The sequence below is a fragment of the Sus scrofa genome, chromosome 18, assembly GCF_054392235.1.
Source record: "Sus scrofa isolate SSC_HxYL_T2T_F1_AM1 chromosome 18, Sscrofa_HxYL_maternal_Yorkshire_Landrace_v2.0, whole genome shotgun sequence".
In the NCBI taxonomy this organism is placed as follows: domain Eukaryota; kingdom Metazoa; phylum Chordata; class Mammalia; order Artiodactyla; family Suidae; genus Sus; species Sus scrofa.
The window spans coordinates 4,105,778-4,177,866 of record NC_139400.1 but is presented as its reverse complement, the minus strand read 5'-3'; positions in this window follow the sequence as shown (position 1 = coordinate 4,177,866).

The window sequence follows — 72,089 nt, the reverse complement described above, 5'->3', positions numbered from 1 at the left end:
TATTGAATGCAGTGGATTCCATGCAGCGTGAAGAAATGGAACCCTATTGAATGCAGTGGATTTTATGCAGCATGGCCCAAAGCATCCTGATAGAATGCAGTGGATTCCATGCATTGTGATTGAATGAAGTGTAATCCATGCAGCGTGGTTAAATGCATCCCGATTGAATGCAGTTTATTCCATACAGCGTGATTGAATGCAGTGTATTCCATGTAGTGTTACGAAATGGAACCCAATTGAATGCAGTGGATTTTATGCAGCATGGCCCAATGCATCCCGATTGAATGCAGTGGATTCCATGCAGCGTGATTGAATGCAGTGGATTCCATGCAGCGTGAAGCAATGGAACCCTATTGAATGCAGTGGATTCCATGCAGCATGATTGCATGCAGTGGATTTTATGCACCATGGCCCAAAGCATCCCGATTGATTGCAGTGGATTCCATGCAGCGTCATTGAATTCAGAGGATTCCATGCATTGTGGCGCAATGGATCCCGATTTTATCAAGTGGAGTCAATGCAGCGTGATTGCATGCACTGTATTCCATTCAGCGTGAAGAAATGGAACCCTATTGAATGCAGTGGATTCCATGCAGCATGATTGAATGCAGTGGATTTCATGAAGCATGCCCCAAAGCATCCCGATTGAATGCAGTGGATTCCATGCAGCGTCATTGAATGCAGTGTAATCCATGCAGCGTGGTTAAATGCATCCCGATTGAATGCAGTTTATTCCATACAGCGTGATTGAATGCAGTGTATTTCATGCAGTGTGAAGAAAAGGTACACTATTGAATGCAGTGAATATTATGCAGCATGATTGAATGCAGTGGATTCCATGCAGCATGATTGATGCAGTGGATTTTATACAGCATGGCCCAAAGCATCCCGATTGAATGCAGTGGATTCCATGCAGCGTCATTGAATGCAGAGGATTCCATGCATTGTGGCACAATGGATCCCGATTGTATGCAGTGGAGTCCATGCAGTGAGGCCCAAGGCATCCCGATTGAATGCAGTGGATTATATGCAGCATGGCCCAAAACATCCCGATTGAATGCAGTGGATTCCATGCAGCGTCATTGAATGCAGAGGATTCCATGCATTGTTGCGCAATGGATCCAGATTTTATGCAGTGGAGTCCATGCAGCGAGGCCAAATGCATCCTGATTGAATGCAGTGGATTTTAAGCAGCATGGCTCAAAACATCCCGATTGAATACAGTGGATTCCCTGCAGCATGATTGAATGCAGTGTAATCCATGCAGCGTGGTAAAATGCATCCCGATTAAATGCAGTGGATTCCATGCAGCGTGATGGAATGAAGTGTATTCCATACAGTGTGAAGTTATGGAACCCTATTGTATGCAGTGGATTTTATGCAGCATGATTGAGTGCAGTGGATTCCATGAAGCATGATTGAATGTAGTGGATTTTATGCAGCATGGCCCAAAGCATCCCGATTGAATACATTGGATTACATGCAGCGTCAATGAATGCGAGGATTCCATGCATTGTGGCGCAATGGATCCTGATTGTATGCAGTGGAGTCCATGCAGCGAGGCCCAAGGCATCCCGATTGAATTCAGTGGATTTTATGAGGCATGGCCCAAAGCATCCCGATGGAATGCAGTGGATTCCATGCATTGTGATTGAATGCAGTGTACTCCATTCAGGGTTGTAAAATTCATCCCGATTGAATGCAGTGGATTCCATGAAGCGTGATTGAATGCAGTATTCCATGAAGTGTGAAGAAATGGAACCCTATTGAATGCAGTGGATTTTATGCAGCGTCATTCAATGCAGTGGATTTCATGCAGCATGATTGAATGCAGTAGATTTTATGCAGCATGGCCCAAAGCATCCCGATTGAATGCAGAGTATTCCATGCCTTGTGGCGCAATGGATCCCGATTGTATGCAGTGGAGTCCATGCAGCGTGATGAATGCATGGATTCCATGCAGCCTGGTTAAATGCATCCCGATTGAATGCAGTGGTTTACATGCAGCGTGATTGAATGCAGTGGATTCCATGCAGGGTGAAGAAATGGAACCCTATTTAATGCAGTGGATTCCATGCAGCATGATAGAATGCAGTGGTTTCCTGCAGCATTATTGAATGCAGTGGATTCCATGCACCCTGGAAAAATGCATCCTGATTGAATGCAGTGGATTCCATGCAGCGTGATTAAATGCAGTGGATTCCATGCAGCTTGGTAAAATGCCTCCTGATTGAATGCAGTGGATTCCATGCAGCGTGATTGATATCAGTGTATTCCATGCAGCATGAAGAAAGGGAACCCTATTGAATGCAGTGGAGTTTATGCAGAATGGCCCAAAGCATCCCGATTGAATGCAGTGGATTCAATGCAGCGTCATTGAATGCAGAGGATTCCATGCATTGTTGCGCAATGGATCCCGATTTTATGCGGTGGAGTCCATGCAGTGAGACCCAATGCATCCCAATTGAATGTAGTGGATTTTATGCAGCATGGCTGAAAGCATCCCGATTGAATGCAGTGGATTCCATGCATTGTGATTGAATGCATTGTAATATATGCAGCGTTGTAAAATGCATCCTGATTGAGCGCAGTGGATTCCATGTAGCGTCATTGAATGCAGAGGATTCCATGCAGCGAGATTTAATGCAGTGGAGTCCATGCAGCGAGGCCCATGCATCCCGAGTGAATGCAGTGCATTTTATTCAGCCTGGCCCAAAGCATCCCGATTGAATGCAGTGGATTCCATGCAGCTTCATTGAATGCAGTGGATTCCATGCATTGTGATTGAATGCAGTGTAATCCATGCAGCGTGGTAAAATGAATTCCGATTGAAAGCAGTGGATTCCATGCAGCGTGATTGAATGCAGTGCATTCCATGAAGCCTGGTAAAATGCATCCCGATTGGTAGCAGTGGATTACATGTAGCGTCATTGAATGCAGAGGATTCCATTCATTGTGGTGCAATGGATCCCGATTGAATGCAGTGGAGTCCATGCAGTGAGGCCCAATGCATCCTGATTGAATGCAGTGGATTCCATGCAGCCTGGTAAAATGCATCCCGATTGAATGCAGTGGATTCCATGCAGCGTCATTGAATGCAGAGGATTCCATGCAGCGAGATATAATGCAGTGGAGTCCATGCAGCCAGATGTAATGCTGTGGAGTCCATGCAGAGAGGCCCAATGCATCCCGATTGAATGCAGTGGATTTTATGCAGCATGGCCCAAACCATCCCTTTTGAATGCAGTGGATTCCATGCAGCGTCATTGAATGCAGAGGATTCCATGCATTGTGGCGCAATGGATCCCGATTTTATGCGGTGGAGTCCATGCATTGTGATTGAATGCAGTGTAATACATGCAGCGTGGTAAAATGCATCCCGATTGAATGCAGCGAATTAAATGCAGCATGATTGAATGCAGTGTATAACATGCATCGTGAAGAAATGGAACCTTATTGAATGCAGTGGTTTTTTTACAGCATGAATGAATGCAGGGGATACTATGGAGCGGATATTATGCAGCATGATTGAATGCAGTGTATTTTATGTAGCATGGCCGAAAGCATCCCGATTGAATGCAGTGGATTCCATGCAGCGTGATTGAAACAGTGTAATACATGCAGCGTTGTAAAATGGATTCTGATTGAATGCAGTGGATTCCATGCAGCGTGAAGAAATTGAACTATATTTAATGCATGGGATTTTATTCAGCATGGTCGAATGCAGTGGATTCCATGCAGCATGATTGAATGCAGTGGATTTTATGCAGCATGGCCCAAATTATCCCGATTGAATGCAGTGGATTCCATGCATTGTGATTGAATGCAGTGAACTCCATGCAGCCTTGTAAAATGAATCCCGATTGAATGCAGTTGATTCCATGCAGCGTGATTAAATACAGTCGATTCCATACAGCTTAGTAAAATGAATCCCGATTAAATTCCATGGATTACATGCAGCGTGATTAAATGCAGTGGATTTCATTCAGCGGTGTAAAATGCACCCCGATTGAATGCAGTGGATTCTATGCATTGCGATTGAATGCAGTGTAATCCATGCAGCGTGGTAAAATGCATCCCTATTGAATGAGGTGGATTCCATGCAGCGTGAAGGAATGGAACCCTATTGAATGCAGTGGATTCCATGCAGCGTGAAGAAATGGAACCCTATTGAATGCAGTGGATTTTATGCAGCATGGCCCAAAGAATCCTGATAGAATGCAGTGGATTCCATGCATTGTGATTGAATGAAGTGTAATCCATGCAGCGTGGTTAAATGCATCCCGATTGAATGCAGTTTATTCCATACAGCGTGATTGAATGCAGTGTATTCCATGTAGTGTTACGAAATGGAACCCAATTGAATGCAGTGGATTTTATGCAGCATGGCCCAATGCATCCCGATTGAATGCAGTGGATTCCATGCAGCGTCATTGAATTCAGAGGATTCCATGCATTGTGGCGCAATGGATCCCGATTTTATCAAGTGGAGTCAATGCAGCGTGATTGCATGCACTGTATTCCATTCAGCGTGAAGAAATGGAACCCTATTGAATGCAGTGGATTCCATGCAGCATGATTGAATGCAGTGGATTTCATGAAGCATGCCCCAAAGCATCCCGATTGAATGCAGTGGATTCCATGCAGCGTCATTGAATGCAGTGTAATCCATGCAGCGTGGTTAAATGCATCCCGATTGAATGCAGTTTATTCCATACAGCGTGATTGAATGCAGTGTATTTCATGCAGTGTGAAGAAAAGGTACACTATTGAATGCAGTGAATATTATGCAGCATGATTGAATGCAGTGGATTCCATGCAGCATGATTGATGCAGTGGATTTTATACAGCATGGCCCAAAGCATCCCGATTGAATGCAGTGGATTCCATGCAGCGTCATTGAATGCAGAGGATTCCATGCATTGTGGCACAATGGATCCCGATTGTATGCAGTGGAGTCCATGCAGTGAGGCCCAAGGCATCCCGATTGAATGCAGTGGATTATATGCAGCATGGCCCAAAACATCCCGATTGAATGCAGTGGATTCCATGCAGCGTCATTGAATGCAGAGGATTCCATGCATTGTTGCGCAATGGATCCAGATTTTATGCAGTGGAGTCCATGCAGCGAGGCCAAATGCATCCTGATTGAATGCAGTGGATTTTAAGCAGCATGGCTCAAAACATCCCGATTGAATACAGTGGATTCCCTGCAGCATGATTGAATGCAGTGTAATCCATGCAGCGTGGTAAAATGCATCCCGATTAAATGCAGTGGATTCCATGCAGCGTGATGGAATGAAGTGTATTCCATACAGTGTGAAGTTATGGAACCCTATTGTATGCAGTGGATTTTATGCAGCATGATTGAGTGCAGTGGATTCCATGAAGCATGATTGAATGTAGTGGATTTTATGCAGCATGGCCCAAAGCATCCCGATTGAATACATTGGATTACATGCAGCGTCAATGAATGCGAGGATTCCATGCATTGTGGCGCAATGGATCCTGATTGTATGCAGTGGAGTCCATGCAGCGAGGCCCAAGGCATCCCGATTGAATTCAGTGGATTTTATGAGGCATGGCCCAAAGCATCCCGATTGAATACATTGGATTACATGCAGCGTCAATGAATGCGAGGATTCCATGCATTGTGGCGCAATGGATCCTGATTGTATGCAGTGGAGTCCATGCAGCGAGGCCCAAATGCATCCCGATTAAATGCAGTGGATTCCATGCAGCATGATTGAATGCAGTGGATTCCATTCAGCATGAAAAAATGAAACCCTATTGAATGCAGTGAATTTTATGCAACATGATTGAGTGCAGTGGATTCCATGCAGCATGATTGAATGCAGTGGATTTTATGCAGCATGGCCCAAAGCATCCCGATTGAATGCAGTGGATTCCATGCAGCGTGATTGATATCAGTGTATTCCATGCAGCATGAAGAAAGGGAACCCTATTGATTGCAGTGCAGTTTATGCAGAATGGCCCAAAGCATCCCGATTGAATGCAGTGGATTCAATGCAGCGTCATTGAATGCAGAGGATTCCATGCATTGTTGCGCAATGGATCCCGATTTTATGCGGTGGAGTCCATGCAGTGAGACCCAATGCATCCCAATTGAATGTAGTGGATTTTATGCAGCATGGCTGAAAGCATCCCGATTGAATGCAGTGGATTCCATGCATTGTGATTGAATGCATTGTAATACATGCAGCGTTGTAAAATGCATCCTGATTGAGCGCAGTGGATTCCATGTAGCGTCATTGAATGCAGAGGATTCCATGCAGCGAGATTTAATGCAGTGGAGTCCATGCAGCGAGGCCCATGCATCCCGAGTGAATGCAGTGGATTTTATTCAGCCTGGCCCAAAGCATCCCGATTGAATGCAGTGGATTCCATGCAGCTTCATTGAATGCAGTGGATTCCATGCATTGTGATTGAATGCAGTGTAATCCATGCAGCGTGGTAAAATGAATCCCGATTGAAAGCAGTGGATTCCATGCAGCGTGATTGAATGCAGTGCATTCCATGAAGCCTGGTAAAATGCATCCCGATTGGTAGCAGTGGATTACATGTAGCGTCATTGAATGCAGAGGATTCCATTCATTGTGGTGCAATGGATCCCGATTGAATGCAGTGGAGTCCATGCAGTGAGGCCCAATGCATCCCGATTGAATGCAGTGGATTCCATGCAGCCTGGTAAAATGCATCCCGATTGAATGCAGTGGATTCCATGCAGCGTCATTGAATGCAGAGGATTCCATGCAGCGAGATATAATGCAGTGGAGTCCATGCAGCCAGATGTAATGCTGTGGAGTCCATGCAGAGAGGCCCAATGCATTCCGATTGAATGCAGTGGATTTTATGCAGCATGGCCCAAACCATCCCTTTTGAATGCAGTGGATTCCATGCAGCGTCATTGAATGCAGAGGATTCCATGCATTGTGGCGCAATGGATCCCGATTTTATGCGGTGGAGTCCATGCATTGTGATTGAATGCAGTGTAATCCATGCAGCGTGGTAAAATGCATCCCGATTGAATGCAGCGAATTAAATGCAGCATGATTGAATGCAGTGTATAACATGCATCGTGAAGAAATGGAACCTTATTGAATGCAGTGGTTTTTTTACAGCATGAATGAATGCAGGGGATACTATGGAGCGGATATTATGCAGCATGATTGAATGCAGTGTATTTTATGTAGCATGGCCGAAAGCATCCCGATTGAATGCAGTGGATTCCATGCAGCGTGATTGAAACAGTGTAATACATGCAGCGTTGTAAAATGGATTCTGATTGAATGCAGTGGATTCCATGCAGCGTGAAGAAATTGAACTATATTTAATGCATGGGATTTTATTCAGCAAGGTCGAATGCAGTGGATTCCATGCAGCATGATTGAATGCAGTGGATTTTATGCAGCATGGCCCAAATTATCCCGATTGAATGCAGTGGATTCCATGCATTGTGATTGAATGCAGTGAACTCCATGCAGCCTTGTAAAATGAATCCCGATTGAATGCAGTTGATTCCATGCAGCGTGATTAAATACAGTCGATTCCATACAGCTTAGTAAAATGAATCCCGATTAAATTCCATGGATTACATGCAGCGTGATTAAATGCAGTGGATTTCATTCAGCGGTGTAAAATGCACCCCGATTGAATGCAGTGGATTCTATGCATTGCGATTGAATGCAGTGTAATCCATGCAGCGTGGTAAAATGCATCCCTATTGAATGAGGTGGATTCCATGCAGCGTGAAGGAATGGAACCCTATTGAATGCAGTGGATTCCATGCAGCGTGAAGAAATGGAACCCTATTGAATGCAGTGGATTTTATGCAGCATGGCCCAAAGCATCCTGATAGAATGCAGTGGATTCCATGCATTGTGATTGAATGAAGTGTAATCCATGCAGCGTGGTTAAATGCATCCCGATTGAATGCAGTTTATTCCATACAGCGTGATTGAATGCAGTGTATTCCATGTAGTGTTACGAAATGGAACCCAATTGAATGCAGTGGATTTTATGCAGCATGGCCCAATGCATCCCGATTGAATGCAGTGGATTCCATGCAGCGTGATTGAATGCAGTGGATTCCATGCAGCGTGAAGCAATGGAACCCTATTGAATGCAGTGGATTCCATGCAGCATGATTGCATGCAGTGGATTTTATGCACCATGGCCCAAAGCATCCCGATTGATTGCAGTGGATTCCATGCAGCGTCATTGAATTCAGAGGATTCCATGCATTGTGGCGCAATGGATCCCGATTTTATCAAGTGGAGTCAATGCAGCGTGATTGCATGCACTGTATTCCATTCAGCGTGAAGAAATGGAACCCTATTGAATGCAGTGGATTCCATGCAGCATGATTGAATGCAGTGGATTTCATGAAGCATGCCCCAAAGCATCCCGATTGAATGCAGTGGATTCCATGCAGCGTCATTGAATGCAGTGTAATCCATGCAGCGTGGTTAAATGCATCCCGATTGAATGCAGTTTATTCCATACAGCGTGATTGAATGCAGTGTATTTCATGCAGTGTGAAGAAAAGGTACACTATTGAATGCAGTGAATATTATGCAGCATGATTGAATGCAGTGGATTCCATGCAGCATGATTGATGCAGTGGATTTTATACAGCATGGCCCAAAGCATCCCGATTGAATGCAGTGGATTCCATGCAGCGTCATTGAATGCAGAGGATTCCATGCATTGTGGCACAATGGATCCCGATTGTATGCAGTGGAGTCCATGCAGTGAGGCCCAAGGCATCCCGATTGAATGCAGTGGATTATATGCAGCATGGCCCAAAACATCCCGATTGAATGCAGTGGATTCCATGCAGCGTCATTGAATGCAGAGGATTCCATGCATTGTTGCGCAATGGATCCAGATTTTATGCAGTGGAGTCCATGCAGCGAGGCCAAATGCATCCTGATTGAATGCAGTGGATTTTAAGCAGCATGGCTCAAAACATCCCGATTGAATACAGTGGATTCCCTGCAGCATGATTGAATGCAGTGTAATCCATGCAGCGTGGTAAAATGCATCCCGATTAAATGCAGTGGATTCCATGCAGCGTGATGGAATGAAGTGTATTCCATACAGTGTGAAGTTATGGAACCCTATTGTATGCAGTGGATTTTATGCAGCATGATTGAGTGCAGTGGATTCCATGAAGCATGATTGAATGTAGTGGATTTTATGCAGCATGGCCCAAAGCATCCCGATTGAATACATTGGATTACATGCAGCGTCAATGAATGCGAGGATTCCATGCATTGTGGCGCAATGGATCCTGATTGTATGCAGTGGAGTCCATGCAGCGAGGCCCAAGGCATCCCGATTGAATTCAGTGGATTTTATGAGGCATGGCCCAAAGCATCCCGATGGAATGCAGTGGATTCCATGCATTGTGATTGAATGCAGTGTACTCCATTCAGGGTTGTAAAATTCATCCCGATTGAATGCAGTGGATTCCATGAAGCGTGATTGAATGCAGTATTCCATGAAGTGTGAAGAAATGGAACCCTATTGAATGCAGTGGATTTTATGCAGCGTCATTCAATGCAGTGGATTTCATGCAGCATGATTGAATGCAGTAGATTTTATGCAGCATGGCCCAAAGCATCCCGATTGAATGCAGAGTATTCCATGCCTTGTGGCGCAATGGATCCCGATTGTATGCAGTGGAGTCCATGCAGCGTGATGAATGCATGGATTCCATGCAGCCTGGTTAAATGCATCCCGATTGAATGCAGTGGTTTACATGCAGCGTGATTGAATGCAGTGGATTCCATGCAGGGTGAAGAAATGGAACCCTATTTAATGCAGTGGATTCCATGCAGCATGATAGAATGCAGTGGTTTCCTGCAGCATTATTGAATGCAGTGGATTCCATGCACCCTGGAAAAATGCATCCTGATTGAATGCAGTGGATTCCATGCAGCGTGATTAAATGCAGTGGATTCCATGCAGCTTGGTAAAATGCCTCCTGATTGAATGCAGTGGATTCCATGCAGCGTGATTGATATCAGTGTATTCCATGCAGCATGAAGAAAGGGAACCCTATTGAATGCAGTGGAGTTAATGCAGAATGGCCCAAAGCATCCCGATTGAATGCAGTGGATTCAATGCAGCGTCATTGAATGCAGAGGATTCCATGCATTGTTGCGCAATGGATCCCGATTTTATGCGGTGGAGTCCATGCAGTGAGACCCAATGCATCCCAATTGAATGTAGTGGATTTTATGCAGCATGGCTGAAAGCATCCCGATTGAATGCAGTGGATTCCATGCATTGTGATTGAATGCATTGTAATACATGCAGCGTTGTAAAATGCATCCTGATTGAGCGCAGTGGATTCCATGTAGCGTCATTGAATGCAGAGGATTCCATGCAGCGAGATTTAATGCAGTGGAGTCCATGCAGCGAGGCCCATGCATCCCGAGTGAATGCAGTGGATTTTATTCAGCCTGGCCCAAAGCATCCCGATTGAATGCAGTGGATTCCATGCAGCTTCATTGAATGCAGTGGATTCCATGCATTGTGATTGAATGCAGTGTAATCCATGCAGCGTGGTAAAATGAATTCCGATTGAAAGCAGTGGATTCCATGCAGCGTGATTGAATGCAGTGCATTCCATGAAGCCTGGTAAAATGCATCCCGATTGGTAGCAGTGGATTACATGTAGCGTCATTGAATGCAGAGGATTCCATTCATTGTGGTGCAATGGATCCCGATTGAATGCAGTGGAGTCCATGCAGTGAGGCCCAATGCATCCTGATTGAATGCAGTGGATTCCATGCAGCCTGGTAAAATGCATCCCGATTGAATGCAGTGGATTCCATGCAGCGTCATTGAATGCAGAGGATTCCATGCAGCGAGATATAATGCAGTGGAGTCCATGCAGCCAGATGTAATGCTGTGGAGTCCATGCAGAGAGGCCCAATGCATCCCGATGGAATGCAGTGGATTTTATGCAGCATGGCCCAAACCATCCCTTTTGAATGCAGTGGATTCCATGCAGCGTCATTGAATGCAGAGGATTCCATGCATTGTGGCGCAATGGATCCCGATTTTATGCGGTGGAGTCCATGCATTGTGATTGAATGCAGTGTAATCCATGCAGCGTGGTAAAATGCATCCCGATGGAATGCAGTGGATTCCATGCAGCGTCATTGAATGCAGAGGATTCCTTGCATTTTGGCGCAATGGATCCCGATTGTATGCAGTGGAGTCCATTCAGCGAGGCCCAATGCATCCCGTTGAATGCAGTGGATTTTATGCAGCATGGCCCAAAACATCCCGATTGAGTCAGTGGATTTCATGCAGTGTGGTGCAATTGATTCTCATTGAATGCACTAATTCCATGCATCAAGGCGCAATGGTTCCTGATTGAATGCACTGGATTCCATGCGGCCTTTTAAAATTCATCCCGATTGAATGCATTGGATTCCATGCAGCGTTATTCATTGCGGTGGATACCACGCAGCGTGTTAAAATACATCCCGATTGAATGCAGTGGATTCCATGCAGCATCATTGAATGCAGAGGATTCCATGCAGCCTAGTAAAATGCATCCCGATTGAATGCAGTGGATTCCGTGCATGTTGATTGAATGCAGTGAATTCCATGCAGCCTGGTAAAATGCATCCCGATGGAATGCATTGGATTCCATGCAGCATGATTGAATGCAGTGGATTCCATGCAGCATGAAAAAATGAAACCCTATTGAATGCAGTGAATTTTATGCAGCATGATTGAATGCAGTGGATTCCATGCAGCATGATTGAATGCAGTGGATTTTATGCAGCATGGCCCAAAGCATCCCGATTGAATGCAGTGGATTCCATGCAGCGTCATTGAATGCAGAAGATTCAATGCATTTTGGCGCAATGGATCCCGATTGTATGCAGTGGAGTCCATGCAGTGAGGCCCAATGCATCCCGAACTAATGCAGTGGATTTTATGCAGCATGGCCAAAATCACCCCGATTGAATGCAGTGGATTCCATGCATTGTGATTGAATGCGGTTTAATCCATGCAGCGTGGTAAAATGCATCCCGATTGAATGCAGTGAATTAAATGCAGCATGATTGAATGCAGTGTATAACATGCATCGTGAAGAAATGGAACCTTATTGAATGCAGTGGTTTTTTTACAGCATGAATGAATGCGGGGGATACTATGGAGCGGATATTATGCAGCATGATTGAATGCAGTGTATTTTATGTAGCATGGCCGAAAGCATCCCGATTGAATGCAGTGGATTCCATGCAGCGTGATTGAAACAGTGTAATACATGCAGCGTTGTAAAATGGATTCTGATTGAATGCAGTGGATTCCATGCAGCGTGAAGAAATTGAACTATATTTAATGCATGGGATTTTATTCAGCATGGTCGAATGCAGTGGATTCCATGCAGCATGATTGAATGCAGTGGATTCCATTCAGCATGAAAAAATGAAACCCTATTGAATGCAGTGAATTTTATGCAACATGATTGAGTGCAGTGGATTCCATGCAGCATGATTGAATGCAGTGGATTTTATGCAGCATGGCCCAAAGCATCCCGATTGAATGCAGTGGATTCCATGCAGCGTGATTGATATCAGTGTATTCCATGCAGCATGAAGAAAGGGAACCCTATTGATTGCAGTGCAGTTTATGCAGAATGGCCCAAAGCATCCCGATTGAATGCAGTGGATTCAATGCAGCGTCATTGAATGCAGAGGATTCCATGCATTGTTGCGCAATGGATCCCGATTTTATGCGGTGGAGTCCATGCAGTGAGACCCAATGCATCCCAATTGAATGTAGTGGATTTTATGCAGCATGGCTGAAAGCATCCCGATTGAATGCAGTGGATTCCATGCATTGTGATTGAATGCATTGTAATACATGCAGCGTTGTAAAATGCATCCTGATTGAGCGCAGTGGATTCCATGTAGCGTCATTGAATGCAGAGGATTCCATGCAGCGAGATTTAATGCAGTGGAGTCCATGCAGCGAGGCCCATGCATCCCGAGTGAATGCAGTGGATTTTATTCAGCCTGGCCCAAAGCATCCCGATTGAATGCAGTGGATTCCATGCAGCTTCATTGAATGCAGTGGATTCCATGCATTGTGATTGAATGCAGTGTAATCCATGCAGCGTGGTAAAATGAATCCCGATTGAAAGCAGTGGATTCCATGCAGCGTGATTGAATGCAGTGCATTCCATGAAGCCTGGTAAAATGCATCCCGATTGGTAGCAGTGGATTACATGTAGCGTCATTGAATGCAGAGGATTCCATTCATTGTGGTGCAATGGATCCCGATTGAATGCAGTGGAGTCCATGCAGTGAGGCCCAATGCATCCCGATTGAATGCAGTGGATTCCATGCAGCCTGGTAAAATGCATCCCGATTGAATGCAGTGGATTCCATGCAGCGTCATTGAATGCAGAGGATTCCATGCAGCGAGATATAATGCAGTGGAGTCCATGCAGCCAGATGTAATGCTGTGGAGTCCATGCAGAGAGGCCCAATGCATTCCGATTGAATGCAGTGGATTTTATGCAGCATGGCCCAAACCATCCCTTTTGAATGCAGTGGATTCCATGCAGCTTCATTGAATGCAGAGGATTCCATGCATTGTGGCGCAATGGATCCCGATTTTATGCGGTGGAGTCCATGCATTGTGATTGAATGCAGTGTAATACATGCAGCGTGGTAAAATGCATCCCGATTGAATGCAGCGAATTAAATGCAGCATGATTGAATGCAGTGTATAACATGCATCGTGAAGAAATGGAACCTTATTGAATGCAGTGGTTTTTTTACAGCATGAATGAATGCAGGGGATACTATGGAGCGGATATTATGCAGCATGATTGAATGCAGTGTATTTTATGTAGCATGGCCGAAAGCATCCCGATTGAATGCAGTGGATTCCATGCAGCGTGATTGAAACAGTGTAATACATGCAGCGTTGTAAAATGGATTCTGATTGAATGCAGTGGATTCCATGTAGCGTGAAGAAATTGAACTATATTTAATGCATGGGATTTTATTCAGCATGGTCGAATGCAGTGGATTCCATGCAGCATGATTGAATGCAGTGGATTTTATGCAGCATGGCCCAAATTATCCCGATTGAATGCAGTGGATTCCATGCATTGTGATTGAATGCAGTGAACTCCATGCAGCCTTGTAAAATGAATCCCGTTTGAATGCAGTTGATTCCATGCAGCGTGATTAAATACAGTCGATTCCATACAGCTTAGTAAAATGAATCCCGTTTAAATTCCATGGATTACATGCAGCGTGATTAAATGCAGTGGATTTCATTCAGCGGTGTAAAATGCACCCCGATTGAATGCAGTGGATTCTATGCATTGCGATTGAATGCAGTGTAATCCATGCAGCGTGGTAAAATGCATCCCGATTGAATGAGGTGGATTCCATGCAGCGTGAAGGAATGGAACCCTATTGAATGCAGTGGATTCCATGCAGCGTGAAGAAATGGAACCCTATTGAATGCAGTGGATTTTATGCAGCATGGCCCAAAGCATCCTGATAGAATGCAGTGGATTCCATGCATTGTGATTGAATGAAGTGTAATCCATGCAGCGTGGTTAAATGCATCCCGATTGAATGCAGTTTATTCCATACAGCGTGATTGAATGCAGTGTATTCCATGTAGTGTTACGAAATGGAACCCAATTGAATGCAGTGGATTTTATGCAGCACGATTAAATGCAGTGGATTTTATGCAGCATGGCCCAATGCATCCCGATTGAATGCAGTGGATTCCATGCAGCGTGATTGAATGCAGTGGATTCCATGCAGCGTGAAGCAATGGAACCCTATTGAATGCAGTGGATTCCATGCAGCATGATTGCATGCAGTGGATTTTATGCACCATGGCCCAAAGCATCCCGATTGATTGCAGTGGATTCCATGCAGCGTCATTGAATTCAGAGGATTCCATGCATTGTGGCGCAATGGATCCCGATTTTATCAAGTGGAGTCAATGCAGCGTGATTGCATGCACTGTATTCCATTCAGCGTGAAGAAATGGAACCCTATTGAATGCAGTGGATTCCATGCAGCATGATTGAATGCAGTGGATTTCATGAAGCATGCCCCAAAGCATCCCGATTGAATGCAGTGGATTCCATGCAGCGTCATTGAATGCAGTGTAATCCATGCAGCGTGGTTAAATGCATCCCGATTGAATGCAGTTTATTCCATACAGCGTGATTGAATGCAGTGTATTTCATGCAGTGTGAAGAAAAGGTACACTATTGAATGCAGTGAATATTATGCAGCATGATTGAATGCAGTGGATTCCATGCAGCATGATTGACGCAGTGGATTTTATACAGCATGGCCCAAAGCATCCCGATTGAATGCAGTGGATTCCATGCAGCGTCATTGAATGCAGAGGATTCCATGCATTGTGGCGCAATGGATCCCGATTGTATGCAGTGGAGTCCATGCAGTGAGGCCCAAGGCATCCCGATTGAATGCAGTGGATTATATGCAGCATGGCCCAAAACATCCCGATTGAATGCACTGGATTCCATGCAGCGTCATTGAATGCAGAGGATTCCATGCATTGTTGCGCAATGGATCCAGATTTTATGCAGTGGAGTCCATGCAGCGAGGCCAAATGCATCCTGATTGAATGCAGTGGATTTTAAGCAGCATGGCTCAAAACATCCCGATTGAATACAGTGGATTCCCTGCAGCATGATTGAATGCAGTGTAATCCAGGCAGCGTGGTAAAATGCATCCCGATTAAATGCAGTGGATTCCATGCAGCGTGATGGAATGAAGTGTATTCCATACAGTGTGAAGTTATGGAACCCTATTGTATGCAGTGGATTTTATGCAGCATGATTGAGTGCAGTGGATTCCATGAAGCATGATTGAATGTAGTGGATTTTATGCAGCATGGCCCAAAGCATCCCGATTGAATACATTGGATTACATGCAGCGTCAATGAATGCGAGGATTCCATGCATTGTGGCGCAATGGATCCTGATTGTATGCAGTGGAGTCCATGCAGCGAGGCCCAAGGCATCCCGATTGAATTCAGTGGATTTTATGAGGCATGGCCCAAAGCATCCCGATGGAATGCAGTGGATTCCATGCATTGTGATTGAATGCAGTGTACTCCATTCAGGGTTGTAAAATTCATCCCGATTGAATGCAGTGGATTCCATGAAGCGTGATTGAATGCAGTATTCCATGAAGTGTGAAGAAATGGAACCCTATTGAATGCAGTGGATTTTATGCAGCGTCATTCAATGCAGTGGATTTCATGCAGCATGATTGAATGCAGTAGATTTTATGCAGCATGGCCCAAAGCATCCCGATTGAATGCAGAGTATTCCATGCCTTGTGGCGCAATGGATCCCGATTGTATGCAGTGGAGTCCATGCAGCGTGATGAATGCATGGATTCCATGCAGCCTGGTTAAATGCATCCCGATTGAATGCAGTGGTTTACATGCAGCGTGATTGAATGCAGTGGATTCCATGCAGGGTGAAGAAATGGAACCCTATTTAATGCAGTGGATTCCATGCAGCATGATAGAATGCAGTGGTTTCCTGCAGCATTATTGAATGCAGTGGATTCCATGCACCCTGGAAAAATGCATCCTGATTGAATGCAGTGGATTCCATGCAGCGTGATTAAATGCAGTGGATTCCATGCAGCTTGGTAAAATGCCTCCTGATTGAATGCAGTGGATTCCATGCAGCGTGATTGATATCAGTGTATTCCATGCAGCATGAAGAAAGGGAACCCTATTGAATGCAGTGGAGTTAATGCAGAATGGCCCAAAGCATCCCGATTGAATGCAGTGGATTCAATGCAGCGTCATTGAATGCAGAGGATTCCATGCATTGTTGCGCAATGGATCCCGATTTTATGCGGTGGAGTCCATGCAGTGAGACCCAATGCATCCCAATTGAATGTAGTGGATTTTATGCAGCATGGCTGAAAGCATCCCGATTGAATGCAGTGGATTCCATGCATTGTGATTGAATGCATTGTAATATATGCAGCGTTGTAAAATGCATCCTGATTGAGCGCAGTGGATTCCATGTAGCGTCATTGAATGCAGAGGATTCCATGCAGCGAGATTTAATGCAGTGGAGTCCATGCAGCGAGGCCCATGCATCCCGAGTGAATGCAGTGGATTTTATTCAGCCTGGCCCAAAGCATCCCGATTGAATGCAGTGGATTCCATGCAGCTTCATTGAATGCAGTGGATTCCATGCATTGTGATTGAATGCAGTGTAATCCATGCAGCGTGGTAAAATGAATTCCGATTGAAAGCAGTGGATTCCATGCAGCGTGATTGAATGCAGTGCATTCCATGAAGCCTGGTAAAATGCATCCCGATTGGTAGCAGTGGATTACATGTAGCGTCATTGAATGCAGAGGATTCCATTCATTGTGGTGCAATGGATCCCGATTGAATGCAGTGGAGTCCATGCAGTGAGGCCCAATGCATCCTGATTGAATGCAGTGGATTCCATGCAGCCTGGTAAAATGCATCCCGATTGAATGCAGTGGATTCCATGCAGCGTCATTGAATGCAGAGGATTCCATGCAGCGAGATATAATGCAGTGGAGTCCATGCAGCCAGATGTAATGCTGTGGAGTCCATGCAGAGAGGCCCAATGCATCCCGATGGAATGCAGTGGATTTTATGCAGCATGGCCCAAACCATCCCTTTTGAATGCAGTGGATTCCATGCAGCGTCATTGAATGCAGAGGATTCCATGCATTGTGGCGCAATGGATCCCGATTTTATGCGGTGGAGTCCATGCATTGTGATTGAATGCAGTGTAATCCATGCAGCGTGGTAAAATGCATCCCGATGGAATGCAGTGGATTCCATGCAGCGTCATTGAATGCAGAGGATTCCTTGCATTTTGGCGCAATGGATCCCGATTGTATGCAGTGGAGTCCATTCAGCGAGGCCCAATGCATCCCGTTGAATGCAGTGGATTTTATGCAGCATGGCCCAAAACATCCCGATTGAGTCAGTGGATTTCATGCAGTGTGGTGCAATTGATTCTCATTGAATGCACTAATTCCATGCATCAAGGCGCAATGGTTCCTGATTGAATGCACTGGATTCCATGCGGCCTTTTAAAATTCATCCCGATTGAATGCATTGGATTCCATGCAGCGTTATTCATTGCGGTGGATACCACGCAGCGTGTTAAAATACATCCCGATTGAATGCAGTGGATTCCATGCAGCATCATTGAATGCAGAGGATTCCATGCAGCCTAGTAAAATGCATCCCGATTGAATGCAGTGGATTCCGTGCATGTTGATTGAATGCAGTGAATTCCATGCAGCCTGGTAAAATGCATCCCGATGGAATGCATTGGATTCCATGCAGCATGATTGAATGCAGTGGATTCCATGCAGCATGAAAAAATGAAACCCTATTGAATGCAGTGAATTTTATGCAGCATGATTGAATGCAGTGGATTCCATGCAGCATGATTGAATGCAGTGGATTTTATGCAGCATGGCCCAAAGCATCCCGATTGAATGCAGTGGATTCCATGCAGCGTCATTGAATGCAGAAGATTCAATGCATTTTGGCGCAATGGATCCCGATTGTATGCAGTGGAGTCCATGCAGTGAGGCCCAATGCATCCCGAACTAATGCAGTGGATTTTATGCAGCATGGCCAAAATCACCCCGATTGAATGCAGTGGATTCCATGCATTGTGATTGAATGCGGTTTAATCCATGCAGCGTGGTAAAATGCATCCCGATTGAATGCAGTGAATTAAATGCAGCATGATTGAATGCAGTGTATAACATGCATCGTGAAGAAATGGAACCTTATTGAATGCAGTGGTTTTTTTACAGCATGAATGAATGCAGGGGATACTATGGAGCGGATATTATGCAGCATGATTGAATGCAGTGTATTTTATGTAGCATGGCCGAAAGCATCCCGATTGAATGCAGTGGATTCCATGCAGCGTGATTGAAACAGTGTAATACATGCAGCGTTGTAAAATGGATTCTGATTGAATGCAGTGGATTCCATGCAGCGTGAAGAAATTGAACTATATTTAATGCATGGGATTTTATTCAGCATGGTCGAATGCAGTGGATTCCATGCAGCATGATTGAATGCAGTGGATTCCATTCAGCATGAAAAAATGAAACCCTATTGAATGCAGTGAATTTTATGCAACATGATTGAGTGCAGTGGATTCCATGCAGCATGATTGAATGCAGTGGATTTTATGCAGCATGGCCCAAAGCATCCCGATTGAATGCAGTGGATTCCATGCAGCGTGATTGATATCAGTGTATTCCATGCAGCATGAAGAAAGGGAACCCTATTGATTGCAGTGCAGTTTATGCAGAATGGCCCAAAGCATCCCGATTGAATGCAGTGGATTCAATGCAGCGTCATTGAATGCAGAGGATTCCATGCATTGTTGCGCAATGGATCCCGATTTTATGCGGTGGAGTCCATGCAGTGAGACCCAATGCATCCCAATTGAATGTAGTGGATTTTATGCAGCATGGCTGAAAGCATCCCGATTGAATGCAGTGGATTCCATGCATTGTGATTGAATGCATTGTAATACATGCAGCGTTGTAAAATGCATCCTGATTGAGCGCAGTGGATTCCATGTAGCGTCATTGAATGCAGAGGATTCCATGCAGCGAGATTTAATGCAGTGGAGTCCATGCAGCGAGGCCCATGCATCCCGAGTGAATGCAGTGGATTTTATTCAGCCTGGCCCAAAGCATCCCGATTGAATGCAGTGGATTCCATGCAGCTTCATTGAATGCAGTGGATTCCATGCATTGTGATTGAATGCAGTGTAATCCATGCAGCGTGGTAAAATGAATCCCGATTGAAAGCAGTGGATTCCATGCAGCGTGATTGAATGCAGTGCATTCCATGAAGCCTGGTAAAATGCATCCCGATTGGTAGCAGTGGATTACATGTAGCGTCATTGAATGCAGAGGATTCCATTCATTGTGGTGCAATGGATCCCGATTGAATGCAGTGGAGTCCATGCAGTGAGGCCCAATGCATCCCGATTGAATGCAGTGGATTCCATGCAGCCTGGTAAAATGCATCCCGATTGAATGCAGTGGATTCCATGCAGCGTCATTGAATGCAGAGGATTCCATGCAGCGAGATATAATGCAGTGGAGTCCATGCAGCCAGATGTAATGCTGTGGAGTCCATGCAGAGAGGCCCAATGCATTCCGATTGAATGCAGTGGATTTTATGCAGCATGGCCCAAACCATCCCTTTTGAATGCAGTGGATTCCATGCAGCGTCATTGAATGCAGAGGATTCCATGCATTGTGGCGCAATGGATCCCGATTTTATGCGGTGGAGTCCATGCATTGTGATTGAATGCAGTGTAATACATGCAGCGTGGTAAAATGCATCCCGATTGAATGCAGCGAATTAAATGCAGCATGATTGAATGCAGTGTATAACATGCATCGTGAAGAAATGGAACCTTATTGAATGCAGTGGTTTTTTTACAGCATGAATGAATGCAGGGGATACTATGGAGCGGATATTATGCAGCATGATTGAATGCAGTGTATTTTATGTAGCATGGCCGAAAGCATCCCGATTGAATGCAGTGGATTCCATGCAGCGTGATTGAAACAGTGTAATACATGCAGCGTTGTAAAATGGATTCTGATTGAATGCAGTGGATTCCATGTAGCGTGAAGAAATTGAACTATATTTAATGCATGGGATTTTATTCAGCATGGTCGAATGCAGTGGATTCCATGCAGCATGATTGAATGCAGTGGATTTTATGCAGCATGGCCCAAATTATCCCGATTGAATGCAGTGGATTCCATGCATTGTGATTGAATGCAGTGAACTCCATGCAGCCTTGTAAAATGAATCCCGTTTGAATGCAGTTGATTCCATGCAGCGTGATTAAATACAGTCGATTCCATACAGCTTAGTAAAATGAATCCCGTTTAAATTCCATGGATTACATGCAGCGTGATTAAATGCAGTGGATTTCATTCAGCGGTGTAAAATGCACCCCGATTGAATGCAGTGGATTCTATGCATTGCGATTGAATGCAGTGTAATCCATGCAGCGTGGTAAAATGCATCCCGATTGAATGAGGTGGATTCCATGCAGCGTGAAGGAATGGAACCCTATTGAATGCAGTGGATTCCATGCAGCGTGAAGAAATGGAACCCTATTGAATGCAGTGGATTTTATGCAGCATGGCCCAAAGCATCCTGATAGAATGCAGTGGATTCCATGCATTGTGATTGAATGAAGTGTAATCCATGCAGCGTGGTTAAATGCATCCCGATTGAATGCAGTTTATTCCATACAGCGTGATTGAATGCAGTGTATTCCATGTAGTGTTACGAAATGGAACCCAATTGAATGCAGTGGATTTTATGCAGCACGATTAAATGCAGTGGATTTTATGCAGCATGGCCCAATGCATCCCGATTGAATGCAGTGGATTCCATGCAGCGTGATTGAATGCAGTGGATTCCATGCAGCGTGAAGCAATGGAACCCTATTGAATGCAGTGGATTCCATGCAGCATGATTGCATGCAGTGGATTTTATGCACCATGGCCCAAAGCATCCCGATTGATTGCAGTGGATTCCATGCAGCGTCATTGAATTCAGAGGATTCCATGCATTGTGGCGCAATGGATCCCGATTTTATCAAGTGGAGTCAATGCAGCGTGATTGCATGCACTGTATTCCATTCAGCGTGAAGAAATGGAACCCTATTGAATGCAGTGGATTCCATGCAGCATGATTGAATGCAGTGGATTTCATGAAGCATGCCCCAAAGCATCCCGATTGAATGCAGTGGATTCCATGCAGCGTCATTGAATGCAGTGTAATCCATGCAGCGTGGTTAAATGCATCCCGATTGAATGCAGTTTATTCCATACAGCGTGATTGAATGCAGTGTATTTCATGCAGTGTGAAGAAAAGGTACACTATTGAATGCAGTGAATATTATGCAGCATGATTGAATGCAGTGGATTCCATGCAGCATGATTGACGCAGTGGATTTTATACAGCATGGCCCAAAGCATCCCGATTGAATGCAGTGGATTCCATGCAGCGTCATTGAATGCAGAGGATTCCATGCATTGTGGCGCAATGGATCCCGATTGTATGCAGTGGAGTCCATGCAGTGAGGCCCAAGGCATCCCGATTGAATGCAGTGGATTATATGCAGCATGGCCCAAAACATCCCGATTGAATGCACTGGATTCCATGCAGCGTCATTGAATGCAGAGGATTCCATGCATTGTTGCGCAATGGATCCAGATTTTATGCAGTGGAGTCCATGCAGCGAGGCCAAATGCATCCTGATTGAATGCAGTGGATTTTAAGCAGCATGGCTCAAAACATCCCGATTGAATACAGTGGATTCCCTGCAGCATGATTGAATGCAGTGTAATCCATGCAGCGTGGTAAAATGCATCCCGATTAAATGCAGTGGATTCCATGCAGCGTGATGGAATGAAGTGTATTCCATACAGTGTGAAGTTATGGAACCCTATTGTATGCAGTGGATTTTATGCAGCATGATTGAGTGCAGTGGATTCCATGAAGCATGATTGAATGTAGTGGATTTTATGCAGCATGGCCCAAAGCATCCCGATTGAATACATTGGATTACATGCAGCGTCAATGAATGCGAGGATTCCATGCATTGTGGCGCAATGGATCCTGATTGTATGCAGTGGAGTCCATGCAGCGAGGCCCAAGGCATCCCGATTGAATTCAGTGGATTTTATGAGGCATGGCCCAAAGCATCCCGATGGAATGCAGTGGATTCCATGCATTGTGATTGAATGCAGTGTACTCCATTCAGGGTTGTAAAATTCATCCCGATTGAATGCAGTGGATTCCATGAAGCGTGATTGAATGCAGTATTCCATGAAGTGTGAAGAAATGGAACCCTATTGAATGCAGTGGATTTTATGCAGCGTCATTCAATGCAGTGGATTTCATGCAGCATGATTGAATGCAGTAGATTTTATGCAGCATGGCCCAAAGCATCCCGATTGAATGCAGAGTATTCCATGCCTTGTGGCGCAATGGATCCCGATTGTATGCAGTGGAGTCCATGCAGCGTGATGAATGCATGGATTCCATGCAGCCTGGTTAAATGCATCCCGATTGAATGCAGTGGTTTACATGCAGCGTGATTGAATGCAGTGGATTCCATGCAGGGTGAAGAAATGGAACCCTATTTAATGCAGTGGATTCCATGCAGCATGATAGAATGCAGTGGTTTCCTGCAGCATTATTGAATGCAGTGGATTCCATGCACCCTGGAAAAATGCATCCTGATTGAATGCAGTGGATTCCATGCAGCGTGATTAAATGCAGTGGATTCCATGCAGCTTGGTAAAATGCCTCCTGATTGAATGCAGTGGATTCCATGCAGCGTGATTGATATCAGTGTATTCCATGCAGCATGAAGAAAGGGAACCCTATTGATTGCAGTGCAGTTTATGCAGAATGGCCCAAAGCATCCCGATTGAATGCAGTGGATTCAATGCAGCGTCATTGAATGCAGAGGATTCCATGCATTGTTGCGCAATGGATCCCGATTTTATGCGGTGGAGTCCATGCAGTGAGACCCAATGCATCCCAATTGAATGTAGTGGATTTTATGCAGCATGGCTGAAAGCATCCCGATTGAATGCAGTGGATTCCATGCATTGTGATTGAATGCATTGTAATACATGCAGCGTTGTAAAATGCATCCTGATTGAGCGCAGTGGATTCCATGTAGCGTCATTGAATGCAGAGGATTCCATGCAGCGAGATTTAATGCAGTGGAGTCCATGCAGCGAGGCCCATGCATCCCGAGTGAATGCAGTGGATTTTATTCAGCCTGGCCCAAAGCATCCCGATTGAATGCAGTGGATTCCATGCAGCTTCATTGAATGCAGTGGATTCCATGCATTGTGATTGAATGCAGTGTAATCCATGCAGCGTGGTAAAATGAATCCCGATTGAAAGCAGTGGATTCCATGCAGCGTGATTGAATGCAGTGCATTCCATGAAGCCTGGTAAAATGCATCCCGATTGGTAGCAGTGGATTACATGTAGCGTCATTGAATGCAGAGGATTCCATTCATTGTGGTGCAATGGATCCCGATTGAATGCAGTGGAGTCCATGCAGTGAGGCCCAATGCATCCCGATTGAATGCAGTGGATTCCATGCAGCCTGGTAAAATGCATCCCGATTGAATGCAGTGGATTCCATGCAGCGTCATTGAATGCAGAGGATTCCATGCAGCGAGATATAATGCAGTGGAGTCCATGCAGCCAGATGTAATGCTGTGGAGTCCATGCAGAGAGGCCCAATGCATTCCGATTGAATGCAGTGGATTTTATGCAGCATGGCCCAAACCATCCCTTTTGAATGCAGTGGATTCCATGCAGCGTCATTGAATGCAGAGGATTCCATGCATTGTGGCGCAATGGATCCCGATTTTATGCGGTGGAGTCCATGCATTGTGATTGAATGCAGTGTAATACATGCAGCGTGGTAAAATGCATCCCGATTGAATGCAGCGAATTAAATGCAGCATGATTGAATGCAGTGTATAACATGCATCGTGAAGAAATGGAACCTTATTGAATGCAGTGGTTTTTTTACAGCATGAATGAATGCAGGGGATACTATGGAGCGGATATTATGCAGCATGATTGAATGCAGTGTATTTTATGTAGCATGGCCGAAAGCATCCCGATTGAATGCAGTGGATTCCATGCAGCGTGATTGAAACAGTGTAATACATGCAGCGTTGTAAAATGGATTCTGATTGAATGCAGTGGATTCCATGCAGCGTGAAGAAATTGAACTATATTTAATGCATGGGATTTTATTCAGCATGGTCGAATGCAGTGGATTCCATGCAGCATGATTGAATGCAGTGGATTTTATGCAGCATGGCCCAAATTATCCCGATTGAATGCAGTGGATTCCATGCATTGTGATTGAATGCAGTGAACTCCATGCAGCCTTGTAAAATGAATCCCGATTGAATGCAGTTGATTCCATGCAGCGTGATTAAATACAGTCGATTCCATACAGCTTAGTAAAATGAATCCCGTTTAAATTCCATGGATTACATGCAGCGTGATTAAATGCAGTGGATTTCATTCAGCGGTGTAAAATGCACCCCGATTGAATGCAGTGGATTCTATGCATTGCGATTGAATGCAGTGTAATCCATGCAGCGTGGTAAAATGCATCCCGATTGAATGAGGTGGATTCCATGCAGCGTGAAGGAATGGAACCCTATTGAATGCAGTGGATTCCATGCAGCGTGAAGAAATGGAACCCTATTGAATGCAGTGGATTTTATGCAGCATGGCCCAAAGCATCCTGATAGAATGCAGTGGATTCCATGCATTGTGATTGAATGAAGTGTAATCCATGCAGCGTGGTTAAATGCATCCCGATTGAATGCAGTTTATTCCATACAGCGTGATTGAATGCAGTGTATTCCATGTAGTGTTACGAAATGGAACCCAATTGAATGCAGTGGATTTTATGCAGCACGATTGAATGCAGTGGATTTTATGCAGCATGGCCCAATGCATCCAGATTGAATGCAGTGGATTACATGCATTGTGATTGAATGCAGTGTACTCCATGCAGCGTGAAGCAATGGAACCCTATTGAATGCAGTGGATTCCATGCAGCATGATTGCATGCAGTGGATTTTATGCACCATGGCCCAAAGCATCCCGATTGATTGCAGTGGATTCCATGCAGCGTCATTGAATTCAGAGGATTCCATGCATTGTGGCGCAATGGATCCCGATTTTATCAAGTGGAGTCAATGCAGCGTGATTGCATGCACTGTATTCCATTCAGCGTGAAGAAATGGAACCCTATTGAATGCAGTGGATTCCATGCAGCATGATTGAATGCAGTGGATTTCATGAAGCATGCCCCAAAGCATCCCGATTGAATGCAGTGGATTCCATGCAGCGTCATTGAATGCAGTGTAATCCATGCAGCGTGGTTAAATGCATCCCGATTGAATGCAGTTTATTCCATACAGCGTGATTGAATGCAGTGTATTTCATGCAGTGTGAAGAAAAGGTACACTATTGAATGCAGTGAATATTATGCAGCATGATTGAATGCAGTGGATTCCATGCAGCATGATTGACGCAGTGGATTTTATACAGCATGGCCCAAAGCATCCCGATTGAATGCAGTGGATTCCATGCAGCGTCATTGAATGCAGAGGATTCCATGCATTGTGGCGCAATGGATCCCGATTGCATGCAGTGGAGTCCATGCAGTGAGGCCCAAGGCATCCCGATTGAATGCAGTGGATTATATGCAGCATGGCCCAAAACATCCCGATTGAATGCAGTGGATTCCATGCAGCGTCATTGAATGCAGAGGATTCCATGCATTGTTGCGCAATGGATCCAGATTTTATGCAGTGGAGTCCATGCAGCGAGGCCAAATGCATCCTGATTGAATGCAGTGGATTTTAAGCAGCATGGCTCAAAACATCCCGATTGAATACAGTGGATTCCCTGCAGCATGATTGAATGCAGTGTAATCCATGCAGCGTGGTAAAATGCATCCCGATTAAATGCAGTGGATTCCATGCAGCGTGATGGAATGAAGTGTATTCCATACAGTGTGAAGTTATGGAACCCTATTGTATGCAGTGGATTTTATGCAGCATGATTGAGTGCAGTGGATTCCATGAAGCATGATTGAATGTAGTGGATTTTATGCAGCATGGCCCAAAGCATCCCGATTGAATACATTGGATTACATGCAGCGTCAATGAATGCGAGGATTCCATGCATTGTGGCGCAATGGATCCTGATTGTATGCAGTGGAGTCCATGCAGCGAGGCCCAAGGCATCCCGATTGAATTCAGTGGATTTTATGAGGCATGGCCCAAAGCATCCCGATGGAATGCAGTGGATTCCATGCATTGTGATTGAATGCAGTGTACTCCATTCAGGGTTGTAAAATTCATCCCGATTGAATGCAGTGGATTCCATGAAGCGTGATTGAATGCAGTATTCCATGAAGTGTGAAGAAATGGAACCCTATTGAATGCAGTGGATTTTATGCAGCGTCATTCAATGCAGTGGATTTCATGCAGCATGATTGAATGCAGTAGATTTTATGCAGCATGGCCCAAAGCATCCCGATTGAATGCAGAGTATTCCATGCCTTGTGGCGCAATGGATCCCGATTGTATGCAGTGGAGTCCATGCAGCGTGATGAATGCATGGATTCCATGCAGCCTGGTTAAATGCATCCCGATTGAATGCAGTGGTTTACATGCAGCGTGATTGAATGCAGTGGATTCCATGCAGGGTGAAGAAATGGAACCCTATTTAATGCAGTGGATTCCATGCAGCATGATAGAATGCAGTGGTTTCCTGCAGCATTATTGAATGCAGTGGATTCCATGCACCCTGGAAAAATGCATCCTGATTGAATGCAGTGGATTCCATGCAGCGTGATTAAATGCAGTGGATTCCATGCAGCTTGGTAAAATGCCTCCTGATTGAATGCAGTGGATTCCATGCAGCGTGATTGATATCAGTGTATTCCATGCAGCATGAAGAAAGGGAACCCTATTGAATGCAGTGGAGTTAATGCAGAATGGCCCAAAGCATCCCGATTGAATGCAGTGGATTCAATGCAGCGTCATTGAATGCAGAGGATTCCATGCATTGTTGCGCAATGGATCCCGATTTTATGCGGTGGAGTCCATGCAGTGAGACCCAATGCATCCCAATTGAATGTAGTGGATTTTATGCAGCATGGCTGAAAGCATCCCGATTGAATGCAGTGGATTCCATGCATTGTGATTGAATGCATTGTAATATATGCAGCGTTGTAAAATGCATCCTGATTGAGCGCAGTGGATTCCATGTAGCGTCATTGAATGCAGAGGATTCCATGCAGCGAGATTTAATGCAGTGGAGTCCATGCAGCGAGGCCCATGCATCCCGAGTGAATGCAGTGGATTTTATTCAGCCTGGCCCAAAGCATCCCGATTGAATGCAGTGGATTCCATGCAGCTTCATTGAATGCAGTGGATTCCATGCATTGTGATTGAATGCAGTGTAATCCATGCAGCGTGGTAAAATGAATTCCGATTGAAAGCAGTGGATTCCATGCAGCGTGATTGAATGCAGTGCATTCCATGAAGCCTGGTAAAATGCATCCCGATTGGTAGCAGTGGATTACATGTAGCGTCATTGAATGCAGAGGATTCCATTCATTGTGGTGCAATGGATCCCGATTGAATGCAGTGGAGTCCATGCAGTGAGGCCCAATGCATCCTGATTGAATGCAGTGGATTCCATGCAGCCTGGTAAAATGCATCCCGATTGAATGCAGTGGATTCCATGCAGCGTCATTGAATGCAGAGGATTCCATGCAGCGAGATATAATGCAGTGGAGTCCATGCAGCCAGATGTAATGCTGTGGAGTCCATGCAGAGAGGCCCAATGCATCCCGATTGAATGCAGTGGATTTTATGCAGCATGGCCCAAACCATCCCTTTTGAATGCATTGGATTCCATGCAGCGTCATTGAATGCAGAGGATTCCATGCATTGTGGCGCAATGGATCCCGATTTTATGCGGTGGAGTCCATGCATTGTGATTGAATGCAGTGTAATCCATGCAGCGTGGTAAAATGCATCCCGATTGAATGCAGTGGATTCCATGCAGCGTCATTGAATGCAGAGGATTCCTTGCATTTTGGCGCAATGGATCCCGATTGTATGCAGTGGAGTCCATTCAGCGAGGCCCAATGCATCCCGTTGAATGCAGTGGATTTTATGCAGCATGGCCCAAAACATCCCGATTGAGTCAGTGGATTTCATGCAGTGTGGTGCAATTGATTCTCATTGAATGCACTAATTCCATGCATCAAGGCGCAATGGTTCCTGATTGAATGCACTGGATTCCATGCGGCCTTTTAAAATTCATCCCGATTGAATGCATTGGATTCCATGCAGCGTTATTCATTGCGGTGGATACCACGCAGCGTGTTAAAATACATCCCGATTGAATGCAGTGGATTCCATGCAGCATCATTGAATGCAGAGGATTCCATGCAGCCTAGTAAAATGCATCCCGATTGAATGCAGTGGATTCCGTGCATGTTGATTGAATGCAGTGAATTCCATGCAGCCTGGTAAAATGCATCCCGATGGAATGCATTGGATTCCATGCAGCATGATTGAATGCAGTGGATTCCATGCAGCATGAAAAAATGAAACCCTATTGAATGCAGTGAATTTTATGCAGCATGATTGAATGCAGTGGATTCCATGCAGCATGATTGAATGCAGTGGATTTTATGCAGCATGGCCCAAAGCATCCCGATTGAATGCAGTGGATTCCATGCAGCGTCATTGAATGCAGAAAATTCAATGCATTTTGGCGCAATGGATCCCGATTGTATGCAGTGGAGTCCATGCAGTGAGGCCCAATGCATCCCGAACTAATGCAGTGGATTTTATGCAGCATGGCCAAAATCACCCCGATTGAATGCAGTGGATTCCATGCATTGTGATTGAATGCGGTTTAATCCATGCAGCGTGGTAAAATGCATCCCGATTGAATGCAGTGAATTAAATGCAGCATGATTGAATGCAGTGTATAACATGCATCGTGAAGAAATGGAACCTTATTGAATGCAGTGGTTTTTTTACAGCATGAATGAATGCAGGGGATACTATGGAGCGGATATTATGCAGCATGATTGAATGCAGTGTATTTTATGTAGCATGGCCGAAAGCATCCCGATTGAATGCAGTGGATTCCATGCAGCGTGATTGAAACAGTGTAATACATGCAGCGTTGTAAAATGGATTCTGATTGAATGCAGTGGATTCCATGCAGCGTGAAGAAATTGAACTATATTTAATGCATGGGATTTTATTCAGCATGGTCGAATGCAGTGGATTCCATGCAGCATGATTGAATGCAGTGGATTCCATTCAGCATGAAAAAATGAAACCCTATTGAATGCAGTGAATTTTATGCAACATGATTGAGTGCAGTGGATTCCATGCAGCATGATTGAATGCAGTGGATTTTATGCAGCATGGCCCAAATTATCCCGATTGAATGCAGTGGATTCCATGCAGCGTGATTGAATGCAGAGGATTCCATGCATTTTGGCGCTATGGATCCCGATTGTATGCAGTGGAGTCCATGCAGCGAGGCCCAAGGCATCCCGATTGAATTCAGTGGATTTTATGCAGCATGGCCGAAAGCATCCCGATGGAATGCAGTGGATTCCATGCAGCGTGTTTGAATGCAGTGTACTCCATTCAGGGTTGTAAAATTCATCCCGATTGAATGCAGTGGATTCCATGAAGCGTGATTGAATGCAGTATTCCATGAAGTGTGAAGAAATGGAACCCTATTGAATGCAGTGGATTTTATGCAGCGTCATTCAATGCAGTGGATTTCATGCAGCATGATTGAATGCAGTAGATTTTATGCAGCATGGCCCAAAGCATCCCGATTGAATGCAGAGTATTCCATGCCTTGTGGCGCAATGGATCCCGATTGTATGCAGTGGAGTCCATGCAGCGTGATGAATGCATGGATTCCATGCAGCCTGGTTAAATGCATCCCGATTGAATGCAGTGGTTTACATGCAGCGTGATTGAATGCAGTGGATTCCATGCAGGGTGAAGAAATGGAACCCTATTTAATGCAGTGGATTCCATGCAGCATGATAGAATGCAGTGGTTTCCTGCAGCATTATTGAATGCAGTGGATTCCATGCACCCTGGAAAAATGCATCCTGATTGAATGCAGTGGATTCCATGCAGCGTGATTAAATGCAGTGGATTCCATGCAGCTTGGTAAAATGCCTCCTGTTTGAATGCAGTGGATTCCATGCAGAGTGATTGATATCAGTGTATTCCATGCAGCATGAAGAAAGGGAACCCTATTGAATGCAGTGGAGTTTATGCAGAATGGCCCAAAGCATCCCGATTGAATGCAGTGGATTCAATGTAGCGTCATTGAATGCAGAGGATTCCATGCATTGTTGTGCAATGGATCCCGATTTTATGCGGTGGAGTCCATGCAGTGAGACCCAATGCATCCCAATTGAATGTAGTGGATTTTATGCAGCATGGCTGAAAGCATCCCGATTGAATGCAGTGGATTCCATGCATTGTGATTGAATGCATTGTAATACATGCAGCGTTGTAAAATGCATCCTGATTGAGCGCAGTGGATTCCATGTAGCGTCATTGAATGCAGAGGATTCCATGCAGCGAGATTTAATGCAGTGGAGTCCATGCAGCGAGGCCCATGCATCCCGAGTGAATGCAGTGGATTTTATTCAGCCTGGCCCAAAGCATCCCGATTGAATGCAGTGGATTCCATGCAGCTTCATTGAATGCAGTGGATTCCATGCATTGTGATTGAATGCAGTGTAATCCATGCAGCGTGGTAAAATGAATTCCGATTGAAAGCAGTGGATTCCATGCAGCGTGATTGAATGCAGTGCATTCCATGAAGCCTGGTAAAATGCATCCCGATTGGTAGCAGTGGATTACATGTAGCGTCATTGAATGCAGAGGATTCCATTCATTGTGGTGCAATGGATCCCGATTGAATGCAGTGGAGTCCATGCAGTGAGGCCCAATGCATCCTGATTGAATGCAGTGGATACCATGCAGCCTGGTAAAATGCATCCCGATTGAATGCAGTGGATTCCATGCAGCGTCATTGAATGCAGAGGATTCCATGCAGCGAGATATAATGCAGTGGAGTCCATGCAGCCAGATGTAATGCTGTGGAGTCCATGCAGAGAGGCCCAATGCATCCCGATTGAATGCAGTGGATTTTATGCAGCATGGCCCAAACCATCCCTTTTGAATGCAGTGGATTCCATGCAGCGTCATTGAATGCAGAGGATTCCATGCATTGTGGCGCAATGGATCCCGATTTTATGCGGTGGAGTCCATGCATTGTGATTGAATGCAGTGTAATCCATGCAGCGTGGTAAAATGCATCCCGATGGAATGCAGTGGATTCCATGCAGCGTCATTGAATGCAGAGGATTCCTTGCATTTTGGCGCAATGGATCCCGATTGTATGCAGTGGAGTCCATTCAGCGAGGCCCAATGCATCCCGTTGAATGCAGTGGATTTTATGCAGCATGGCCCAAAACATCCCGATTGAGTCAGTGGATTTCATGCAGTGTGGTGCAATTGATTCTCATTGAATGCACTAATTCCATGCATCAAGGCGCAATGGTTCCTGATTGAATGCACTGGATTCCATGCGGCCTTTTAAAATTCATCCCGATTGAATGCATTGGATTCCATGCAGCGTTATTCATTGCGGTGGATACCACGCAGCGTGTTAAAATACATCCCGATTGAATGCAGTGGATTCCATGCAGCATCATTGAATGCAGAGGATTCCATGCAGCCTAGTAAAATGCATCCCGATTGAATGCAGTGGATTCCGTGCATGTTGATTGAATGCAGTGAATTCCATGCAGCCTGGTAAAATGCATCCCGATGGAATGCATTGGATTCCATGCAGCATGATTGAATGCAGTGGATTCCATGCAGCATGAAAAAATGAAACCCTATTGAATGCAGTGAATTTTATGCAGCATGATTGAATGCAGTGGATTCCATGCAGCATGATTGAATGCAGTGGATTTTATGCAGCATGGCCCAAAGCATCCCGATTGAATGCAGTGGATTCCATGCAGCGTCATTGAATGCAGAAGATTCAATGCATTTTGGCGCAATGGATCCCGATTGTATGCAGTGGAGTCCATGCAGTGAGGCCCAATGCATCCCGAACTAATGCAGTGGATTTTATGCAGCATGGCCAAAATCACCCCGATTGAATGCAGTGGATTCCATGCATTGTGATTGAATGCGGTTTAATCCATGCAGCGTGGTAAAATGCATCCCGATTGAATGCAGTGAATTAAATGCAGCATGATTGAATGCAGTGTATAACATGCATCGTGAAGAAATGGAACCTTATTGAATGCAGTGGTTTTTTTACAGCATGAATGAATGCAGGGGATACTATGGAGCGGATATTATGCAGCATGATTGAATGCAGTGTATTTTATGTAGCATGGCCGAAAGCATCCCGATTGAATGCAGTGGATTCCATGCAGCGTGATTGAAACAGTGTAATACATGCAGCGTTGTAAAATGGATTCTGATTGAATGCAGTGGATTCCATGCAGCGTGAAGAAATTGAACTATATTTAATGCATGGGATTTTATTCAGCATGGTCGAATGCAGTGGATTCCATGCAGCATGATTGAATGCAGTGGATTTTATGCAGCATGGCCCAAATTATCCCGATTGAATGCAGTGGATTCCATGCATTGTGATTGAATGCAGTGAACTCCATGCAGCCTTGTAAAATGAATCCCGATTGAATGCAGTTGATTCCATGCAGCGTGATTAAATACAGTCGATTCCATACAGCTTAGTAAAATGAATCCCGATTAAATTCCATGGATTACATGCAGCGTAATTAAATGCAGTGGATTTCATTCAGCGGTGTAAAATGCACCCCGATTGAATGCAGTGGATTCTATGCATTGCGATTGAATGCAGTGTAATCCATGCAGCGTGGTAAAATGCATCCCTATTGAATGAGGTGGATTCCATGCAGCGTGAAGGAATGGAACCCTATTGAATGCAGTGGATTCCATGCAGCGTGAAGAAATGGAACCCTATTGAATGCAGTGGATTTTATGCAGCATGGCCCAAAGCATCCTGATAGAATGCAGTGGATTCCATGCATTGTGATTGAATGAAGTGTAATCCATGCAGCGTGGTTAAATGCATCCCGATTGAATGCAGTTTATTCCATACAGCGTGATTGAATGCAGTGTATTCCATGTAGTGTTACGAAATGGAACCCAATTGAATGCAGTGGATTTTATGCAGCACGATTGAATGCAGTGGATTTTATGCAGCATGGCCCAATGCATCCCGATTGAATGCAGTGGATTCCATGCAGCGTGATTGAATGCAGTGGATTCCATGCAGCGTGAAGCAATGGAACCCTATTGAATGCAGTGGATTCCATGCAGCATGATTGCATGCAGTGGATTTTATGCACCATGGCCCAAAGCATCCCGATTGATTGCAGTGGATTCCATGCAGCGTCATTGAATTCAGAGGATTCCATGCATTGTGGCGCAATGGATCCCGATTTTATCAAGTGGAGTCAATGCAGCGTGATTGCATGCACTGTATTCCATTCAGCGTGAAGAAATGGAACCCTATTGAATGCAGTGGATTCCATGCAGCATGATTGAATGCAGTGGATTTCATGAAGCATGCCCCAAAGCATCCCGATTGAATGCAGTGGATTCCATGCAGCGTCATTGAATGCAGTGTAATCCATGCAGCGTGGTTAAATGCATCCCGATTGAATGCAGTTTATTCCATACAGCGTGATTGAATGCAGTGTATTTCATGCAGTGTGAAGAAAAGGTACACTATTGAATGCAGTGAATATTATGCAGCATGATTGAATGCAGTGGATTCCATGCAGCATGATTGATGCAGTGGATTTTATACAGCATGGCCCAAAGCATCCCGATTGAATGCAGTGGATTCCATGCAGCGTCATTGAATGCAGAGGATTCCATGCATTGTGGCGCAATGGATCCCGATTGTATGCAGTGGAGTCCATGCAGTGAGGCCCAAGGCATCCCGATTGAATGCAGTGGATTATATGCAGCATGGCCCAAAACATCCCGATTGAATGCACTGGATTCCATGCAGCGTCATTGAATGCAGAGGATTCCATGCATTGTTGCGCAATGGATCCAGATTTTATGCAGTGGAGTCCATGCAGCGAGGCCAAATGCATCCTGATTGAATGCAGTGGATTTTAAGCAGCATGGCTCAAAACATCCCGATTGAATACAGTGGATTCCCTGCAGCATGATTGAATGCAGTGTAATCCATGCAGCGTGGTAAAATGCATCCCGATTAAATGCAGTGGATTCCATGCAGCGTGATGGAATGAAGTGTATTCCATACAGTGTGAAGTTATGGAACCCTATTGTATGCAGTGGATTTTATGCAGCATGATTGAGTGCAGTGGATTCCATGAAGCATGATTGAATGTAGTGGATTTTATGCAGCATGGCCCAAAGCATCCCGATTGAATACATTGGATTACATGCAGCGTCAATGAATGCGAGGATTCCATGCATTGTGGCGCAATGGATCCTGATTGTATGCAGTGGAGTCCATGCAGCGAGGCCCAAGGCATCCCGATTGAATTCAGTGGATTTTATGAGGCATGGCCCAAAGCATCCCGATGGAATGCAGTGGATTCCATGCATTGTGATTGAATGCAGTGTACTCCATTCAGGGTTGTAAAATTCATCCCGATTGAATGCAGTGGATTCCATGAAGCGTGATTGAATGCAGTATTCCATGAAGTGTGAAGAAATGGAACCCTATTGAATGCAGTGGATTTTATGCAGCGTCATTCAATGCAGTGGATTTCATGCAGCATGATTGAATGCAGTAGATTTTATGCAGCATGGCCCAAAGCATCCCGATTGAATGCAGAGTATTCCATGCCTTGTGGCGCAATGGATCCCGATTGTATGCAGTGGAGTCCATGCAGCGTGATGAATGCATGGATTCCATGCAGCCTGGTTAAATGCATCCCGATTGAATGCAGTGGTTTACATGCAGCGTGATTGAATGCAGTGGATTCCATGCAGGGTGAAGAAATGGAACCCTATTTAATGCAGTGGATTCCATGCAGCATGATAGAATGCAGTGGTTTCCTGCAGCATTATTGAATGCAGTGGATTCCATGCACCCTGGAAAAATGCATCCTGATTGAATGCAGTGGATTCCATGCAGCGTGATTAAATGCAGTGGATTCCATGCAGCTTGGTAAAATGCCTCCTGATTGAATGCAGTGGATTCCATGCAGCGTGATTGATATCAGTGTATTCCATGCAGCATGAAGAAAGGGAACCCTATTGATTGCAGTGTAGTTTATGCAGAATGGCCCAAAGCATCCCGATTGAATGCAGTGGATTCAATGCAGCGTCATTGAATGCAGAGGATTCCATGCATTGTTGCGCAATGGATCCCGATTTTATGTGGTGGAGTCCATGCAGTGAGACCCAATGCATCCCAATTGAATGTAGTGGATTTTATGCAGCATGGCTGAAAGCATCCCGATTGAATGCAGTGGATTCCATGCATTGTGATTGAATGCATTGTAATACATGCAGCGTTGTAAAATGCATCCTGATTGAGCGCAGTGGATTCCATGTAGCGTCATTGAATGCAGAGGATTCCATGCAGCGAGATTTAATGCAGTGGAGTCCATGCAGCGAGGCCCATGCATCCCGAGTGAATGCAGTGGATTTTATTCAGCCTGGCCCAAAGCATCCCGATTGAATGCAGTGGATTCCATGCAGCTTCATTGAATGCAGTGGATTCCATGCATTGTGATTGAATGCAGTGTAATCCATGCAGCGTGGTAAAATGAATTCCGATTGAAAGCAGTGGATTCCATGCAGCGTGATTGAATGCAGTGCATTCCATGAAGCCTGGTAAAATGCATCCCGATTGGTAGCAGTGGATTACATGTAGCGTCATTGAATGCAGAGGATTCCATTCATTGTGGTGCAATGGATCCCGATTGAATGCAGTGGAGTCCATGCAGTGAGGCCCAATGCATCCCGATTGAATGCAGTGGATTCCATGCAGCCTGGTAAAATGCATCCCGATTGAATGCAGTGGATTCCATGCAGCGTCATTGAATGCAGAGGATTCCATGCAGCGAGATATAATGCAGTGGAGTCCATGCAGCCAGATGTAATGCTGTGGAGTCCATGCAGAGAGGCCCAATGCATTCCGATTGAATGCAGTGGATTTTATGCAGCATGGCCCAAACCATCCCTTTTGAATGCAGTGGATTCCATGCAGCGTCATTGAATGCAGAGGATTCCATGCATTGTGGCGCAATGGATCCCGATTTTATGCGGTGGAGTCCATGCATTGTGATTGAATGCAGTGTAATCCATGCAGCGTGGTAAAATGCATCCCGATTGAATGCAGTGAATTAAATGCAGCATGATTGAATGCAGTGTATAACATGCATCATGAAGAAATGGAACCTTATTGAATGCAGTGGTTTTTTTACAGCATGAATGAATGCAGGGGATACTATGGAGCGGATATTATGCAGCATGATTGAATGCAGTGTATTTTATGTAGCATGGCCGAAAGCATCCCGATTGAATGCAGTGGATTCCATGCAGCGTGATTGAAACAGTGTAATACATGCAGCGTTGTAAAATGGATTCTGATTGAATGCAGTGGATTCCATGCAGCGTGAAGAAATTGAACTATATTTAATGCATGGGATTTTATTCAGCATGGTCGAATGCAGTGGATTCCATGCAGCATGATTGAATGCAGTGGATTTTATGCAGCATGGCCCAAATTATCCCGATTGAATGCAGTGGATTCCATGCATTGTGATTGAATGCAGTGAACTCCATGCAGCCTTGTAAAATGAATCCCGATTGAATGCAGTTGATTCCATGCAGCGTGATTAAATACAGTCAATTCCATACAGCTTAGTAAAATGAATCCCGTTTAAATTCCATGGATTACATGCAGCGTGATTAAATGCAGTGGATTTCATTCAGCGGTGTAAAATGCACCCCGATTGAATGCAGTGGATTCTATGCATTGCGATTGAATGCAGTGTAATCCATGCAGCGTGGTAAAATGCATCCCGATTGAATGAGGTGGATTCCATGCAGCGTGAAGGAATGGAACCCTATTGAATGCAGTGGATTCCATGCAGCGTGAAGAAATGGAACCCTATTGAATGCAGTGGATTTTATGCAGCATGGCCCAAAGCATCCTGATAGAATGCAGTGGATTCCATGCATTGTGATTGAATGAAGTGTAATCCATGCAGCGTGGTTAAATGCATCCCGATTGAATGCAGTTTATTCCATACAGCGTGATTGAATGCAGTGTATTCCATGTAGTGTTACGAAATGGAACCCAATTGAATGCAGTGGATTTTATGCAGCACGATTGAATGCAGTGGATTTTATGCAGCATGGCCCAATGCATCCAGATTGAATGCAGTGGATTACATGCATTGTGATTGAATGCAGTGTACTCCATGCAGCGTGGTAAAATGCATCCCGATTGAATGCAGTGGATTCCATGCAGCGTGATTGAATGCAGTGGATTCCATGCAGTGTGAAGCAATGGAACCCTATTGAATGCAGTGGATTCCATGCAGCATGATTGCATGCAGTGGATTTTATGCACCATGGCCCAAAGCATCCCGATTGATTGCAGTGGATTCCATGCAGCGTCATTGAATTCAGAGGATTCCATGCATTGTGGCGCAATGGATCCCGATTTTATCAAGTGGAGTCAATGCAGCGTGATTGCATGCACTGTATTCCATTCAGCGTGAAGAAATGGAACCCTATTGAATGCAGTGGATTCCATGCAGCATGATTGAATGCAGTGGATTTCATGAAGCATGCCCCAAAGCATCCCGATTGAATGCAGTGGATTCCATGCAGCGTCATTGAATGCAGTGTAATCCATGCAGCGTGGTTAAATGCATCCCAATTGAATGCAGTTTATTCCATACAGCGTGATTGAATGCAGTGTATTTCATGCAGTGTGAAGAAAAGGTACACTATTGAATGCAGTGAATATTATGCAGCATGATTGAATGCAGTGGATTCCATGCAGCATGATTGATGCAGTGGATTTTATACAGCATGGCCCAAAGCATCCCGATTGAATGCAGTGGATTCCATGCAGCGTCATTGAATGCAGAGGATTCCATGCATTGTGGCGCAATGGATCCCGATTGTATGCAGTGGAGTCCATGCAGTGAGGCCCAAGGCATCCCGATTGAATGCAGTGGATTATATGCAGCATGGCCCAAAACATCCCGATTGAATGCACTGGATTCCATGCAGCGTCATTGAATGCAGAGGATTCCATGCATTGTTGCGCAATGGATCCAGATTTTATGCAGTGGAGTCCATGCAGCGAGGCCAAATGCATCCTGATTGAATGCAGTGGATTTTAAGCAGCATGGCTCAAAACATCCCGATTGAATACAGTGGATTCCCTGCAGCATGATTGAATGCAGTGTAATCCATGCAGCGTGGTAAAATGCATCCCGATTAAATGCAGTGGATTCCATGCAGCGTGATGGAATGAAGTGTATTCCATACAGTGTGAAGTTATGGAACCCTATTGTATGCAGTGGATTTTATGCAGCATGATTGAGTGCAGTGGATTCCATGAAGCATGATTGAATGTAGTGGATTTTATGCAGCATGGCCCAAAGCATCCCGATTGAATACATTGGATTACATGCAGCGTCAATGAATGCGAGGATTCCATGCATTGTGGCGCAATGGATCCTGATTGTATGCAGTGGAGTCCATGCAGCGAGGCCCAAGGCATCCCGATTGAATTCAGTGGATTTTATGAGGCATGGCCCAAAGCATCCCGATGGAATGCAGTGGATTCCATGCACTGTGATTGAATGCAGTGTACTCCATTCAGGGTTGTAAAATTCATCCCGATTGAATGCAGTGGATTCCATGAAGCGTGATTGAATGCAGTATTCCATGAAGTGTGAAGAAATGGAACCCTATTGAATGCAGTGGATTTTATGCAGCGTCATTCAATGCAGTGGATTTCATGCAGCATGATTGAATGCAGTAGATTTTATGCAGCATGGCCCAAAGCATCCCGATTGAATGCAGAGTATTCCATGCCTTGTGGCGCAATGGATCCCGATTGTATGCAGTGGAGTCCATGCAGCGTGATGAATGCATGGATTCCATGCAGCCTGGTTAAATGCATCCCGATTGAATGCAGTGGTTTACATGCAGCGTGATTGAATGCAGTGGATTCCATGCAGGGTGAAGAAATGGAACCCTATTTAATGCAGTGGATTCCATGCAGCATGATAGAATGCAGTGGTTTCCTGCAGCATTATTGAATGCAGTGGATTCCATGCACCCTGGAAAAATGCATCCTGATTGAATGCAGTGGATTCCATGCAGCGTGATTAAATGCAGTGGATTCCATGCAGCTTGGTAAAATGCCTCCTGATTGAATGCAGTGGATTCCATGCAGCGTGATTGATATCAGTGTATTCCATGCAGCATGAAGAAAGGGAACCCTATTGAATGCAGTGGAGTTAATGCAGAATGGCCCAAAGCATCCCGATTGAATGCAGTGGATTCCATGCAGCGTCATTGAATGCAGAAGATTCAATGCATTTTGGCGCAATGGATCCCGATTGTATGCAGTGGAGTCCATGCAGTGAGGCCCAATGCATCCCGAACTAATGCAGTGGATTTTATGCAGCATGGCCAAAATCACCCCGATTGAATGCAGTGGATTCCATGCATTGTGATTGAATGCGGTTTAATCCATGCAGCGTGGTAAAATGCATCCCGATTGAATGCAGTGAATTAAATGCAGCATGATTGAATGCAGTGTATAACATGCATCGTGAAGAAATGGAACCTTATTGAATGCAGTGGTTTTTTTACAGCATGAATGAATGCAGGGGATACTATGGAGCGGATATTATGCAGCATGATTGAATGCAGTGTATTTTATGTAGCATGGCCGAAAGCATCCCGATTGAATGCAGTGGATTCCATGCAGCGTGATTGAAACAGTGTAATACATGCAGCGTTGTAAAATGGATTCTGATTGAATGCAGTGGATTCCATGCAGCGTGAAGAAATTGAACTATATTTAATGCATGGGATTTTATTCAGCATGGTCGAATGCAGTGGATTCCATGCAGCATGATTGAATGCAGTGGATTCCATTCAGCATGAAAAAATGAAACCCTATTGAATGCAGTGAATTTTATGCAACATGATTGAGTGCAGTGGATTCCATGCAGCATGATTGAATGCAGTGGATTTTATGCAGCATGGCCCAAATTATCCCGATTGAATGCAGTGGATTCCATGCAGCGTGATTGAATGCAGAGGATTCCATGCATTTTGGCGCTATGGATCCCGATTGTATGCAGTGGAGTCCATGCAGCGAGGCCCAAGGCATCCCGATTGAATTCAGTGGATTTTATGCAGCATGGCCGAAAGCATCCCGATGGAATGCAGTGGATTCCATGCAGCGTGTTTGAATGCAGTGTACTCCATTCAGGGTTGTAAAATTCATCCCGATTGAATGCAGTGGATTCCATGAAGCGTGATTGAATGCAGTATTCCATGAAGTGTGAAGAAATGGAACCCTATTGAATGCAGTGGATTTTATGCAGCGTCATTCAATGCAGTGGATTTCATGCAGCATGATTGAATGCAGTAGATTTTATGCAGCATGGCCCAAAGCATCCCGATTGAATGCAGAGTATTCCATGCCTTGTGGCGCAATGGATCCCGATTGTATGCAGTGGAGTCCATGCAGCGTGATGAATGCATGGATTCCATGCAGCCTGGTTAAATGCATCCAGATTGAATGCAGTGGTTTACATGCAGCGTGATTGAATGCAGTGGATTCCATGCAGGGTGAAGAAATGGAACCCTATTTAATGCAGTGGATTCCATGCAGCATGATAGAATGCAGTGGTTTCCTGCAGCATTATTGAATGCAGTGGATTCCATGCACCCTGGAAAAATGCATCCTGATTGAATGCAGTGGATTCCATGCAGCGTGATTAAATGCAGTGGATTCCATGCAGCTTGGTAAAATGCCTCCTGTTTGAATGCAGTGGATTCCATGCAGAGTGATTGATATCAGTGTATTCCATGCAGCATGAAGAAAGGGAACCCTATTGAATGCAGTGGAGTTTATGCAGAATGGCCCAAAGCATCCCGATTGAATGCAGTGGATTCAATGTAGCGTCATTGAATGCAGAGGATTCCATGCATTGTTGTGCAATGGATCCCGATTTTATGCGGTGGAGTCCATGCAGTGAGACCCAATGCATCCCAATTGAATGTAGTGGATTTTATGCAGCATGGCTGAAAGCATCCCGATTGAATGCAGTGGATTCCATGCATTGTGATTGAATGCATTGTAATACATGCAGCGTTGTAAAATGCATCCTGATTGAGCGCAGTGGATTCCATGTAGCGTCATTGAATGCAGAGGATTCCATGCAGCGAGATTTAATGCAGTGGAGTCCATGCAGCGAGGCCCATGCATCCCGAGTGAATGCAGTGGATTTTATTCAGCCTGGCCCAAAGCATCCCGATTGAATGCAGTGGATTCCATGCAGCTTCATTGAATGCAGTGGATTCCATGCATTGTGATTGAATGCAGTGTAATCCATGCAGCGTGGTAAAATGAATTCCGATTGAAAGCAGTGGATTCCATGCAGCGTGATTGAATGCAGTGCATTCCATGAAGCCTGGTAAAATGCATCCCGATTGGTAGCAGTGGATTACATGTAGCGTCATTGAATGCAGAGGATTCCATTCATTGTGGTGCAATGGATCCCGATTGAATGCAGTGGAGTCCATGCAGTGAGGCCCAATGCATCCTGATTGAATGCAGTGGATACCATGCAGCCTGGTAAAATGCATCCCGATTGAATGCAGTGGATTCCATGCAGCGTCATTGAATGCAGAGGATTCCATGCAGCGAGATATAATGCAGTGGAGTCCATGCAGCCAGATGTAATGCTGTGGAGTCCATGCAGAGAGGCCCAATGCATCCCGATTGAATGCAGTGGATTTTATGCAGCATGGCCCAAACCATCCCTTTTGAATGCAGTGGATTCCATGCAGCGTCATTGAATGCAGAGGATTCCATGCATTGTGGCGCAATGGATCCCGATTTTATGCGGTGGAGTCCATGCATTGTGATTGAATGCAGTGTAATCCATGCAGCGTGGTAAAATGCATCCCGATGGAATGCAGTGGATTCCATGCAGCGTCATTGAATGCAGAGGATTCCTTGCATTTTGGCGCAATGGATCCCGATTGTATGCAGTGGAGTCCATTCAGCGAGGCCCAATGCATCCCGTTGAATGCAGTGGATTTTATGCAGCATGGCCCAAAACATCCCGATTGAGTCAGTGGATTTCATGCAGTGTGGTGCAATTGATTCTCATTGAATGCACTAATTCCATGCATCAAGGCGCAATGGTTCCTGATTGAATGCACTGGATTCCATGCGGCCTTTTAAAATTCATCCCGATTGAATGCATTGGATTCCATGCAGCGTTATTCATTGCGGTGGATACCACGCAGCGTGTTAAAATACATCCCGATTGAATGCAGTGGATTCCATGCAGCATCATTGAATGCAGAGGATTCCATGCAGCCTAGTAAAATGCATCCCGATTGAATGCAGTGGATTCCGTGCATGTTGATTGAATGCAGTGAATTCCATGCAGCCTGGTAAAATGCATCCCGATGGAATGCATTGGATTCCATGCAGCATGATTGAATGCAGTGGATTCCATGCAGCATGAAAAAATGAAACCCTATTGAATGCAGTGAATTTTATGCAGCATGATTGAATGCAGTGGATTCCATGCAGCATGATTGAATGCAGTGGATTTTATGCAGCATGGCCCAAAGCATCCCGATTGAATGCAGTGGATTCCATGCAGCGTCATTGAATGCAGAAGATTCAATGCATTTTGGCGCAATGGATCCCGATTGTATGCAGTGGAGTCCATGCAGTGAGGCCCAATGCATCCCGAACTAATGCAGTGGATTTTATGCAGCATGGCCAAAATCACCCCGATTGAATGCAGTGGATTCCATGCATTGTGATTGAATGCGGTTTAATCCATGCAGCGTGGTAAAATGCATCCCGATTGAATGCAGTGAATTAAATGCAGCATGATTGAATGCAGTGTATAACATGCATCGTGAAGAAATGGAACCTTATTGAATGCAGTGGTTTTTTTACAGCATGAATGAATGCAGGGGATACTATGGAGCGGATATTATGCAGCATGATTGAATGCAGTGTATTTTATGTAGCATGGCCGAAAGCATCCCGATTGAATGCAGTGGATTCCATGCAGCGTGATTGAAACAGTGTAATACATGCAGCGTTGTAAAATGGATTCTGATTGAATGCAGTGGATTCCATGCAGCGTGAAGAAATTGAACTATATTTAATGCATGGGATTTTATTCAGCATGGTCGAATGCAGTGGATTCCATGCAGCATGATTGAATGCAGTGGATTTTATGCAGCATGGCCCAAATTATCCCGATTGAATGCAGTGGATTCCATGCATTGTGATTGAATGCAGTGAACTCCATGCAGCCTTGTAAAATGAATCCCGATTGAATGCAGTTGATTCCATGCAGCGTGATTAAATACAGTCGATTCCATACAGCTTAGTAAAATGAATCCCGATTAAATTCCATGGATTACATGCAGCGTAATTAAATGCAGTGGATTTCATTCAGCGGTGTAAAATGCACCCCGATTGAATGCAGTGGATTCTATGCATTGCGATTGAATGCAGTGTAATCCATGCAGCGTGGTAAAATGCATCCCTATTGAATGAGGTGGATTCCATGCAGCGTGAAGGAATGGAACCATATTGAATGCAGTGGATTCCATGCAGCGTGAAGAAATGGAACCCTATTGAATGCAGTGGATTTTATGCAGCATGGCCCAAAGCATCCTGATAGAATGCAGTGGATTCCATGCATTGTGATTGAATGAAGTGTAATCCATGCAGCGTGGTTAAATGCATCCCGATTGAATGCAGTTTATTCCATACAGCGTGATTGAATGCAGTGTATTCCATGTAGTGTTACGAAATGGAACCCAATTGAATGCAGTGGATTTTATGCAGCACGATTGAATGCAGTGGATTTTATGCAGCATGGCCCAATGCATCCCGATTGAATGCAGTGGATTCCATGCAGCGTGATTGAATGCAGTGGATTCCATGCAGCGTGAAGCAATGGAACCCTATTGAATGCAGTGGATTCCATGCAGCATGATTGCATGCAGTGGATTTTATGCACCATGGCCCAAAGCATCCCGATTGATTGCAGTGGATTCCATGCAGCGTCATTGAATTCAGAGGATTCCATGCATTGTGGCGCAATGGATCCCGATTTTATCAAGTGGAGTCAATGCAGCGTGATTGCATGCACTGTATTCCATTCAGCGTGAAGAAATGGAACCCTATTGAATGCAGTGGATTCCATGCAGCATGATTGAATGCAGTGGATTTCATGAAGCATGCCCCAAAGCATCCCGATTGAATGCAGTGGATTCCATGCAGCGTCATTGAATGCAGTGTAATCCATGCAGCGTGGTTAAATGCATCCCGATTGAATGCAGTTTATTCCATACAGCGTGATTGAATGCAGTGTATTTCATGCAGTGTGAAGAAAAGGTACACTATTGAATGCAGTGAATATTATGCAGCATGATTGAATGCAGTGGATTCCATGCAGCATGATTGATGCAGTGGATTTTATACAGCATGGCCCAAAGCATCCCGATTGAATGCAGTGGATTCCATGCAGCGTCATTGAATGCAGAGGATTCCATGCATTGTGGCGCAATGGATCCCGATTGTATGCAGTGGAGTCCATGCAGTGAGGCCCAAGGCATCCCGATTGAATGCAGTGGATTATATGCAGCATGGCCCAAAACATCCCGATTGAATGCACTGGATTCCATGCAGCGTCATTGAATGCAGAGGATTCCATGCATTGTTGCGCAATGGATCCAGATTTTATGCAGTGGAGTCCATGCAGCGAGGCCAAATGCATCCTGATTGAATGCAGTGGATTTTAAGCAGCATGGCTCAAAACATCCCGATTGAATACAGTGGATTCCCTGCAGCATGATTGAATGCAGTGTAATCCATGCAGCGTGGTAAAATGCATCCCGATTAAATGCAGTGGATTCCATGCAGCGTGATGGAATGAAGTGTATTCCATACAGTGTGAAGTTATGGAACCCTATTGTATGCAGTGGATTTTATGCAGCATGATTGAGTGCAGTGGATTCCATGAAGCATGATTGAATGTAGTGGATTTTATGCAGCATGGCCCAAAGCATCCCGATTGAATACATTGGATTACATGCAGCGTCAATGAATGCGAGGATTCCATGCATTGTGGCGCAATGGATCCTGATTGTATGCAGTGGAGTCCATGCAGCGAGGCCCAAGGCATCCCGATTGAATTCAGTGGATTTTATGAGGCATGGCCCAAAGCATCCCGATGGAATGCAGTGGATTCCATGCATTGTGATTGAATGCAGTGTACTCCATTCAGGGTTGTAAAATTCATCCCGATTGAATGCAGTGGATTCCATGAAGCGTGATTGAATGCAGTATTCCATGAAGTGTGAAGAAATGGAACCCTATTGAATGCAGTGGATTTTATGCAGCGTCATTCAATGCAGTGGATTTCATGCAGCATGATTGAATGCAGTAGATTTTATGCAGCATGGCCCAAAGCATCCCGATTGAATGCAGAGTATTCCATGCCTTGTGGCGCAATGGATCCCGATTGTATGCAGTGGAGTCCATGCAGCGTGATGAATGCATGGATTCCATGCAGCCTGGTTAAATGCATCCCGATTGAATGCAGTGGTTTACATGCAGCGTGATTGAATGCAGTGGATTCCATGCAGGGTGAAGAAATGGAACCCTATTTAATGCAGTGGATTCCATGCAGCATGATAGAATGCAGTGGTTTCCTGCAGCATTATTGAATGCAGTGGATTCCATGCACCCTGGAAAAATGCATCCTGATTGAATGCAGTGGATTCCATGCAGCGTGATTAAATGCAGTGGATTCCATGCAGCTTGGTAAAATGCCTCCTGATTGAATGCAGTGGATTCCATGCAGCGTGATTGATATCAGTGTATTCCATGCAGCATGAAGAAAGGGAACCCTATTGATTGCAGTGTAGTTTATGCAGAATGGCCCAAAGCATCCCGATTGAATGCAGTGGATTCAATGCAGCGTCATTGAATGCAGAGGATTCCATGCATTGTTGCGCAATGGATCCCGATTTTATGTGGTGGAGTCCATGCAGTGAGACCCAATGCATCCCAATTGAATGTAGTGGATTTTATGCAGCATGGCTGAAAGCATCCCGATTGAATGCAGTGGATTCCATGCATTGTGATTGAATGCATTGTAATACATGCAGCGTTGTAAAATGCATCCTGATTGAGCGCAGTGGATTCCATGTAGCGTCATTGAATGCAGAGGATTCCATGCAGCGAGATTTAATGCAGTGGAGTCCATGCAGCGAGGCCCATGCATCCCGAGTGAATGCAGTGGATTTTATTCAGCCTGGCCCAAAGCATCCCGATTGAATGCAGTGGATTCCATGCAGCTTCATTGAATGCAGTGGATTCCATGCATTGTGATTGAATGCAGTGTAATCCATGCAGCGTGGTAAAATGAATTCCGATTGAAAGCAGTGGATTCCATGCAGCGTGATTGAATGCAGTGCATTCCATGAAGCCTGGTAAAATGCATCCCGATTGGTAGCAGTGGATTACATGTAGCGTCATTGAATGCAGAGGATTCCATTCATTGTGGTGCAATGGATCCCGATTGAATGCAGTGGAGTCCATGCAGTGAGGCCCAATGCATCCCGATTGAATGCAGTGGATTCCATGCAGCCTGGTAAAATGCATCCCGATTGAATGCAGTGGATTCCATGCAGCGTCATTGAATGCAGAGGATTCCATGCAGCGAGATATAATGCAGTGGAGTCCATGCAGCCAGATGTAATGCTGTGGAGTCCATGCAGAGAGGCCCAATGCATCCCGATTGAATGCAGTGGATTTTATGCAGCATGGCCCAAACCATCCCTTTTGAATGCAGTGGATTCCATGCAGCGTCATTGAATGCAGAGGATTCCATGCATTGTGGCGCAATGGATCCCGATTTTATGCGGTGGAGTCCATGCATTGTGATTGAATGCAGTGTAATCCATGCAGCGTGGTAAAATGCATCCCGATTGAATGCAGTGAATTAAATGCAGCATGATTGAATGCAGTGTATAACATGCATCGTGAAGAAATGGAACCTTATTGAATGCAGTGGTTTTTTTACAGCATGAATGAATGCAGGGGATACTATGGAGCGGATATTATGCAGCATGATTGAATGCAGTGTATTTTATGTAGCATGGCCGAAAGCATCCCGATTGAATGCAGTGGATTCCATGCAGCGTGATTGAAACAGTGTAATACATGCAGCGTTGTAAAATGGATTCTGATTGAATGCAGTGGATTCCATGCAGCGTGAAGAAATTGAACTATATTTAATGCATGGGATTTTATTCAGCATGGTCGAATGCAGTGGATTCCATGCAGCATGATTGAATGCAGTGGATTTTATGCAGCATGGCCCAAATTATCCCGATTGAATGCAGTGGATTCCATGCATTGTGATTGAATGCAGTGAACTCCATGCAGCCTTGTAAAATGAATCCCGATTGAATGCAGTTGATTCCATGCAGCGTGATTAAATACAGTCAATTCCATACAGCTTAGTAAAATGAATCCCGTTTAAATTCCATGGATTACATGCAGCGTGATTAAATGCAGTGGATTTCATTCAGCGGTGTAAAATGCACCCCGATTGAATGCAGTGGATTCTATGCATTGCGATTGAATGCAGTGTAATCCATGCAGCGTGGTAAAATGCATCCCGATTGAATGAGGTGGATTCCATGCAGCGTGAAGGAATGGAACCCTATTGAATGCAGTGGATTCCATGCAGCGTGAAGAAATGGAACCCTATTGAATGCAGTGGATTTTATGCAGCATGGCCCAAAGCATCCTGATAGAATGCAGTGGATTCCATGCATTGTGATTGAATGAAGTGTAATCCATGCAGCGTGGTTAAATGCATCCCGATTGAATGCAGTTTATTCCATACAGCGTGATTGAATGCAGTGTATTCCATGTAGTGTTACGAAATGGAACCCAATTGAATGCAGTGGATTTTATGCAGCACGATTGAATGCAGTGGATTTTATGCAGCATGGCCCAATGCATCCAGATTGAATGCAGTGGATTACATGCATTGTGATTGAATGCAGTGTACTCCATGCAGCGTGGTAAAATGCATCCCGATTGAATGCAGTGGATTCCATGCAGCGTGATTGAATGCAGTGGATTCCATGCAGCGTGAAGCAATGGAACCCTATTGAATGCAGTGGATTCCATGCAGCATGATTGCATGCAGTGGATTTTATGCACCATGGCCCAAAGCATCCCGATTGATTGCAGTGGATTCCATGCAGCGTCATTGAATTCAGAGGATTCCATGCATTGTGGCGCAATGGATCCCGATTTTATCAAGTGGAGTCAATGCAGCGTGATTGCATGCACTGTATTCCATTCAGCGTGAAGAAATGGAACCCTATTGAATGCAGTGGATTCCATGCAGCATGATTGAATGCAGTGGATTTCATGAAGCATGCCCCAAAGCATCCCGATTGAATGCAGTGGATTCCATGCAGCGTCATTGAATGCAGTGTAATCCATGCAGCGTGGTTAAATGCATCCCGATTGAATGCAGTTTATTCCATACAGCGTGATTGAATGCAGTGTATTTCATGCAGTGTGAAGAAAAGGTACACTATTGAATGCAGTGAATATTATGCAGCATGATTGAATGCAGTGGATTCCATGCAGCATGATTGATGCAGTGGATTTTATACAGCATGGCCCAAAGCATCCCGATTGAATGCAGTGGATTCCATGCAGCGTCATTGAATGCAGAGGATTCCATGCATTGTGGCGCAATGGATCCCGATTGTATGCAGTGGAGTCCATGCAGTGAGGCCCAAGGCATCCCGATTGAATGCAGTGGATTATATGCAGCATGGCCCAAAACATCCCGATTGAATGCACTGGATTCCATGCAGCGTCATTGAATGCAGAGGATTCCATGCATTGTTGCGCAATGGATCCAGATTTTATGCAGTGGAGTCCATGCAGCGAGGCCAAATGCATCCTGATTGAATGCAGTGGATTTTAAGCAGCATGGCTCAAAACATCCCGATTGAATACAGTGGATTCCCTGCAGCATGATTGAATGCAGTGTAATCCATGCAGCGTGGTAAAATGCATCCCGATTAAATGCAGTGGATTCCATGCAGCGTGATGGAATGAAGTGTATTCCATACAGTGTGAAGTTATGGAACCCTATTGTATGCAGTGGATTTTATGCAGCATGATTGAGTGCAGTGGATTCCATGAAGCATGATTGAATGTAGTGGATTTTATGCAGCATGGCCCAAAGCATCCCGATTGAATACATTGGATTACATGCAGCGTCAATGAATGCGAGGATTCCATGCATTGTGGCGCAATGGATCCTGATTGTATGCAGTGGAGTCCATGCAGCGAGGCCCAAGGCATCCCGATTGAATTCAGTGGATTTTATGAGGCATGGCCCAAAGCATCCCGATGGAATGCAGTGGATTCCATGCATTGTGATTGAATGCAGTGTACTCCATTCAGGGTTGTAAAATTCATCCCGATTGAATGCAGTGGATTCCATGAAGCGTGATTGAATGCAGTATTCCATGAAGTGTGAAGAAATGGAACCCTATTGAATGCAGTGGATTTTATGCAGCGTCATTCAATGCAGTGGATTTCATGCAGCATGATTGAATGCAGTAGATTTTATGCAGCATGGCCCAAAGCATCCCGATTGAATGCAGAGTATTCCATGCCTTGTGGCGCAATGGATCCCGATTGTATGCAGTGGAGTCCATGCAGCGTGATGAATGCATGGATTCCATGCAGCCTGGTTAAATGCATCCCGATTGAATGCAGTGGTTTACATGCAGCGTGATTGAATGCAGTGGATTCAATGCAGGGTGAAGAAATGGAACCCTATTTAATGCAGTGGATTCCATGCAGCATGATAGAATGCAGTGGTTTCCTGCAGCATTATTGAATGCAGTGGATTCCATGCACCCTGGAAAAATGCATCCTGATTGAATGCAGTGGATTCCATGCAGCGTGATTAAATGCAGTGGATTCCATGCAGCTTGGTAAAATGCCTCCTGATTGAATGCAGTGGATTCCATGCAGCGTGATTGATATCAGTGTATTCCATGCAGCATGAAGAAAGGGAACCCTATTGATTGCAGTGTAGTTTATGCAGAATGGCCCAAAGCATCCCGATTGAATGCAGTGGATTCAATGCAGCGTCATTGAATGCAGAGGATTCCATGCATTGTTGCGCAATGGATCCCGATTTTATGCGGTGGAGTCCATGCAGTGAGACCCAATGCATCCCAATTGAATGTAGTGGATTTTATGCAGCATGGCTGAAAGCATCCCGATTGAATGCAGTGGATTCCATGCATTGTGATTGAATGCATTGTAATACATGCAGCGTTGTAAAATGCATCCTGATTGAGCGCAGTGGATTCCATGTAGCGTCATTGAATGCAGAGGATTCCATGCAGCGAGATTTAATGCAGTGGAGTCCATGCAGCGAGGCCCATGCATCCCGAGTGAATGCAGTGGATTTTATTCAGCCTGGCCCAAAGCATCCCGATTGAATGCAGTGGATTCCATGCAGCTTCATTGAATGCAGTGGATTCCATGCATTGTGATTGAATGCAGTGTAATCCATGCAGCGTGGTAAAATGAATTCCGATTGAAAGCAGTGGATTCCATGCAGCGTGATTGAATGCAGTGCATTCCATGAAGCCTGGTAAAATGCATCCCGATTGGTAGCAGTGGATTACATGTAGCGTCATTGAATGCAGAGGATTCCATTCATTGTGGTGCAATGGATCCCGATTGAATGCAGTGGAGTCCATGCAGTGAGGCCCAATGCATCCCGATTGAATGCAGTGGATTCCATGCAGCCTGGTAAAATGCATCCCGATTGAATGCAGTGGATTCCATGCAGCGTCATTGAATGCAGAGGATTACATGCAGCGAGATATAATGCAGTGGAGTCCATGCAGCCAGATGTAATGCTGTGGAGTCCATGCAGAGAGGCCCAATGCATCCCGATTGAATGCAGTGGATTTTATGCAGCATGGCCCAAACCATCCCTTTTGAATGCAGTGGATTCCATGCAGCGTCATTGAATGCAGAGGATTCCATGCATTGTGGCGCAATGGATCCCGATTTTATGCGGTGGAGTCCATGCATTGTGATTGAATGCAGTGTAATCCATGCAGCGTGGTAAAATGCATCCCGATTGAATGCAGTGAATTAAATGCAGCATGATTGAATGCAGTGTATAACATGCATCGTGAAGAAATGGAACCTTATTGAATGCAGTGGTTTTTTTACAGCATGAATGAATGCAGGGGATACTATGGAGCGGATATTATGCAGCATGATTGAATGCAGTGTATTTTATGTAGCATGGCCGAAAGCATCCCGATTGAATGCAGTGGATTCCATGCAGCGTGATTGAAACAGTGTAATACATGCAGCGTTGTAAAATGGATTCTGATTGAATGCAGTGGATTCCATGCAGCGTGAAGAAATTGAACTATATTTAATGCATGGGATTTTATTCAGCATGGTCGAATGCAGTGGATTCCATGCAGCATGATTGAATGCAGTGGATTTTATGCAGCATGGCCCAAATTATCCCGATTGAATGCAGTGGATTCCATGCATTGTGATTGAATGCAGTGAACTCCATGCAGCCTTGTAAAATGAATCCCGATTGAATGCAGTTGATTCCATGCAGCGTGATTAAATACAGTCGATTCCATACAGCTTAGTAAAATGAATCCCGTTTAAATTCCATGGATTACATGCAGCGTGATTAAATGCAGTGGATTTCATTCAGCGGTGTAAAATGCACCCCGATTGAATGCAGTGGATTCTATGCATTGCGATTGAATGCAGTGTAATCCATGCAGCGTGGTAAAATGCATCCCGATTGAATGAGGTGGATTCCATGCAGCGTGAAGGAATGGAACCCTATTGAATGCAGTGGATTCCATGCAGCGTGAAGAAATGGAACCCTATTGAATGCAGTGGATTTTATGCAGCATGGCCCAAAGCATCCTGATAGAATGCAGTGGATTCCATGCATTGTGATTGAATGAAGTGTAATCCATGCAGCATGGTTAAATGCATCCCGATTGAATGCAGTTTATTCCATGCAGCGTGATTGAATGCAGTGTATTCCATGTAGTGTTACGAAATGGAACCCAATTGAATGCAGTGGATTTTATGCAGCACGATTGAATGCAGTGGATTTTATGCAGCATGGCCCAATGCATCCAGATTGAATGCAGTGGATTACATGCATTGTGATTGAATGCAGTGTACTCCATGCAGCGTGGTAAAATGCATCCCGATTGAATGCAGTGGATTCCATGCAGCGTGATTGAATGCAGTGGATTCCATGCAGCGTGAAGCAATGGAACCCTATTGAATGCAGTGGATTCCATGCAGCATGATTGCATGCAGTGGATTTTATGCACCATGGCCCAAAGCATCCCGATTGATTGCAGTGGATTCCATGCAGCGTCATTGAATTCAGAGGATTCCATGCATTGTGGCGCAATGGATCCCGATTTTATCAAGTGGAGTCAATGCAGCGTGATTGCATGCACTGTATTCCATTCAGCGTGATGAAATGGAACCCTATTGAATGCAGTTAATTCCATGCAGCATGATTGAATGCAGTGGATTTCATGAAGCATGCCCCAAAGCATCCCGATTGAATGCAGTGGATTCCATGCAGCGTCATTGAATGCAGTGTAATCCATGCAGCGTGGTTAAATGCATCCCGATTGAATGCAGTTTATTCCATACAGCGTGATTGAATGCAGTGTATTTCATGCAGTGTGAAGAAAAGGTACACTATTGAATGCAGTGAATATTATGCAGCATGATTGAATGCAGTGGATTCCATGCAGCATGATTGATGCAGTGGATTTTATACAGCATGGCCCAAAGCATCCCGATTGAATGCAGTGGATTCCATGCAGCGTCATTGAATGCAGAGGATTCCATGCATTGTGGCGCAATGGATCCCGATTGTATGCAGTGGAGTCCATGCAGTGAGGCCAAAGGCATCCCGATTGAATGCAGTGGATTATATGCAGCATGGCCCAAAACATCCCGATTGAATGCAGTGGATTCCATGCAGCGTCATTGAATGCAGAGGATTCCATGCATTGTTGCGCAATGGATCCAGATTTTATGCAGTGGAGTCCATGCAGCGAGGCCAAATGCATCCTGATTGAATGCAGTGGATTTTAAGCAGCATGGCTCAAAACATCCCGATTGAATACAGTGGATTCCCTGCAGCATGATTGAATGCAGTGTAATCCATGCAGCGTGGTAAAATGCATCCCAATTAAATGCAGTGGATTCCATGCAGCGTGATGGAATGAAGTGTATTCCATACAGTTTGAAGTTATGGAACCCTATTGTATGCAGTGGATTTTATGCAGCATGATTGAGTGCAGTGAATTCCATGAAGCATGATTGAATGCAGTGGATTTTATGCAGCATGGCCCAAAGCATCCCGATTGAATACATTGGATTACATGCAGCGTCAATGAATGCGAGGATTCCATGCATTGTGGCGCAATGGATCCTGATTGTATGCAGTGGAGTCCATGCAGCGAGGCCCAAGGCATCCCTATTGAATTCAGTGGATTTTATGAGGCATGGCCCAAAGCATCCCGATGGAATGCAGTGGATTCCATGCATTGTGATTGAATGCAGTGTACTCCATTCAGGGTTGTAAAATTCATCCCGATTGAATGCAGTGGATTCCATTCAGCGTGATTGAATGCAGTATTCCATGAAGTGTGAAGAAATGGAACCCTATTGAATGCGTGGATTTTATGCAGCATGGCCCAATGCATCCAGATTGAATGCAGTGGATTACATGCATTGTGATTGAATGCAGTGTACTCCATGCAGCGTGGTAAAATGCATCCCGATTGAATGCAGTGGATTCCATGCAGCGTGATTGAATGCAGTGGATTCCATGCAGCGTGAAGCAATGGAACCCTATTGAATGCAGTGGATTCCATGCAGCATGATTGCATGCAGTGGATTTTATGCACCATGGCCCAAAGCATCCCGATTGATTGCAGTGGATTCCATGCAGCGTCATTGAATTCAGAGGATTCCATGCATTGTGGCGCAATGGATCCCGATTTTATCAAGTGGAGTCAATGCAGCGTGATTGCATGCACTGTATTCCATTCAGCGTGAAGAAATGGAACCCTATTGAATGCAGTGGATTCCATGCAGCATGATTGAATGCAGTGGATTTCATGAAGCATGCCCCAAAGCATCCCGATTGAATGCAGTGGATTCCATGCAGCGTCATTGAATGCAGTGTAATCCATGCAGCGTGGTTAAATGCATCCCGATTGAATGCAGTTTATTCCATACAGCGTGATTGAATGCAGTGTATTTCATGCAGTGTGAAGAAAAGGTACACTATTGAATGCAGTGAATATTATGCAGCATGATTGAATGCAGTGGATTCCATGCAGCATGATTGATGCAGTGGATTTTATACAGCATGGCCCAAAGCATCCCGATTGAATGCAGTGGATTCCATGCAGCGTCATTGAATGCAGAGGATTCCATGCATTGTGGCGCAATGGATCCCGATTGTATGCAGTGGAGTCCATGCAGTGAGGCCCAAGGCATCCCGATTGAATGCAGTGGATTATATGCAGCATGGCCCAAAACATCCCGATTGAATGCACTGGATTCCATGCAGCGTCATTGAATGCAGAGGATTCCCTGCATTGTTGCGCAATGGATCCAGATTTTATGCAGTGGAGTCCATGCAGCGAGGCCAAATGCATCCTGATTGAATGCAGTGGATTTTAAGCAGCATGGCTCAAAACATCCCGATTGAATACAGTGGATTCCCTGCAGCATGATTGAATGCAGTGTAATCCATGCAGCGTGGTAAAATGCATCCCGATTAAATGCAGTGGATTCCATGCAGCGTGATTGAATGAAGTGTATTCCATACAGTGTGAAGTTATGGAACCCTATTGTATGCAGTGGATTTTATGCAGCATGATTCAGTGCAGTGGATTCCATGAAGCATGATTGAATGTAGTGGATTTTATGCAGCATGGCCCAAAGCATCCCGATTGAATACATTGGATTACATGCAGCGTCAATGAATGCGAGGATTCCATGCATTGTGGCGCAATGGATCCTGATTGTATGCAGTGGAGTCCATGCAGCGAGGCCCAAGGCATCCCGATTGAATTCAGTGGATTTTATGAGGCATGGCCCAAAGCATCCCGATGGAATGCAGTGGATTCCATGCATTGTGATTGAATGCAGTGTACTCCATTCAGGGTTGTAAAATTCATCCCGATTGAATGCAGTGGATTCCATGAAGCGTGATTGAATGCAGTATTCCATGAAGTGTGAAGAAATGGAACCCTATTGAATGCAGTGGATTTTATGCAGCGTCATTCAATGCAGTGGATTTCATGCAGCATGATTGAATGCAGTAGATTTTATGCAGCATGGCCCAAAGCATCCCGATTGAATGCAGAGTATTCCATGCCTTGTGGCGCAATGGATCCCGATTGTATGCAGTGGAGTCCATGCAGCGTGATGAATGCATGGATTCCATGCAGCCTGGTTAAATGCATCCCGATTGAATGCAGTGGTTTACATGCAGCGTGATTGAATGCAGTGGATTCCATGCAGGGTGAAGAAATGGAACCCTATTTAATGCAGTGGATTCCATGCAGCATGATAGAATGCAGTGTTTTCCTGCAGCATTATTGAATGCAGTGGATTCCATGCACCCTGGAAAAATGCATCCTGATTGAATGCAGTGGATTCCATGCAGCGTGATTAAATGCAGTGGATTCCATGCAGCTTGGTAAAATGCCTCCTGATTGAATGCAGTGGATTCCATGCAGCGTGATTGATATCAGTGTATTCCATGCAGCATGAAGAAAGGGAACCCTATTGATTGCAGTGTAGTTTATGCAGAATGGCCCAAAGCATCCCGATTGAATGCAGTGGATTCAATGCAGCGTCATTGAATGCAGAGGATTCCATGCATTGTTGCGCAATGGATCCCGATTTTATGCGGTGGAGTCCATGCAGTGAGACCCAATGCATCCCAATTGAATGTAGTGGATTTTATGCAGCATGGCTGAAAGCATCCCGATTGAATGCAGTGGATTCCATGCATTGTGATTGAATGCATTGTAATACATGCAGCGTTGTAAAATGCATCCTGATTGAGCGCAGTGGATTCCATGTAGCGTCATTGAATGCAGAGGATTCCATGCAGCGAGATTTAATGCAGTGGAGTCCATGCAGCGAGGCCCATGCATCCCGAGTGAATGCAGTGGATTTTATTCAGCCTGGCCCAAAGCATCCCGATTGAATGCAGTGGATTCCATGCAGCTTCATTGAATGCAGTGGATTCCATGCATTGTGATTGAATGCAGTGTAATCCATGCAGCGTGGTAAAATGAATCCCGATTGAAAGCAGTGGATTCCATGCAGCGTGATTGAATGCAGTGCATTCCATGAAGCCTGGTAAAATGCATCCCGATTGGTAGCAGTGGATTACATGTAGCGTCATTGAATGCAGAGGATTCCATTCATTGTGGTGCAATGGATCCCGATTGAATGCAGTGGAGTCCATGCAGTGAGGCCCAATGCATCCCGATTGAATGCAGTGGATTCCATGCAGCCTGGTAAAATGCATCCCGATTGAATGCAGTGGATTCCATGCAGCGTCATTGAATGCAGAGGATTCCATGCAGCGAGATATAATGCAGTGGAGTCCATGCAGCCAGATGTAATGCTGTGGAGTCCATGCAGAGAGGCCCAATGCATCCCGATTGAATGCAGTGGATTTTATGCAGCATGGCCCAAACCATCCCTTTTGAATGCAGTGGATTCCATGCAGCGTCATTGAATGCAGAGGATTCCATGCATTGTGGCGCAATGGATCCCGATTTTATGCGGTGGAGTCCATGCATTGTGATTGAATGCAGTGTAATCCATGCAGCGTGGTAAAATGCATCCCGATTGAATGCAGCGAATTAAATGCAGCATGATTGAATGCAGTGTATAACATGCATCGTGAAGAAATGGAACCTTATTGAATGCAGTGGTTTTTTTACAGCATGAATGAATGCAGGGGATACTATGGAGCGGATATTATGCAGCATGATTGAATGCAGTGTATTTTATGTAGCATGGCCGAAAGCATCCCGATTGAATGCAGTGGATTCCATGCAGCGTGATTGAAACAGTGTAATACATGCAGCGTTGTAAAATGGATTCTGATTGAATGCAGTGGATTCCATGCAGCGTGAAGAAATTGAACTATATTTAATGCATGGGATTTTATTCAGCATGGTCGAATGCAGTGGATTCCATGCAGCATGATTGAATGCAGTGGATTTTATGCAGCATGGCCCAAATTATCCCGATTGAATGCAGTGGATTCCATGCATTGTGATTGAATGCAGTGAACTCCATGCAGCCTTGTAAAATGACTCCCGATTGAATGCAGTTGATTCCATGCAGCGTGATTAAATACAGTCGATTCCATACAGCTTAGTAAAATGAATCCCGATTAAATTCCATGGATTACATGCAGCGTGATTAAATGCAGTGGATTTCATTCAGCGGTGTAAAATGCACCCCGATTGAATGCAGTGGATTCTATGCATTGCGATTGAATGCAGTGTAATCCATGCAGCATGGTAAAATGCATCCCTATTGAATGAGGTGGATTCCATGCAGCGTGAAGGAATGGAACCCTATTGAATGCAGTGGATTCCATGCAGCGTGAAGAAATGGAACCCTATTGAATGCAGTGGATTTTATGCAGCATGGCCCAAAGCATCCTGATAGAATGCAGTGGATTCCATGCATTGTGATTGAATGAAGTGTAATCCATGCAGCGTGGTTAAATGCATCCCGATTGAATGCAGTTTATTCCATACAGCGTGATTGAATGCAGTGTATTCCATGTAGTGTTACGAAATGGAACCCAATTGAATGCAGTGGATTTTATGCAGCACGATTGAATGCAGTGGATTTTATGCAGCATGGCCCAATGCATCCAGATTGAATGCAGTGGATTACATGCATTGTGATTGAATGCAGTGTACTCCATGCAGCGTGGTAAAATGCATCCCGATTGAATGCAGTGGATTCCATGCAGCGTGATTGAATGCAGTGGATTCCATGCAGCGTGAAGCAATGGAACCCTATTGAATGCAGTGGATTCCATGCAGCATGATTGCATGCAGTGGATTTTATGCACCATGGCCCAAAGCATCCCGATTGATTGCAGTGGATTCCATGCAGCGTCATTGAATTCAGAGGATTCCATGCATTGTGGCGCAATGGATCCCGATTTTATCAAGTGGAGTCAATGCAGCGTGATTGCATGCACTGTATTCCATTCAGCGTGAAGAAATGGAACCCTATTGAATGCAGTGGATTCCATGCAGCATGATTGAATGCAGTGGATTTCATGAAGCATGCCCCAAAGCATCCCGATTGAATGCAGTGGATTCCATGCAGCGTCATTGAATGCAGTGTAATCCATGCAGCGTGGTTAAATGCATCCCGATTGAATGCAGTTTATTCCATACAGCGTGATTGAATGCAGTGTATTTCATGCAGTGTGAAGAAAAGGTACACTATTGAATGCAGTGAATATTATGCAGCATGATTGAATGCAGTGGATTCCATGCAGCATGATTGATGCAGTGGATTTTATACAGCATGGCCCAAAGCATCCCGATTGAATGCAGTGGATTCCATGCAGCGTCATTGAATGCAGAGGATTCCATGCATTGTGGCGCAATGGATCCCGATTGTATGCAGTGGAGTCCATGCAGTGAGGCCCAAGGCATCCCGATTGAATGCAGTGGATTATATGCAGCATGGCCCAAAACATCCCGATTGAATGCACTGGATTCCATGCAGTGTCATTGAATGCAGAGGATTCCATGCATTGTTGCGCAATGGATCCAGATTTTATGCAGTGGAGTCCATGCAGCGAGGCCAAATGCATCCTGATTGAATGCAGTGGATTTTAAGCAGCATGGCTCAAAACATCCCGATTGAATACAGTGGATTCCCTGCAGCATGATTGAATGCAGTGTAATCCATGCAGCGTGGTAAAATGCATCCCGATTAAATGCAGTGGATTCCATGCAGCGTGATGGAATGAAGTGTATTCCATACAGTGTGAAGTTATGGAACCCTATTGTATGCAGTGGATTTTATGCAGCATGATTGAGTGCAGTGGATTCCATGAAGCATGATTGAATGTAGTGGATTTTATGCAGCATGGCCCAAAGCATCCCGATTGAATACATTGGATTACATGCAGCGTCAATGAATGCGAGGATTCCATGCATTGTGGCGCAATGGATCCTGATTGTATGCAGTGGAGTCCATGCAGCGAGGCCCAAGGCATCCCGATTGAATTCAGTGGATTTTATGAGGCATGGCCCAAAGCATCCCGATGGAATTCAGTGGATTCCATGCAGCGTGATTGAATGCAGTGGATTCCATGCAGCGTGAAGCAATGGAACCCTATTGAATGCAGTGGATTCCATGCAGCATGATTGCATGCAGTGGATTTTATGCACCATGGCCCAAAGCATCCCGATTGATTGCAGTGGATTCCATGCAGCGTCATTGAATTCAGAGGATTCCATGCATTGTGGCGCAATGGATCCCGATTGTATGCAGTGGATTTTATGCAGCGAGGCCCAATGCATCCCGATGGAATGCAGTGGATTTTATGCAGCATGGCCCAAAGCATCCCGATTGAATGCAGAGTATTCCATGCCTTGTGGCGCAATGGATCCCGATTGTATGCAGTGGAGTCCATGCAGCGTGATGAATGCATGGATTCCATGCAGCCTGGTTAAATGCATCCCGATTGAATGCAGTGGTTTACATGCAGCGTGATTGAATGCAGTGGATTCCATGCAGGGTGAAGAAATGGAACCCTATTTAATGCAGTGGATTCCATGCAGCATGATAGAATGCAGTGGTTTCCTGCAGCATTATTGAATGCAGTGGATTCCATGCACCCTGGAAAAATGCATCCTGATTGAATGCAGTGGATTCCATGCAGCGTGATTAAATGCAGTGGATTCCATGCAGCTTGGTAAAATGCCTCCTGATTGAATGCAGTGGATTCCATGCAGCGTGATTGATATCAGTGTATTCCATGCAGCATGAAGAAAGGGAACCCTATTGATTGCAGTGCAGTTTATGCAGAATGGCCCAAAGCATCCCGATTGAATGCAGTGGATTCAATGCAGCGTCATTGAATGCAGAGGATTCCATGCATTGTTGCGCAATGGATCCCGATTTTATGCGGTGGAGTCCATGCAGTGAGACCCAATGCATCCCAATTGAATGTAGTGGATTTTATGCAGCATGGCTGAAAGCATCCCGATTGAATGCAGTGGATTCCATGCATTGTGATTGAATGCATTGTAATACATGCAGCGTTGTAAAATGCATCCTGATTGAGCACAGTGGATTCCATGTAGCGTCATTGAATGCAGAGGATTCCATGCAGCGAGATTTAATGCAGTGGAGTCCATGCAGCGAGGCCCATGCATCCCGAGTGAATGCAGTGGATTTTATTCAGCCTGGCCCAAAGCATCCCGATTGAATGCAGTGGATTCCATGCAGCTTCATTGAATGCAGTGGATTCCATGCATTGTGATTGAATGCAGTGTAATCCATGCAGCGTGGTAAAATGAATCCCGATTGAAAGCAGTGGATTCCATGCAGCGTGATTGAATGCAGTGCATTCCATGAAGCCTGGTAAAATGCATCCCGATTGGTAGCAGTGGATTACATGTAGCGTCATTGAATGCAGAGGATTCCATTCATTGTGGTGCAATGGATCCCGATTGAATGCAGTGGAGTCCATGCAGTGAGGCCCAATGCATCCCGATTGAATGCAGTGGATTCCATGCAGCCTGGTAAAATGCATCCCGATTGAATGCAGTGGATTCCATGCAGCGTCATTGAATGCAGAGGATTCCATGCAGCAAGATATAATGCAGTGGAGTCCATGCAGCCAGATGTAATGCTGTGGAGTCCATGCAGAGAGGCCCAATGCATTCCGATTGAATGCAGTGGATTTTATGCAGCATGGCCCAAACCATCCCTTTTGAATGCAGTGGATTCCATGCAGCGTCATTGAATGCAGAGGATTCCATGCATTGTGGCGCAATGGATCCCGATTTTATGCGGTGGAGTCCATGCATTGTGATTGAATGCAGTGTAATCCATGCAGCGTGGTAAAATGCATCCCGATTGAATGCAGCGAATTAAATGCAGCATGATTGAATGCAGTGTATAACATGCATCGTGAAGAAATGGAACCTTATTGAATGCAGTGGTTTTTTTACAGCATGAATGAATGCAGGGGATACTATGGAGCGGATATTATGCAGCATGATTGAATGCAGTGTATTTTATGTAGCATGGCCGAAAGCATCCCGATTGAATGCAGTGGATTCCATGCAGCGTGATTGAAACAGTGTAATACATGCAGCGTTGTAAAATGGATTCTGATTGAATGCAGTGGATTCCATGCAGCGTGAAGAAATTGAACTATATTTAATGCATGGGATTTTATTCAGCATGGTCGAATGCAGTGGATTCCATGCAGCATGATTGAATGCAGTGGATTTTATGCAGCATGGCCCAAATTATCCCGATTGAATGCAGTGGATTCCATGCATTGTGATTGAATGCAGTGAACTCCATGCAGCCTTGTAAAATGAATCCCGATTGAATGCAGTTGATTCCATGCAGCGTGATTAAATACAGTCGATTCCATACAGCTTAGTAAAATGAATCCCGATTAAATTCCATGGATTACATGCAGCGTGATTAAATGCAGTGGATTTCATTCAGCGGTGTAAAATGCACCCCGATTGAATGCAGTGGATTCTATGCATTGCGATTGAATGCAGTGTAATCCATGCAGCATGGTAAAATGCATCCCTATTGAATGAGGTGGATTCCATGCAGCGTGAAGGAATGGAACCCTATTGAATGCAGTGGATTCCATGCAGCGTGAAGAAATGGAACCCTATTGAATGCAGTGGATTTTATGCAGCATGGCCCAAAGCATCCTGATAGAATGCAGTGGATTCCATGCATTGTGATTGAATGAAGTGTAATCCATGCAGCGTGGTTAAATGCATCCCGATTGAATGCAGTTTATTCCATACAGCGTGATTGAATGCAGTGTATTCCATGTAGTGTTACGAAATGGAACCCAATTGAATGCAGTGGATTTTATGCAGCACGATTGAATGCAGTGGATTTTATGCAGCATGGCCCAATGCATCCAGATTGAATGCAGTGGATTACATGCATTGTGATTGAATGCAGTGTACTCCATGCAGCGTGGTAAAATGCATCCCGATTGAATGCAGTGGATTCCATGCAGCGTGATTGAATGCAGTGGATTCCATGCAGCGTGAAGCAATGGAACCCTATTGAATGCAGTGGATTCCATGCAGCATGATTGCATGCAGTGGATTTTATGCACCATGGCCCAAAGCATCCCGATTGATTGCAGTGGATTCCATGCAGCGTCATTGAATTCAGAGGATTCCATGCATTGTGGCGCAATGGATCCCGATTTTATCAAGTGGAGTCAATGCAGCGTGATTGCATGCACTGTATTCCATTCAGCGTGAAGAAATGGAACCCTATTGAATGCAGTGGATTCCATGCAGCGTGATTGAATGCAGTGCATTCCATGAAGCCTGGTAAAATGCATCCCGATTGGTAGCAGTGGATTACATGTAGCGTCATTGAATGCAGAGGATTCCATTCATTGTGGTGCAATGGATCCCGATTGAATGCAGTGGAGTCCATGCAGTGAGGCCCAATGCATCCTGATTGAATGCAGTGGATTCCATGCAGCCTGGTAAAATGCATCCCGATTGAATGCAGTGGATTCCATGCAGCGTCATTGAATGCAGAGGATTCCATGCAGCGAGATATAATGCAGTGGAGTCCATGCAGCCAGATGTAATGCTGTGGAGTCCATGCAGAGAGGCCCAATGCATCCCGATTGAATGCAGTGGATTTTATGCAGCATGGCCCAAACCATCCCTTTTGAATGCAGTGGATTCCATGCAGCGTCATTGAATGCAGAGGATTCCATGCATTGTGGCGCAATGGATCCCGATTTTATGCGGTGGAGTCCATGCATTGTGATTGAATGCAGTGTAATCCATGCAGCGTGGTAAAATGCATCCCGATTGAATGCAGTGGATTCCATGCAGCGTCATTGAATGCAGAGGATTCCTTGCATTTTGGCGCAATGGATCCCGATTGTATGCAGTGGAGTCCATTCAGCGAGGCCCAATGCATCCCGTTGAATGCAGTGGATTTTATGCAGCATGGCCCAAAACATCCCGATTGAGTCAGTGGATTTCATGCAGTGTGGTGCAATTGATTCTCATTGAATGCACTAATTCCATGCATCAAGGCGCAATGGTTCCTGATTGAATGCACTGGATTCCATGCGGCCTTTTAAAATTCATCCCGATTGAATGCATTGGATTCCATGCAGCGTTATTCATTGCGGTGGATACCACGCAGCGTGTTAAAATACATCCCGATTGAATGCAGTGGATTCCATGCAGCATCATTGAATGCAGAGGATTCCATGCAGCCTAGTAAAATGCATCCCGATTGAATGCAGTGGATTCCGTGCATGTTGATTGAATGCAGTGAATTCCATGCAGCCTGGTAAAATGCATCCCGATGGAATGCATTGGATTCCATGCAGCATGATTGAATGCAGTGGATTCCATGCAGCATGAAAAAATGAAACCCTATTGAATGCAGTGAATTTTATGCAGCATGATTGAATGCAGTGGATTCCATGCAGCATGATTGAATGCAGTGGATTTTATGCAGCATGGCCCAAAGCATCCCGATTGAATGCAGTGGATTCCATGCAGCGTCATTGAATGCAGAAGATTCAATGCATTTTGGCGCAATGGATCCCGATTGTATGCAGTGGAGTCCATGCAGTGAGGCCCAATGCATCCCGAACTAATGCAGTGGATTTTATGCAGCATGGCCAAAATCACCCCGATTGAATGCAGTGGATTCCATGCATTGTGATTGAATGCGGTTTAATCCATGCAGCGTGGTAAAATGCATCCCGATTGAATGCAGTGAATTAAATGCAGCATGATTGAATGCAGTGTATAACATGCATCGTGAAGAAATGGAACTTTATTGAATGCAGTGGTTTTTTTACAGCATGAATGAATGCAGGGGATACTATGGAGCGGATATTATGCAGCATGATTGAATGCAGTGTATTTTATGTAGCATGGCCGAAAGCATCCCGATTGAATGCAGTGGATTCCATGCAGCGTGATTGAAACAGTGTAATACATGCAGCGTTGTAAAATGGATTCTGATTGAATGCAGTGGATTCCATGCAGCGTGAAGAAATTGAACTATATTTAATGCATGGGATTTTATTCAGCATGGTCGAATGCAGTGGATTCCATGCAGCATGATTGAATGCAGTGGATTCCATTCAGCATGAAAAAATGAAACCCTATTGAATGCAGTGAATTTTATGCAACATGATTGAGTGCAGTGGATTCCATGCAGCATGATTGAATGCAGTGGATTTTATGCAGCATGGCCCAAAGCATCCCGATTGAATGCAGTGGATTCCATGCAGCGTGATTGATATCAGTGTATTCCATGCAGCATGAAGAAAGGGAACCCTATTGATTGCAGTGCAGTTTATGCAGAATGGCCCAAAGCATCCCGATTGAATGCAGTGGATTCAATGCAGCGTCATTGAATGCAGAGGATTCCATGCATTGTTGCGCAATGGATCCCGATTTTATGCGGTGGAGTCCATGCAGTGAGACCCAATGCATCCCAATTGAATGTAGTGGATTTTATGCAGCATGGCTGAAAGCATCCCGATTGAATGCAGTGGATTCCATGCATTGTGATTGAATGCATTGTAATACATGCAGCGTTGTAAAATGCATCCTGATTGAGCGCAGTGGATTCCATGTAGCGTCATTGAATGCAGAGGATTCCATGCAGCGAGATTTAATGCAGTGGAGTCCATGCAGCGAGGCCCATGCATCCCGAGTGAATGCAGTGGATTTTATTCAGCCTGGCCCAAAGCATCCCGATTGAATGCAGTGGATTCCATGCAGCTTCATTGAATGCAGTGGATTCCATGCATTGTGATTGAATGCAGTGTAATCCATGCAGCGTGGTAAAATGAATTCCGATTGAAAGCAGTGGATTCCATGCAGCGTGATTGAATGCAGTGCATTCCATGAAGCCTGGTAAAATGCATCCCGATTGGTAGCAGTGGATTACATGTAGCGTCATTGAATGCAGAGGATTCCATTCATTGTGGTGCAATGGATCCCGATTGAATGCAGTGGAGTCCATGCAGTGAGGCCCAATGCATCCCGATTGAATGCAGTGGATTCCATGCAGCCTGGTAAAATGCATCCCGATTGAATGCAGTGGATTCCATGCAGCGTCATTGAATGCAGAGGATTCCATGCAGCGAGATATAATGCAGTGGAGTCCATGCAGCCAGATGTAATGCTGTGGAGTCCATGCAGAGAGGCCCAATGCATTCCGATTGAATGCAGTGGATTTTATGCAGCATGGCCCAAACCATCCCTTTTGAATGCAGTGGATTCCATGCAGCGTCATTGAATGCAGAGGATTCCATGCATTGTGGCGCAATGGATCCCGATTTTATGCGGTGGATTCCATGCATTGTGATTGAATGCAGTGTAATCCATGCAGCGTGGTAAAATGGATTCTGATTGAATGCAGTGGATTCCATGCAGCGTGAAGAAATTGAACTATATTTAATGCATGGGATTTTATTCAGCATGGTCGAATGCAGTGGATTCCATGCAGCATGATTGAATGCAGTGGATTCCATTCAGCATGAAAAAATGAAACCCTATTGAATGCAGTGAATTTTATGCAACATGATTGAGTGCAGTGGATTCCATGCAGCATGATTGAATGCAGTGGATTTTATGCAGCATGGCCCAAAGCATCCCGATTGAATGCAGTGGATTCCATGCAGCGTGATTGATATCAGTGTATTCCATGCAGCATGAAGAAAGGGAACCCTATTGATTGCAGTGCAGATTATGCAGAATGGCCCAAAGCATCCCGATTGAATGCAGTGGATTCAATGCTGCGTCATTGAATGCAGAGGATTCCATGCATTGTTGCGCAATGGATCCCGATTTTATGCGGTGGAGTCCATGCAGTGAGACCCAATGCATCCCAATTGAATGTAGTGGATTTTATGCAGCATGGCTGAAAGCATCCCGATTGAATGCAGTGGATTCCATGCATTGTGATTGAATGCAGTGTAATCCATGCAGCGTGGTAAAATGGATTCTGATTGAATGCAGTGGATTCCATGCAGCGTGAAGAAATTGAACTATATTTAATGCATGGGATTTTATTCAGCATGGTCGAATGCAGTGGATTCCATGCAGCATGATTGAATGCAGTGGATTCCATTCAGCATGAAAAAATGAAACCCTATTGAATGCAGTGAATTTTATGCAACATGATTGAGTGCAGTGGATTCCATGCAGCATGATTGAATGCAGTGGATTTTATGCAGCATGGCCCAAAGCATCCCGATTGAATGCAGTGGATTCCATGCAGCGTGATTGATATCAGTGTATTCCATGCAGCATGAAGAAAGGGAACCCTATTGATTGCAGTGCAGATTATGCAGAATGGCCCAAAGCATCCCGATTGAATGCAGTGGATTCAATGCTGCGTCATTGAATGCAGAGGATTCCATGCATTGTTGCGCAATGGATCCCGATTTTATGCGGTGGAGTCCATGCAGTGAGACCCAATGCATCCCAATTGAATGTAGTGGATTTTATGCAGCATGGCTGAAAGCATCCCGATTGAATGCAGTGGATTCCATGCATTGTGATTGAATGCATTGTAATACATGCAGCGTTGTAAAATGCATCCTGATTGAGCGCAGTGGATTCCATGTAGCGTCATTGAATGCAGAGGATTCCATGCAGCGAGATTTAATGCAGTGGAGTCCATGCAGCGAGGCCCATGCATCCCGAGTGAATGCAGTGGATTTTATTCAGCCTGGCCCAAAGCATCCCGATTGAATGCAGTGGATTCCATGCAGCTTCATTGAATGCAGTGGATTCCATGCATTGTGATTGAATGCAGTGTAATCCATGCAGCGTGGTAAAATGAATTCCGATTGAAAGCAGTGGATTCCATGCAGCGTGATTGAATGCAGTGCATTCCATGAAGCCTGGTAAAATGCATCCCGATTGGTAGCAGTGGATTACATGTAGCGTCATTGAATGCAGAGGATTCCATTCATTGTGGTGCAATGGATCCCGATTGAATGCAGTGGAGTCCATGCAGTGAGGCCCAATGCATCCCGATTGAATGCAGTGGATTCCATGCAGCCTGGTAAAATGCATCCCGATTGAATGCAGTGGATTCCATGCAGCGTCATTGAATGCAGAGGATTCCATGCAGCGAGATATAATGCAGTGGAGTCCATGCAGCCAGATGTAATGATGTGGAGTCCATGCAGAGAGGCCCAATGCATCCCGATTGAATGCAGTGGATTTTATGCAGCATGGCCCAAACCATCCCTTTTGAATGCAGTGGAGTCCATGCAGCGTCATTGAATGCAGAGGATTCCATGCATTGTGGCGCAATGGATCCCGATTTTATGCGGTGGAGTCCATGCATTGTGATTGAATGCAGTGTAATCCATGCAGCGTGGTAAAATGCATCCCGATTGAATGCAGCGAATTAAATGCAGCATGATTGAATGCAGTGTATAACATGCATCGTGAAGAAATGGAACCTTATTGAATGCAGTGGTTTTTTTACAGCATGAATGAATGCAGGGGATACTATGGAGCGGATATTATGCAGCATGATTGAATGCAGTGTATTTTATGTAGCATGGCCGAAAGCATCCCGATTGAATGCAGTGGATTCCATGCAGCGTGATTGAAACAGTGTAATACATGCAGCGTTGTAAAATGGATTCTGATTGAATGCAGTGGATTCCATGCAGCGTGAAGAAATTGAACTATATTTAATGCATGGGATTTTATTCAGCATGGTCGAATGCAGTGGATTCCATGCAGCATGATTGAATGCAGTGGATTTTATGCAGCATGGCCCAAATTATCCCGATTGAATGCAGTGGATTCCATGCATTGTGATTGAATGCAGTGAACTCCATGCAGCCTTGTAAAATGAATCCCGATTGAATGCAGTTGATTCCATGCAGCGTGATTAAATACAGTCAATTCCATACAGCTTAGTAAAATGAATCCCGTTTAAATTCCATGGATTACATGCAGCGTGATTAAATGCAGTGCATTTCATTCAGCGGTGTAAAATGCACCCCGATTGAATGCAGTGGATTCTATGCATTGCGATTGAATGCAGTGTAATCCATGCAGCGTGGTAAAATGCATCCCTATTGAATGAGGTGGATTCCATGCAGCGTGAAGGAATGGAACCCTATTGAATGCAGTGGATTCCATGCAGCGTGAAGAAATGGAACCCTATTGAATGCAGTGGATTTTATGCAGCATGGCCCAAAGCATCCTGATAGAATGCAGTGGATTCCATGCATTGTGATTGAATGAAGTGTAATCCATGCAGCGTGGTTAAATGCATCCCGATTGAATGCAGTTTATTCCATACAGCGTGATTGAATGCAGTGTATTCCATGTAGTGTTACGAAATGGAACCCAATTGAATGCAGTGGATTTTATGCAGCACGATTAAATGCAGTGGATTTTATGCAGCATGGCCCAATGCATCCCGATTGAATGCAGTGGATTCCATGCAGCGTGATTGAATGCAGTGGATTCCATGCAGCGTGAAGCAATGGAACCCTATTGAATGCAGTGGATTCCATGCAGCATGATTGCATGCAGTGGATTTTATGCACCATGGCCCAAAGCATCCCGATTGATTGCAGTGGATTCCATGCAGCGTCATTGAATTCAGAGGATTCCATGCATTGTGGCGCAATGGATCCCGATTTTATCAAGTGGAGTCAATGCAGCGTGATTGCATGCACTGTATTCCATTCAGCGTGAAGAAATGGAACCCTATTGAATGCAGTGGATTCCATGCAGCATGATTGAATGCAGTGGATTTCATGAAGCATGCCCCAAAGCATCCCGATTGAATGCAGTGGATTCCATGCAGCGTCATTGAATGCAGTGTAATCCATGCAGCGTGGTTAAATGCATCCCGATTGAATGCAGTTTATTCCATACAGCGTGATTGAATGCAGTGTATTTCATGCAGTGTGAAGAAAAGGTACACTATTGATGCAGTGAATATTATGCAGCATGATTGAATGCAGTGGATTCCATGCAGCATGATTGATGCAGTGGATTTTATACAGCATGGCCCAAAGCATCCCGATTGAATGCAGTGGATTCCATGCAGCGTCATTGAATGCAGAGGATTCCATGCATTGTGGCGCAATGGATCCCGATTGTATGCAGTGGAGTCCATGCAGTGAGGCCCAAGGCATCCCGATTGAATGCAGTGGATTATATGCAGCATGGCCCAAAACATCCCGATTGAATGCACTGGATTCCATGCAGCGTCATTGAATGCAGAGGATTCCATGCATTGTTGCGCAATGGATCCAGATTTTATGCAGTGGAGTCCATGCAGCGAGGCCAAATGCATCCTGATTGAATGCAGTGGATTTTAAGCAGCATGGCTCAAAACATCCCGATTGAATACAGTGGATTCCCTGCAGCATGATTGAATGCAGTGTAATCCATGCAGCGTGGTAAAATGCATCCCGATTAAATGCAGTGGATTCCATTCAGCGTGATGGAATGAAGTGTATTCCATACAGTGTGAAGTTATGGAACCCTATTGTATGCAGTGGATTTTATGCAGCATGATTGAGTGCAGTGGATTCCATGAAGCATGATTGAATGTAGTGGATTTTATGCAGCATGGCCCAAAGCATCCCGATTGAATACATTGGATTACATGCAGCGTCAATGAATGCGAGGATTCCATGCATTGTGGCGCAATGGATCCTGATTGTATGCAGTGGAGTCCATGCAGCGAGGCCCAAGGCATCCCGATTGAATTCAGTGGATTTTATGAGGCATGGCCCAAAGCATCCCGATGGAATGCAGTGGATTCCATGCATTGTGATTGAATGCAGTGTACTCCATTCAGGGTTGTAAAATTCATCCCGATTGAATGCAGTGGATTCCATGAAGCGTGATTGAATGCAGTATTCCATGAAGTGTGAAGAAATGGAACCCTATTGAATGCAGTGGATTTTATGCAGCGTCATTCAATGCAGTGGATTTCATGCAGCATGATTGAATGCAGTAGATTTTATGCAGCATGGCCCAAAGCATCCCGATTGAATGCAGAGTATTCCATGCCTTGTGGCGCAATGGATCCCGATTGTATGCAGTGGAGTCCATGCAGCGTGATGAATGCATGGATTCCATGCAGCCTGGTTAAATGCATCCCGATTGAATGCAGTGGTTTACATGCAGCGTGATTGAATGCAGTGGATTCCATGCAGGGTGAAGAAATGGAACCCTATTTAATGCAGTGGATTCCATGCAGCATGATAGAATGCAGTGGTTTCCTGCAGCATTATTGAATGCAGTGGATTCCATGCACCCTGGAAAAATGCATCCTGATTGAATGCAGTGGATTCCATGCAGCGTGATTAAATGCAGTGGATTCCATGCAGCTTGGTAAAATGCCTCCTGATTGAATGCAGTGGATTCCATGCAGCGTGATTGATATCAGTGTATTCCATGCAGCATGAAGAAAGG